Here is a 61,552-nt window from a genome sequence, read left to right on the forward strand (position 1 = left end):
GAGCTGTAAGAATGTTTCTCCCTCAAAGGTCATTGAACTTCAGCCGCCAAGTCAAGCCCAGTGCATGTGCCATAGTTATTTCCAGGGCGACACGTACTCTCAGTCCTGCCAGCAAAGGTTATGCTTCATGCTTGGGCCTTCATAAATTGTGGTAAATGGAGTCAATATTCTTTTTCCAATGCAATTGAGCAACAAAAAAACATTGCTCTCAATAATAAAAAATTAGAGTTGTTGACATGGGCTCACTGGGCAGACGACAGGGTAATAGACCCTTTCACAAGATTTCTCATGTAAGGCTCATGTTTCTCCAGGGCAGACTTAGGGGACAATTTAAGTGATTTTTTTCTATTCTGAGGGTCTCTCTGGATTAAAATACAAGTCTCTTGTCAAGTTAAACTTTCCCATCTAAACCTCCAACTAGATTTTTTAAATATGCTTGTGGCATGGTCAAGCAAATCTGGCTTTAAAAAAAAGGCCTAGGGGCATGGATGAGGGGTGACCTAACAGGAAAGGACAAGAAAAAAGCCTCCGGTGTCCTCAGGTTTGTAGACCGTCTAGAAAGCAAAAGGCTGCAATCACTCCCCTCGGCAAGACCCTATTCTAGTTCCTCCAGCAGGAGATGCAGCCGGTTTTCCCAGTCCTCAGCTCTGGGCTGGCCTCGTGACTCGCTCTGGCCAATCGAATGTGGATGGAGTGTCGGTGCTGAAGGTCTGGCAGATGTTCCCCTTCTCTGACCCTGGCCTCCACCATCACTCGAATAAGCACAAATGAGCCAGCTGGAGAATGAGAGCACACGTGGTCCATTGTCAGTCAGCCTAATTGTACCAGCTGTAAACCCAGCTGGCCCCCGGGGCACATGATCCAAGAGCCCCACGTGACAAAGTCTAACTGAGATGAACTTGTTGATCTGCAGCTGGCTGTAGAGGCACGAGCAAGCCCTGCTGAGATCAGCCAGCCCTGGCCCGAGTCATTGGAACCACCCCACTACCCACTGACTTATGAGCAGTGACATATAATTATCGCCTTTACTTATTGTGTTTTCCTTACTGCCAGTAAGCTTTGGTGTGGCTTGGAATGTGGCAATAACTTATACAAGCATTATCGTCTTCATCATCAATAACCATCATTCATTCTTTTTAATTCTAATATATAATCTTTATTACATTTTCCCATTACCATTTAGTCCCCTTATACCCTCCTTCCCCTATCATTCACTTGGACATTCTTCTCCACATACCTTCTGATCCTACACCCAGTCTAGTCTCCCTTATTAATACCATCTTGCATTAGTGGGATACACTTGTTACAATTAATGAGCTAATATCAATACATTATTAACTAAAGTCCACTATGTTGCAGTCTATGGGTGTTGACAAATGAGTGATGGCATGCACCCCCTCCTACAGTGCCATACAGAAGAGTGTCACCCGCCGTCCTAAAAACCCCCTCTGCTCCACTTACTCATCCCTCCTCCCCTCCCCCAAACCCCTGGCAACCACAGACCTTTTTATTGTCTTCATAGTTTTGTCTTTCAGAATGTCATATACTTGGAATCATGACGTGTGCATCCTTTTTAGATTGGCTTGTTTTCACATTTTCTATTTGTTTAGCACTGTGCTATTTTTCCTAACTTATCTTGCATAACCCCATAGAGTGCTATTATTGTGCTCCATTTACAGATGAGAAAGCTGAACTGGGAGAAGTTGGTTGCACCATGGACACAGTTAGTATGTGCTGCAGTGTGAGAAACTCAGGCCTATCAGCATTTAGCACCAGAGCCCTCACCTGGCACAGGAAAAACCGCGAAGTGGCGACCCAGAGGCCACACTCAGATCGCTGCATTGTTTCATTTGGCTCACCCACTGCTTTAAATACCAGAAAATGTCAGCTTTTCTTTAAAAATTATAGAGTTTGGCAAATGTAGGCTTGTGTTTTCGCATGGCAATTAGGTCAGTCAGCTCAGGCTGCCCTAACAAAATGCCATAGACTGGGTGGTTTAAACAACAAACGTTTATTTTTCATAGTTCTGGAGGCTGGAAGTCTGAGGCCAAGGTGCTAGCTAAGTCATTTCTTAACGAGAGCTCTTCTTGGCTTGCAGATGGCGGGCCACCTTCTCACTGCGCCCTTGCGACACCAAGACAGGGTGCTCTGGTCTCTTTTCATCTTCTTGTAATGGCATTTGGTGCCTAATCACATCACGGGGGTTTCGCCCTCATACCCTCATCTCTACCTCATCACCTCTCAAAGGTTCTACTCCAAATATCACCACATCAGAGGTTAGAGCATTAACATACAACTTTTTGATAAAACGTTCAGTTCATAGCAGCAATAACTGGTTGAAGCTAAATAGCAGCTACCCACTAGAGCATGAAATTTTCCTTTTCCAGGGTCTTCGGCACCTCCCCTCATCATATTGGACCTGGCCCTGTTTACTTAATCATCTCTCTGGCCCCACTAGAATTTGGGTTTTCTCTGTGCTCTCCCACAGAGATGCCACTTGCCCTGGCTGGGCATCTTACAGGGCAAACATTGGTTGTAGCAGTAAATATAAAACCACTCATCTGGATCTTGGAATAAAAAGCGACTAACTTTTTTGAGGTATCTCCACATTTCTTTCTATAGTGGCTGCACTAATCTGCATTCCCACCAACAGTGCATAAGGGTTCCCCTTTCTCCACATCCTCACCAGCACTTGTTGTTTGTTGTTTTATTGACAATGGCCATTCTGACAGGTGTAAGATGTTATCTCACTGATTTTAATTTGTATTTCTTTGATGATTAGTGATGCTGACCATATTTTTATATGCCCATTGGTCATCTGCATGTCCCCTTTGAAGAAATGTCTGTTCAGTTCATTTGCCCATTTTTTAATTTGATTGTCTGTTTCTTTGGTGTTAAGTTGTATAAGTACTTTAGAAATGGATCTGCCTTTTGACCCAGCAATCCCACTTCTGGGAATATACCCAAAGGAACCCAAGATACTAATTTGAAAGAACATGAGCACCTTTATGTTCATCAGCATTATTCATAATCACCAAGATATGGAAGCAGCCCAAGTGCCTATCAGTAGATGAGTGGATGAAACAAGTGTGGGACATTTACACAATGGGATACTACTTGGCCATAACAAAGCATAAAATTTTACCCTTTGCGACAGCATGGATGGACCTGGAGAACATTATGCTAAGTGAAATAAGCCAGTAAGAGAAAGACAAATGCCATTTGATTTCACTCACATGTGGAATCTAATGAACAAACCAAGCTAACAAACAGAATAGAAACAGACTCATAGATAGAGGGCAGGATAACAGCAATGATGGAGGGGGTTAGGAGGTAGTGAGGTTGAGTTCAAAGGAAAAAGGACTCATGGACATGAACAACAGTGTCATCACATTGCTGACATCACATTGCTGATTGCCGGGGGAAGAGAGTATAAGGGGGATAAATGGTAATGGAAAAAATACGATGAAAAAAAGTGACATATCTTGCTGCCTCAGGACAGTGCTGAACACATGTGAAGTCCTGCTCTGGAACATGGAGAACTTTAAACAAAATGACTGATAAGCTGCCCAGGCTGGTGTGGCTCAGTTGGTTGGGCATCATCCCACAAACTAAAGGATCGCTTGTTCGATTCCTAGTCAGGGCACATAGATGGGTTGCAGGTTCAGTCTCCGGTCAGGGAGTGTATGAAAGGCAGCCAACCAAAGTTTCTCTCTCTCTCTCTCTCTCTCTCCCTCCCTTCCCCTCTCTCTACAATCAAGAATAAAAACAAATTTTTTTAAAAAGCTAAGTTGGACGTCATTAAAATTAAAATCTTCTGTTCCGCAGATAATATCAAAAGAATGAGAAGACAACCACAGACTAGGAGAAAATATTTGCAAAAGGACACATCCAATAAAGGACCTAAAATATACAAACACTTAATCCTCAACAATAAGAAAACAAACAACCCAATTTTTAAAATGGGGCAAGACCTTAACAAACACCTCACTAAAGAAGATATACTGGACTTCCAGCCAAGACACAGGCACAGATAGACACACTGTGCCTCCTCGCACAACCAAAACAAGGACAACAAAAAGTTTAAAAACAAAAAATAACCAGAACTGCCAGAAAATCGAACTGTATAGAAGTTCGACGACCTAGGAGTTAAAGAAGAAACATCCATTCAGACCGGTTGGAGAGGTGAAGATGGGCAGCAGGGTGGAGAGGACTCCGAGCAAGGCAACAGCTGGAGGAGAAGGCAAGGTGGCAGCTGGTGGAGCAGGCGATCCCACATTCACATGCAGATAAACCCAGAGGAACAACTGGGGAGCGAGACAGACTGCACAACCCAGGCTTCCAGTATGGGGAAATAAAGCCTCAAAATCTCTGACTGAAAACACCTGTGTGGCTTCAGGCTGCAGGAGAAGCTCCCAGCCTCACAGGAGAGTTCATTGGAGAGACCTACAGGGACCTAGAACATACATAAAACCACCCACCTGGGAATCATCGCCAGAAGGGCTCAATTTACTTGTGGGTAGTGGGGAAAGTGACTGAAAGCCAGTGAGAGCTGAGCAAGGAGTATTGTTCCCTCTCAGACCCATGCCCCCTACATACAGCACCACAACACAGCAATGTAGGTTGCCCTGCCTGGTGAACACCTAAGGCTCTACCCCTTACTATGTAACAGGTGCACTGAGACCCCCAAAAATGGCCTGGATGAAAGAACAGATCAAAGCCTCAGAAAAAAATACAACTAAGCAAAGAATAGATAGCCAACCTATCAGATGCACAGTTCAAAACACTGGTAATCAGGGTGCTCACAGAAATGGTTGAGTATGGTCACAAAATAGAGGAAAAAGTGAAGCCTTTGAAAAGTGAAATAAGAGAAAATGCATGGGGAACCACCAGTGATGGGAAGGAAACTGGGACTCAAAGCAATGTTTTGGAGCAAAAGGAAGAAAGAAACTTTCAACCATAACAGAATAAAGAAACAAGAATTCAAAAAAATTAGGAGAGACTTTGGAATCTCCAGAACAAGTTTAGACATTCTAACATCCAAATCATAGGGGTGCCAGAAGGAGAAGAGGAAAAGCAAGAAATTGAAAACTTACTTGAACAGATAATGAAGGAGAACTTCCCCAGTCTGGCAAAGGATTTCCAGTACGTCCTGGAAGCCCAGAGAGTCCCAAAGACATTGGACCCAAGGAAGCACACACCAAGGCACACCATAATTACATTACCCAAGATTAAAGATGAGGCAAGAATCTTAAAAGCAGCAAGAGAAAAGGAGACAGTTACCTACAAAGTATTTCAAGTCATGAAAGCCGAGGACCCACATCCGAGATTACTCTATCCAGCAAAGCTATCATTTATAATGAAAGGGCAGATAAAGTGCTTCTCAGATAAGGTCAAGTTCAAGGAGTTCATCATCACCAAGCCCTTATTATGTGAAATGTTAAAGGGACCTATCTAAGAAAAAGAAGATCAAAAATATGAGCAGTAAAATAACAACAAACTCACAACTATCAAAAACTGAAACTAAAACAAAAACAAAAACACACTAAGCAAACAGAACAGGAACAGAATCTTAGAAATGGAGATCACATGGCGGTTTATCAGTGGGAAGAGGAGGCGAGGAATGGGGAAAAGGTACAGGGAATAAGTAGCATAAATGGTAAGTAGAAAATAGACAGGGAGAGGTTAAGAATGGTGTAGGAAATGTAGAGGCCAAAGAACTCATATGTACGACCCATGGACATGAACTAAAGGTGGTGAGGATGCAGGTGGGAGGGGGTGCACGTGCAGAGGGGAATGATGGGGGAAGAAATGGGACAACTGTAATAGCGTAATCAATCAAATATATTTAAAAATAAAAATAAAAAAAGATATATGAATGGCAAATAAACATATGAAAGATGTTCTAGATCATGTCATTAAGAAAGTATAAATTTAAAAAACAGTGATATATCACAATACACCTTTTAGAATGGCCAAGATCCAGTGCACCAAATGCTAGGGAAGATGAAGAGCAACTGGAATTCTCATTCATTGCCAGTAGGGATGCAAAATGGTACAGACACTTGGGAACGTGGTTTGGTGGTTTCTTTTTTTTAAAGATTTTTTTATTTATTTATCTTTAGAGAAGAAGGAAAGGAGAGAAGGAGAGAAACATCAATATGTGGTTGCCTCTCACATGTCCCCTGCTGGGAACTGGCCCACAACCCAGGCATGTGCCCTGACTAGGAATCGAACGGCGATCGTGTGGTTCCCAGGCCCACGCTCAATCCACTGAGCTACACCAGCCAGGGCTGGCAGTTTCTTATAAAACTAAAGCTACTTTACCATAAAATCCATCTGTTGTGCTCCCTGGTATTTACCAAAAAAAAAAAGTTGAAAAGTTATGTTTACACAAAAGCCTACTCACGGATATTTATAACAGCTTTATTCATAATTGCCAAAATTTGGAAACAATCAAGATGTCACTCAGGGGGTCAGTGGATAAATTAATCATGGTACATCCAGACAATGGAATAGTAACAAGCACTACAAAGATATGAGCTATCAAGCTATGAAAAAGACATAGGGGAAACTTAAGTGCAGATTTCTAAGTGAAAGAAGCCTATCTGAAAGAGCTACACATTGTATGACAATCCGGAAAGGATGAAACTCTGGAGCCTCAGCTGGTGCAATTCAGTTGGTTAGCAGGCTCCCAATACACCAAGATTGTAAATTTGATCCCCAGTCGGGGCACGTACAAGAAGCAATCAATGAATGCACCAATAAGTGGAACAACAAATCTCTCTCTCTGTCTCAAGTCAATTAATAAATTTAAAAAATTTTAAAAAACAAGAACTCTTGAGACTATAAAAATATCAGTGGTCACCAAGGACAGGGGTGAAGAGATGAATAGGCAGCCCGTAGAGGATTTTTAGGGCAGTGAAAACACTCCGTATAATAAATAGTATGATGGTGACTATATGTCATTATACATTTGTCCATACTTATGGAATCTACATCGAGAGTGAACCCTTAGGTAAATTATAGACTCTAGGTGTTTACGATGCGTCATTGTAGTTTCATCCCTGGTAAAAAATGTACCATCCAGGTGAGTGATGTTGATAATGAGGGAGGCTGAGCATGTGTGACATAGGGGGGAGATCCCACCATTTGCAGCAAGAGAGATGAACCTAGAAGACATTAGCCAGTCACAGAAGAACAAACGCTGCATGATACCATGTGTATGAGGTACCTAAAAACAGTCAGACTCACAGAAGCAGAGAATAGGATGATAGAGGTAAGAGGGTGAGCCAGAGGGAAACAAAGACATTCTTCGATGGGTGTGAAGTTTCTGTTATGCAAGATCAATAAGCTCTAGAAACTATGTAGTTTACAATACAGTATTGTGCATTTTAAGACTGCTCTCATGTTACGTTTTCTTACCCACCCCCAAAAAAACCCACAAAAGCAAATGAACATAAGGAAATTTGGGGAGATAACACATATGTTCAGTACTTTGGGTGTGGTGATGATATCACAGTGTGTGCATATCACATATGTCATCAAGATGTATATATTAAATGTGTGCAATTTTTATATATCAATTATACCTTGATGGAGTTTTAAAAAGAATAAAAGTACTTACTGGGTAACTTTACACTGATCCCTGTTCAGTGCGGTAGCGACGATGCTTCCCCACACTAACCTGCGGATCTTTAGTGGAAGTCCTGCTACAGTCCACAGCTGTGTATTTACAACTGTTTTGGAGGGGAAGATCAAAAAGACCACCCTAATTTTGGAGTAATACAGGGCAGAGAAAATAGACACAGCACTAAGATACAGAGTACAAAACAACACTTCAAAGGACACAGGAAACCAGAGCCAGCAGTGACAATGAATTTCAGAATCTCAGGTGGACATTGAACTTTATATCTTTATTTGGGGGCCTAGGCTACTCCTATCCAGATCGTAAGGGCCCAGAAAACTCCAGATGATGCCAAAGTTATACCATCATTGTGTTTAATCAAGGATTTCCTACTGAGGGTGGAGGATGGAAGGGAACTAAATGGAAACAATACAATAAAGATTAAAAAAAAGAATTTCCCACTGAAATCGCCCATCTGGTTCCATTCTCCCTGCCCCAGGCAAATGCAAACCACAGGTATTTGACCTCAATGGGGACACAGGGTGTCCAGACAGAGTGAATGTGTGGGCCGTGATGTGTGCATTTTCCCAGCAGCCTCTGCAGTTAGAGAAGTTTGTAATTCAAGATTTGCATAAGTAGTTGTTTAAGAGAAAATGGAATCTGTTTGAGGTTTCTAGATGAGCTATGAAAAACTAAATCCTTAAATTGCACTGAAATTTTTACTTTTAAATGTACGTCTTCAGAGTGCGGGACATTTTGCCATTGCTGACCTGGTGGAAAGTTTGATCTCAAGCCCTTGACACTGAGGACTATTTCACTAGACATTTTCATCAGTATGATATCAATATTCGTGAATTTCATCTACCATTTTTTCAATACAAACTTAAGCCAGCACACCAGTCTGGAGTTGTATTCAGCTATGGAAAAACAGAGGCATGAAAAAGATAGCATATTGATCACAGTAGAATGACCATGTGAGAGAAGTCTGACAAGAAGTCCTCCGGGAATGGCACCGGGATTGTGTGCGGTCATCAGGGCCCCTGCCTCTCCCATCACCCTACTGCTCCACCCTCAGCCTGTGACTTCCACCTTGAAGGTGCCACTGTGGTCTGAGGGCTGCTGGAAACCCAGCTATGACAGGAGGAAATAAGGAAGGGAGACAATGGGCTTTTCTTCTTCCTAATAAACCTTTTTAGAAATCCTACCCACCACCTCCGCTTACACATCATTGGCCAGATCACAGACCTACAGTGCCCCTAATAGCAAGGGAGACTGGGAAATGTAGTTTTCAGCAGTGCACCTTGCCCAGTCTTCCACTGAGAAAGTTGAGAAAGGAGATATTGAAGGCAACCTTAAATCTCACTAGACTGCTTTAATTCTTTGATTAGTATGCATTTTAAATTATCTCGAGAAAATTTTATTCTATCCTAATTAATACTGCAGAAAGAGTAAAAATAGTATTTCACATAATTTGGAAACTTAAACAGCCCAGAGTACATAAAATGAAAATAAAAAGTCTCACCCTCACTGCTTTCCTCAGAGGTTATTGCTATTAGAAATTTCTTGTGTGTCCCTCCATAAAAAGCTTAATGTCTATTATATTTATATCTTAGCTAATCCAGGAGGAAATGGAGAAAAATATGGTAAAAGAGAACCTTAGAGAAGCAGAGAGGAGAAGACTATAGGAGAAACCCACACAAGGAGTTTGACACAAAGAAGCCCAAGTAGACAGAAAGTGCAAACAAAAGGAAAGCCTGCTCCATCAGCCTAGAGGGATTTTGAGCTGAGAAAGTGGTTGGGGAGACAGAAGGTCAGGAATATGTCCCATCTTCTGACTCCTGGCCGGGTAGAAGGTAAGGTAGCTAAGTTAGGAGGACCTCTTGCCTTGCAGGCTGTTTGAGATGAGCTGGGACCACTGTGCAAAGTAATCCTATACCTCCGGTGCCCGAAAGACAGCAGAGCACAATGCTCAGGCAGGGAGAGGGTTTGGTTCACCCTGCAGAGCCCTCAGTCTCCTGCATTCCCTCAAGGCTGGCTGAAACCAGCAGGTCCGTGTGGTGCCCACCTCCTTGAAAGAAACGAGTACACCACAGCCCTACTGCAGGCTACCCAGCCACGACCAGAAACAGAATGGAACACAGTGGGGCCTCCAAAAGAGAAAGAAGGAGGGAAGGCAGGAAAAGGTCTCCAGACTCTGAGCTATCTGAGAAAGACTTTACCACACATGTAGAACCCAGAAACAGAAGGACACTCAAGGACAAGACCAGGCCATACCACAAGGGACACAAGCTCTGCATACCAAAAAGTCCAATACAAGGTCAAAAGACCCCTTCCTCCAAGACCGTGAGGTTGTGGAAGCCCATCTGCCACACACTTGATACCATCTGGGAGAAGAATAGGGGAAAGAAGAAAGAAAACTGAAGCACTAAGAAATTATTCCATGAAACACTGAGAGAAACATTGGAGACTGAGTTCTACATTGGATTGGCCAGAACAGCTCCCACTACCCCCTTCCCACTGCCCCAAGGGACTGAGGACGAGAGGAGCTCTTGAGGCAGAGCATATCAGTCACGTGTAAATACAGACACCTTCTCTGCATGTCAGATTAGGGAGAGGCCATCTGTGACTTGACCAGAACTGCTGAACTCGAATAATCTAAGGGTCGAAATGCTCTGCTCCCTTCCGTAACTGCTGTCCCATTCGAGTCTCACCTGACGTAGATCTGGAGACAGGACTACCTCCACCGAACAACGAACAGAAGACAAAGGCTTTGGGCTGTAAACTCAGGAGTAGCAGGACTGGAGGAAAGATCCAGTTTTTCCAGCCAGCTCTTTCCACTGACCAAATGAATGTGAAGGACTCAGTATTTGCCAGAAAAGACCAGAAAGACAGCTTTTCTAGGCCAATGGGCACGGCTCTCTAGGCATACTGAGGTTTCTCACTCCAACCAAAGAGTAAGTTTTTGGACCAGAGAAGGTCCCACATATCAAGGCCTGGGAGAAACAGCCCAACTGCCCTCTGTCTCTGCTCTGCTCTCCCCGGGCCTTCACAAAACTCTGTTAAAGCCCCAGGCCCCATTTCCCATTTCATTTTATGCCAAGGACAATCTACTTACAGTGTTCTCAACTCTCCCAAGTCCTCACGACAGCTCTATTGATCTGATTTAATTAAAATCAAGTCTTGAAAGAACTCACACTATTCCTTGTTCTTCCTTCCTAATTTATTGGAAAACTGCGCACAGACCCAACCATATAATGATCCGAATATTTATTTCTAACTTCCTAAACTAGTTATATGACCAGGAAGCTCTGAGACCTCATGCAACTTTTCCAGGGTCCAAAGGTTTGAGCTGTGTTCCCTTTAAGATGGACTGGAAATCTAGCATTGAAATGATGTTTCTAAATCAGATTCTCTCAGTCTGTGGGCTCCAGCTGCTCAGGTTTCATGAGGATGACTTCTCGGGGCCTTCGGATCTTATTTCACATCACGCTAGGTCTGGTCTTGATTAAAGTTGCAGTGAGGAAAGCATATGGCAGTCAGAGAGGCAGAGGCTGGGTAATAAGCCCCTGCAGGCTCAGGCTCAAGAAAGTAAGAGCCATAAACTGCCTGCCAGTCATTGAAGTGGGGCTCCCAATGAAACACGAGCTTGCACGTTCGTTGTGTTTATGTATTTGAGTTAATTGAGGTTTTAATTATTAAAAGTGAGTAAAGCCAAGCAAGGGATTTAGTGAACTAAGTATTAAAATAACACATCATGGAGGCCAATGTTCTCCAAAGTCCCCCCATCACAATGCCTGTGGGGACTCTCGGCTGTCACACACGTTTATGGAAGAGGAGGGGTGAGGCTGAGCCCATTCTCATGTTACTAAGCTTGTGCATCTGCAGAGAGGAAGAGATAACACCTTCAGCTTTTGAATTCCATCAGGATGAGTCAAAACACTTCTCCGAGGAAGCGCTGCCATCTCACATCAGCCAGGAGAACTAGCCATACAGAGAGGAAAGGGAGGCTGCCTTCCTGTCTGCAAAGCCCCAGGCCAAGCCAGACCGGAAGTTGCCCCAGGTACTTCCGCAGACACAGTGTGGGGAGGGTCTCTGCACGGAGGCCTCGTGGCAGGAGGAGGAAACTGTGTGTGGGTTTTCTCTCAAATGCTCATGAGTTCTTTATGCTGCAGGAGGAGAACTTTAGAGCCAAAGTCCCCCGACTTCATAAACATTTTGCTTGTTTTGATGTTACAGTGTAGAACATCAATCTTCAACTTTTTCATCTCATGGCACACATAAACTATTTACTGAAATTCTGCAACACACCAAAAAAAAAAAAAAGGTTTTTGCTGAACAAACAAAAAATAAGCAGAATTTTGACTGATTTGTGAAATAAAATAAGAATAGTCATTACCTACCCTTTTTACTCTTAAAGTGACTTTTAAAACAATCAGGTGCCTGTAGCTGTCTACAAGGGTTTCTGGCACCAAGAATTAACCAATCAGATGCAACCTTATTATGAAGCTTCATGTTTTCTCCCCATGGGTGTTGTTTTGCCTTCAAAGACCTTGAGGCTTGAAGAAATTATGGCGCACCACCCCTACATGCATTTGTAATGCAATATTTCTTATCCTCTAAATTAAAAGCTTAAGGAAGTCCAACAGAATTTTGATTTTTTTTGTAAAGCCACTTGTAGTACTTCTGTTTAAATAACAGACACTTGTTTTCTTTTGGAGGTGGCCTTGCTTTGCTGATGCCCTAGTTCATACTAAGTCAGGCTCCAGATTGGTCCTGGTCCTCTTCCTCCCATTTTAAAAGTCAAAGCAGAGCATTACCACTGGTTAGAAGCACACACAGATCTGCAAGTTCATGGGGAAAAGGAAAAATAAGCCTTATTTTGTTTCCAAAATTCTATTATCACAAATAAGACTGTTTAGAAATCAAAAACTTCATTTAAACATACTAACATACAACACAGCTCTTGAAAGGGGATATCCAAAGAAAGGAGACTTAGTGACACATCAGGATTGTCTCCAAATGGAATGTCTTTCTGAGGTTGCTTTATAAAATTCTCGTTGTCCTTCAAAGCCAAGGTCAATCAAGTGATACTGCACCATCCTACAACCACTAAATTAACTCTTTCTAAGCCCACTGTCCAACAGGCAGGGACTAAAGCCAAACAAGACATTTTTCAGAAAGCTCCATCCCAGAACACACAGTGGACTCGCAGCCAGCGATTAACAAGCCCCCATTATCCATGGCTTTCCCAAGGAAATGCCTACCTTACAGACACAGATGTTCTCTTTCAGCATGAATGTCAGAGACCCTAGTTTGCTCAAATAAAACAGTTCTGCCATTGTTGGATCTCTTTAAATTTTTATTCACTGTACCCTTGATGAAAAATACCTTTTATGTCCCTGACCACTGTAGCTCAGCTGGTTGAGCATCATCCTACAAAGCAAAATGTTGCCGGTTCAGTTCCAAGTCAGGGCACAAGCCTGGGTTGAGGGCCAGTCCCCAGCTGGAGGTGTGTTAAGAGACAACCCATCAACGTTTCTCACCTTCTCTTTCTCCCTTCCCCTCTCTCTAAAAATAAATAGATAAATAATCTTAAAAAAATAAAGGAAGAAAGAAAAGTCCCCCTTATGTCCACCAGAACTAAAGTCCTGGCAATTCCATCCCATCGTCCATAGTGGCCTGAAATAAAAGGGAAGTGCGCCAATCAGGTCTACGTAATATAGTCCAGGTGAACAGAAACAGAAACTGGGCAAGTTCTCATTATGTCTTAGATCTAGCATTTTTCATTTTCGTGGCTTCCCAGACGTGTTGCCAGTAAATGCAATCTCACTGATACCAGAAGCTGCTACCTTGGATTTGGTTCTGTTTCCATCTCCCTTACTGAAAAGACACAGGCCACGAGACAACTCTCTGACCAGAGCCAGTGCCACGAGCTACAGTGAGCTAGTCTGCAGGAAACCCAGACGGCCATCCAGAACCCGGGCGAGTGGTCCTCAGTGTCAGGCTGCCTCTCGTACTGACACTTTGTTCGTCGAGGATTTTTCATTAATTTTGATATTTTTAGAAATATTGCATTAAAGTGTGGTTTTATTACTGAGGGGTTGTTTTTTTTTTTGGAACCAATACAATCTCATTACTTCCTTCACCTTAATCCCAGTTCTGGTCCACACTTCTCTTCCTAGAGAACCTCAGAAGAAAGACAGAAGCCTCGTGTGAAGAATATGACTTAATACTCTCTCATCAGGGGAATAGTCAAAATGGTTCTGATCATTTCGTCTTATGTGAGGCTTTCCAACAACTTGGAAGGTGCCATCAAGCCAGTGCTAAAGCTTCCTCTCCTTACCCAGGTCCGCGGCTGCCTCCGGGCAAGGCTCTGCTTTCTCATCACGGTCTGATCAGCGCTGATCAGGGCTGCTGCCAGTCAACAAGCTGCCAGCAGCGGCCGCCATTAAACAAGGAGCGCACCCCAGAACTGAAGTTTGCTGGGTCCCTGTGCACGCTGTTTGGTGCAGTTCGGGTTGTCTGTCTGTCTGCCTGCTTTTCATAGTAAGATTTGCTCCGTGAAGGAAGCCATGAGTTGATCTGCACTCTGGTCCAAGCTCCTTGGAGCCTGAGACTCTGAGTCACAGCAATCCAAATGCAAGGCGCTCCCTGGGGCTGTGAAAAGCAAAGCCTGTACAGTTGAACATGGACTTCTATCTGCACCTCTCCTTCCCTTGGGAGGGAGACACACGGCCAGTAGCGAAACTGTGAGATCTTGACAACAACCCCCTTCAACCTCTCCTCTTATGTTAATCCTCTGTCCTTGCATTTTCTACATTTGAAACTTTTCCTTTCTATTTCCCAGTTTGCCTCTGAGGCAAAGGTCCTGTTACACTATTTTAGCTGAAAGACACCTTATCCAGGATCACTTCTGCACTGCTGATGTCATGCACAACGTCTAGGTGTTAAAAATAAACACAAATAAGACAGATGCTCACAGCACTATTATAGTTCTAGCCTTGCTGGACGCCTATGCATCATGAACAGCTTCCCTGTTATTGACAATGAACCCACACCAAAGAAGTTCCCCTGCCTTTAGCCTTCAGCTACGATGCCCTAGAACTGTAGCATCTCTCGAGCTCCAACAGAAGTGGAGCCCCTTTGACAAAAGTCTGACCCAGATGGTGCAGAAGAAGCTAAAGAGCTGGGGTCGAGGGCTTGGTGAGGGAGGGGGGTAGTAGAAAGAACTTTGTAAAGTTCTCCTTAAAGATCATCATTTTAACATAAACATAGGTGCGTGGTCATTGACAAGAGGCATATTTCACTGATCAAGTCACTGAGTTACTGACTGTCGGGACATCCATTTTAGAATCAATATTCTCTGAAAACTTATCTTGTTAAAAAATAGAATAGAAAAAAAAGAAGGCTTACAAAAGTCAAATAAAAATCTGCATTTTTGACAGGAAACATTTCTGTTTCTGCAGAAAATTTTTAAAAGAAAGAAAATAGGCTTTTTAAAATTCATGCCATAAGTTTTTTTCTCTTCGTACAGAATTGTGGCTTTTCAAACACTCTAGCAATATTATTGTGCTGAATCCCTGAAATTTCTTAGAGTTTCTTAGCAACATTATTCCATCTTCCACATGAAAACTAAAATATTTACTTGAAATAACCCTAAGGGTTTTTAAAACTGAGCTCCCTGCCCAGGACCTGGGGAGTTTGGGCCATGTGAAACACTAACAATTTGAAAAATCTTGGAAATCTTACAGGATCACTGAAAAAACCACCAGCTTCTCCTCTTCCATGTTTAAGAGCAAAGAGCTATGTTGAAAACATTTAGTAACAAACTGAATTGTCTCGATAAGAATGCTAAGTTAATGAGATGGTGACACTGGGCTGTATGAACGAGTTTTTTAATTAACACACACAAAACTTTTGTTCTGCAGCGGAATTGCTCTCTGAGCCTTGGAGATCAGATACATAACTCCTGTATTAGGTATAGTAATATAGATATTTAACACTTCGTATTTTTTACCATACTCTTTGTATCATATGTCTGGCCAGCCTCCATTAATTTAAATTGTTCTCCAATTTTATGGAAAGCAATAAAACTAAGTTATAGATTGTATCTGAGATATTCCTGTTTCTGTCTCCGTTTGCTCTGTATACCCTTATTTCTTAAGCAACATTGCCATCTGGTGGCTAAGCCCATGCATCTCCCAGGGAAACTCCAGGCCTACAGTGAGCTACAGAGACCCTGATGGCACCAAGACTGGAATTGATTTCTGTCCCTAGAATTTCCTCCAGCTGTGGATCTTGGTTAGGACGGGAGAGGTCATCCGAAGACATTTTATAACTGTAGTGTCCAGTGAGCAGTATTATTTTGTTTTACATTACCACCTTTGGCTATTTGAAGAAAAGCTGAATTCAGACAAGGAAAACATTAAGAAAAAAGTTCAGTCTCATTTCCATCCAAGCTTCTCTATTAGAATTATTAGCCCATGTGTTTCAAATCCTGGCACATCCAAACTCGACATTCCATTTGGCCCTCCATATGTATATTTCTCTCCTGGAGTTTTTTAAAACCTGCTTTTCAACTTAAACACTGTAGTGATGAGAGATTCTACTGGGCTCTAAAGAAGAAGAAAAAGTGCTTAAGTTTTCATGAATAGGTATTGAAAGAGGTTCGTTTCCAATCTTTTCTTTGAGACATTTGGTACTTTGCAGAGTGAACGGGAAAGGCCAAATTTCTCTCCTCTGCTCAACGCTTGGGAAAGTTCCAGCTGAGGAAGGCCACCTGTGAGGTCTAATATTTGGCTGTGAGGCTTTCTCACTCTACTTTAGACTTTTCTCTAGAGACTCATGAATATTCATAAAGATATTCCTACCTCTGAATCATCCAGGTGACTAGGTCCATTTGGCAGACGACCACAACCAGGCAAAACACGGCCGATGGGGGCTCCTTATTCATTATTCTAACCGTGCCTCCCTCAGAGACACCCAGGGAACACAGATGTCCAGGGTGCGTGGAAATGACGTGTGAGTTCAGTAAGCAATACATAGTCAGACAGCCCAGCAAAGATGCTGTCCGAATAGGAAACATGAGAGGAAATTTTTCACCTTTAGGGAATGAAAATAAAATTGCTATTGTTTGTCATCCCTTTCTTTTATGGAAAATCTAATTGTATGGCCCACAACTGGCCATATATTTATATGGATATACATCCATATAAATGCGTGCAAGTACAGAATGCACACATTAAGTTTTCAGTAATTTACCTATTACTGGAGTGTAGCAAATAGTATAATATTCTTAGAGGCTTTTAAATAACAGATAACATATGCAGTAAGTTATTTATGCAATATTTTGCTTGTGGGTCATTAAAGCCAGATCCACATGAGTGTTTCACAAACGTATCTGCTGATATTAACAGATGCCCCCAGGGATTCGGACACAGCACACTTGGAGTGAAGTCCAATAATCCATCTGAAAAGCACGCCAAGGGGATTTCATCACCAAACAAATCTGGGAAATACCAGTCAACATGCGCACTGAAGTGACAGAACGTGTAAATAAAAGCATGGCTCTGACTTATTGGAAGTTTATAACTTAAAAATTGTCATTTTTAATAACCCAAGTATTCAACAAATTAGAAAATAATTAGTTGAAGTTTTCATAAAATGAATGCATTATACGAATCAGGATACGAGTGCACCTTTCTACGGAATGTTATTGTGTTTTCGGTTTGAATAATATCCACCGGTCTCTTCCACTGATGTACAGTTACCTTATTTGGGTGCTTGTTTTTAATTAGTGTAAATGCGTGTGCGTTATGGACATTAACCGCGGAAACAGAAACCGAGTGTGAGGAAGTAGAAGGGAAGTAGAAAGACAAGTGAAGATGCAAAGGTCTAATGTGATGTAAGATTTAAGGAAAATCACAAATGTCAGAAAAATAACACTGACAAATACTGGGCTCAAGGGAATTTTATTTCATGGTACAAATGGCAGGAGGGTGAAAAAAATAAGGCAAAGGGAAACAATAAGCCTGAGTAGAAAGAGCAGGGATAAATAAGCAATTTCTTATTTCGGCCTTTTAGTAACTAGCTTATTGGATGAAAAGTCTCGTCGCCTGATGAGAGTCAGGATTCTTCCTTCACTCGGAAAAATGGACAGAACCTAACTCCCAATGGTCTGCAGTGCCTGCAATTCTAAAAAACTAAATAGGTCCTAAGGAAGCATTTCCTGAAACGGGTCTTCTAGAACAGTGCCTCCACCAGAGCCGCACGGGAAGACAAGGTTCCCTGGTGAAGAAGCTTGGCGAGTGCGGCACATGCATCGACCTTGGAGTTGCCCACGAGCAGCCGACTGAGGCTCTGCAGAGTCCTGCGGAGATTTGTTTGACTCACTTTTTAACTCATTTTTCAGACCTCTGTGACACAGAATACTTCTCTTTCACTTCACACCTTACTAACATCCTGTAGAATCAGCGAAAGGAGTACAAAGCTCAGTGTAACAAAACCGGGGTTTGAACTTTTGCTCCAACATTTACTAGGTTCGCGGCCTAGGATAGGTTCCTTAGTAATGACCTTGAGCCTTACCTTCTTCATCTGTAAAATTGGTTAACACAACATTAAGGTTATTAGTATTCTACAGAGGATATTCTGGGAAAGATAAGGTCATCTTCAACTTTCTGTCAGATTATCAATATAAAGTATATGTATTAAATTATGCCATCACTCATAACACCCAGAAAATATTTATTTTTATAATCAACAAAAATCTAAAAGTTTTTCTTTTATTTTTCCTCCCCTCTCCCCAACCCCATTCCTTCTGATTTGCTGTTAAGCAATTTCAAACGAAAGCAAGAAAGGTCAGAGGTCAGTCACATCTTGTCAAGGCCAGTGAGTCGCAGCAAACAACTGTCGTATAAACAACAGATATACATAGATACAAGTGGGTCTTGGATCAAAGATAACCATTTTCTTAGCCTGTTCTAGCTGCCCTAGCCTGGGTGGCTTAGGCAACAAATATTTCTCACAGTTCTGGAGATTGGAAAGTCCAAGGTCAAATGCCAGCAGATTTGGTGATGCCTCACTTCCTCCTTCATAAACGTGCATCTTCTGCTGGTGGATGGACATTCTCACATGGTGGAAGAGGTGAGGAAGCCCTCAGCGTTCTCCTTTACGTGGACACTCATTTTATTCAGGAGGGTGGAGCCCACCTGACATAGTCACTTCCCTAAAGTCCCACCTCCAAATACCACCCCACCAGTGGGGTTCAGTGTAGGGGACACAAATAGCTAGGCCACAGCAACTATTTCCAAGATGAAGCTGCCACTTGGGAAGACAGAACTTCTGCTGGCCAGTAAGACTGTGCTCACGCTAACCAGAGCCTTCCCGCGGCATGCCCCTCCAACCCCAATCATGTTCCAAGGGCCCTAGGAGTTCCTCATCTCTCCCTTTATCCATATGACTTTCAGAAAAAAGTCTAAAACCTAATTCATACTATGGGGTTACTGCTCCAAGTCATAGACATTGTATTCTAACATCCTTCAAACTCTGAAGTCTGAGGATAGCTCCAAAAGTGAACTGTCTAGAGTTTGCTAAGAAAGTGTAAGTAGGGGAACTTTCCCAGGAGGGCTCCTAAAATTACTTCTGTGGAAAACACATTCTCTAACCTTGACAATGTGTCCTCTCTCGTCATAATTAATGCCTCTTTTCCAAGGGTAAGAATAAAGTCCTCTATGTCACCTTGTCATGCCTAGGCCATTAGTGAAGCTGCACCTGTATTGTCTCTCATCCTTCTCATACGTTACATGACGCTGGGAAACCTCCCTGAATGAGTTATCACTCGTTGCTGAGTCTGCGCCTCCGGGAGACAGTGCTACGGAAGACGGATTCAACCCGCTCTCCACGTAACTGGCTTCAGACGATCTCCCAAACAAGAGGCCCTTTCCAGGCATTGCCCATCTTTCAGAGGGATCACAAACCCATCCCACAGGCCCACACTGCCCAGGAGCGCCACGCACACTCCCTCCACAGCTGAAAGTCTGGTTTGCTATGGTCTCCCCAGGGCATGGTACGGTGACTAGAGCCTCATTTAACAGCATCAGCAAATGCTTCTTAAATGAACCAGGGATGAGTGAACAAATAACTTGGTCCATTCTCACTTTGCCTTGTGAGCCACAGAGCTGGGCCAATCCTGAACCTGTTATGTGGAAGGCTTGGCTCCAACACCAGTTCTCTGGTCTAAGAAGACAGAAGAGAAAAATGCAATGTCCTGCCCTCAACACCCAAACACCAGAAATCAATGGCAAAAGGGTCCTATTCATCAACAGCACTCAAGACAATTGTCCAGTGACTAAAAACCTTTTCACATCACATTTCAATACATGATCTTGGTTGTATCCCTAAAACTATGCCTTAAACACTACTGAAATAAAGCTATAACATAACCATTTATCACATTCTTTTGTTTCTCACCCAAGAGAAAACAGAGTTAGCTGCCCAGTTTTGGCATCTTTCAAATGAGTTTGACATCTTTCAAGGTAATTTTCCAAAGTGAGACATTGTCCCATCTTCATATTTAAAAACATTGGTCCTGTTTCAAGGCCCCTCCTGCCTCACTGTTCCACAGCCAACAGGCTCCGCCGGGCTGGCATTGCAATGGCCTGCACCGACAGTCACCCTCACAGTTCCTGGGCTCCCAATGTCAATGGCCTAATGTCGCTTTAATACTAGTTTCTTACAAGCTCCACTTCACTTTACCCTTATGTGTGGATATGAATCCGCTCAAAATCATACTACTAAGAAATCTTTCAGCCGACCCAAACCTTATAGAATGCTCTCAGCAGTGATTTGCCTCGTGAAGGACTTCCGGGGCGCCTGGAAGTGAGTGAGGACGGCCTGCAAATGGCCCTGTCACTTAGGAACACAGACGGGAAGTACACCTGTAGTAACAAGAAGTGTCGGAATTGATCTTCCGAGTTTCTCCTGCCCATACTCACTTCATTATTAATGACCTAGGATCACAGGCTCAGCAAATATTTGTTAAAAGACTGAGTAACTCACCCACGGATTACACAACTGAGTCACACCGACTTACATTCTCTGTGTAGCTCACCACGCTTCCATTATTGCCTAGCATAACTTTCTTCTGTGACAGGTGTTTGCCCCCCTCCTCCACACTGATGTATCTCAATTCTTTTGTTGATATGCAACACTTTCTGTTTTAAATATGCTGTATGGCTCCATTTTTCCTTTCTCCCATCATGCCCTGCTTTCTGTGACAGAGGAATTGCTGAGGAATGCACCCACTCAGACGCCAAGCTCCGTCTGAGCGAGCCCCAACCCCCCGTCTCCCTGGAGCGTGTGTGGCGCCTGGCACACAGGAGGGCACTTGCTAAAGGAATATTCCCGAGTGAATGCATGAATGAACCACCCACCCGCCCACTCAACTACCCAACCACCCAACCAACCAACCAATAAACGAAAGAACGGATGCCAAGGCCATAGAGGAACAAAAGAAAACAGGACAGAATGTTATTTCGAACTAAAAGGCCATGGGAGAAGTCTGCGCTGGATGAATGGGTTCCTTCCTTAGAGTGCTGGAGACATGTGGACCTACTTGGAGGAGCAACTGAGATAATTCCGTGGAAGCTCCATGAACGTGGGGCAGTGCGCTTCAGAGAGCACATCCTGGCCATGATGACAGTGAACTGCGAGTAACCCAAACTAAAGCTAGCAATTAGGCTACCACGGGGAACTGTGGGAGTCATGGGGTCGGCCCAGACGGCCCCACTGGTATCTGCCGAGGGAGTTCCTGGCCCTGCTTCAGGCCTCACAGAATGGAGACACTGCTGAACTCAGGGGTCTGGGAGGAGAGCGTTTTATTACAAAGAACCTACAGAGACAGAAGCACTCGTTTTCTCAGTTTTATTATTTGATATTAAACCAATAATACAGAAGCTATTATTTACCCAGATTATGAAGTAAGAGCTTTCCATTCTTCACAGTCGCTGAGGTGAAGGCACATACCCAGGGGAAATGAGTACAGGTCAGCCTCCTTCGGTTTTGTGGATTCCTTCTGAAAGTTATTCTAGAGCACTCACCACTCCCTGTTGCGGGTACAGTCCAAACTGGAGACTTGACAAATAGCTCATGGCCAGACAGGATGCAGAGCAAATAAACTGATACAGGTGACCTTTTTCCAAACCAGGCCATGCATTTTCATATTCAAATTTAAAAAAAAAAACCTCCTATGTTAGCATTCTCTTTACTTAGTGAGACTTTAGAAACGACCTTTAACATACAGCGCAAAGTAATTGCTGCATGGTTTTAATATACACCGACTACTCCAGGGACGCATTTACTGTGTATATCAGGGCCCAGCTGTAAGGTTTGGGTTCAAAACTGTACCAAGAGCTGCCCACCATTTCAGGAAATAACCCCCCTGACAACACCGTGAGTGATGTCACCAACACAACACACTGATCTGCATTTGTCGTGTGTGACTCTGCACACAGGTGAAAGCATTTGACTTGATTTCATCTTCTAGGATGGTTATACCCAAGCTTTTTTTTTTATCGAAATGCATTTTATTTTATTAAACGGTGACTTTCATTTTTTCTGCTTTATATTACAGTGAGGGTACTCTTACCCATTGTTTGAAAGGGCATATGTACTAAAAATCATATGCATTTTGAATTTCATTTCAGAAGAGCCAGAATAAAATACCTGTTTAAGAAGGGGGCACTGACTCCGGGAGGGCCAGGAGAACCACTGACCTCACCCGGCCTTCTCTCTACTGAGAACAAAGTCTCAGAGAGGCGAAGTCATTTGCTTCAGGCCACAAAGCAAGCTAACCACCGAACTGAGACTGGGGTTACCTGGGCACCCCATTCTCCTGACAGAGCACTGCATTTCCTCAGAGTAGTAACTACATAAACAACACAGGGTTGGGAAAACTGACCTCACACTTCAGAGCAACTTGGCGACCATGAGACCCGAGGGGCAGGGACTGAGGAAGTCTCTCCCTTGTCTCTAGGGACAGGATGTTTTAGAGAAACTTGGGGGTTTTCCACCCGAAAAGCCTCCAGTGCTGGCTTTGGCACAGAGCTGATGCAAACTGAGCTCTGGCCACTCAGAGTTTCTCTCTAAAAGGCACATGGTGAAAACAGTTCTCTGTAAGGCTTATGTTTAAGACCAGCTTCAAAGGTTTTTTTTTCTTAAAAAAAAGCAAAAAAGACCACTACTTATCTTGAGAAAGCCACATTCCATTATTTTCTCGAACGTACAAGAGTACTTCACAGGGAGGAAATTAAGGGGTATGTGCTTAATTTATACAGTAAATGGTGTCCCTAGTTTTCGGCCTTGAATTTAGGTGTTTTTATGCAGATGCAGTTCATAGGAGGCCCGAATTTGTAAACGCGTAGGTGGAGTAGGTCAAAGGGCCAATCTCAGGCAACTTCTATACATAACATGTACATTGACACTGTATGGCACATCCCCAAGAGATAAACGTATTTATCTCAACGCTGGCTTCCACCCAAATCACCGCTCCACATTTATGAAGCAAGAGGATTCTCTCACCTCAGTAGCTTCAACACAGCCCTCAGCTAAACCACCTGTGCGCTCGAAGGTGGAAAACAGAAGCAAGCCAATGACCTACAGTCTCTTAAATCATCATCATCTCTATCTAGCCTGACGTCACCATCACTGCCACAAATTCCCCAACCTGAGATTAGCAGTCTTCCCCACCACAAGAGCAAATTAAAACACCCAGTATCATCTTCAAGTGAAAGCTAATACCATCAATTATAATATTTACGATCAATTTGTGAACTAAAATTTCTCCTCTTGCCTTTCGGACCCAGCATGGTCAAGGTTTTCCACTGCTGTTCACAACATTGCCCTGACGGGGCCGAGCACTTGGCTGATGGGCTCTGCCTCGAACGAATGTGATCCTAAACACCTAGGCAATGGCTGTTATCAAATTCATGGGAGTGGTACCTAGAAAGTAAAATAAAACGCAATATAGCTGAAGTTACAAATGCATTAAGCCAAAGCATTTAACTCTCTGTGTGGAGCGGTACACAGAAGTGCCTTTTCACGTTATCTTAAGTGAGGGGAGAGGCCGATGCAGCGGCAGACGGGCAGGGAGGCGGCTGTCGGGCTGTCTGTCGGGCAGTCGCAGTGTGCGGTGGCAAAGGAGCCTGTCTGGTGGCTTTAAAACCCTAGGGAGGAGAAAAATGAAACGGGTTCACTGTTATGGTCACATTCTCAAGGATTTCTTTTGATAGGACCCAAATGAAACAGGGCGCTCAATCTAGGTTTATGCCAATAAAACCTCTCCGTCACGGGCTCCTCCCAGGTCACCCATGGGACTTATTCAGAAACCACCTGCCCAGAAGCAAAAGGTGTCCGAAAGGAGCATTAAAAATAAATTAATTTTAAAAACACCAAAACAGAAAATCGTCCCATCTACACCATTGCACTTACTTGGCAATACACATCTTATCGGGGAAGGGCTCCGGCTTCCCGGCAGCTGGAAAACAGTCAAGGAGAGTGGGGGTCACACAGCAGACAGACCTCAGTGAGTGAGCCCTTCTGACCTCCTCCCCTGACACGCCAGCTACGCAGCTGCTCTGAGATGCTTCAGGACTACGATTTTCTCCACTAAGGCTGAGCACTTAGCTTCCTGTTTACTTCCCCAAGTAAAGGGGCACCCGATTTAGTTTAAATTATATCATCAGTTAAAAGCTGGGCTCAGTGTCCCAGTTTTCTGTTGCTTTTTGTTGTTGCTGTTTAGTGGTTGTTAATTTCTTAGCTCTGACGCTCAGTGGCCATACTGCATTCAAAGCTTTCCAGAAAAGGATTATTAAATCCTTTTCGTTTACAAATTTGGGCCTCCTATGAACTGCATCTGCATAAAAATACCTAAATTCAAGGCCTAAAACTAGGGACACTATTTACTGATGTTTAAGCTGAGCGCATACCCAGCGCATTTCCTTTCCAGAAAAGGAACTAATTAGAGCTCAAATGGTTAGCCGCTGTCCGTCAGAGCCTTTATATGAATGACCTTGTGTGCCCAAAACACGGCCCGATTAAGGAGAGTCACTAGGCAGCCAGGAAAGAAATCGCTTTTCTCGAACGTACAAGAGTACTTCACAGTGAGGAAATTAAGGGGTATGCGCTCAACTTAAACATCAGTAAATGGTGTCCCTAGTTTTCGGCCTTGAATTTAGGTGTTTTTATGCAGATGCAGTTCATAGGAGGCCCGAATTTGTAAACGCGTAGGTGGAGTAGGTCAAAGGGCAAATCTCGTTTTTCAAATCTCACCTTTGCTCTCACTAAGCAAAAACCACCACCTGTTGCAGTTCCGAAATAACGGACCAGGAGTGGCTCTCTAGCTCGGAGCCCCCAAACACCGCGGCTCAGCGCGCACTAAGGTGGAGCCGGGCTGGAGGCACGCCCTCCGACGAGCCAAAGACCAGACGAACCAAACGTGTCTGTACCTTACTTTGCAGGTCTACCAGCCTGGCTGTAAGGAGAGGATGGTAGAAAGGGACCGAATTTTGGCAGCACTTTCACCTTTGAGGAGGTATTTTATTCCCCTCTGATGTGCCACCTCCTCTGGACTGAGGAGTGCCGTGACTCTACCAGCATAACACTCAAGATCTCCTTTGTATTCATCGGGTTGCTAAACGCACTGTCCTTCTGCTTGTACTGATTGTAAATACTCAGTCCTGAACAAGGACAATTAAGTTATAGTAAAATCTCCCAAAGCAAAAGAACTGTGTCGGACTCGTGCCTTTTCCACTCTCAGGCCTTTCCTTCATCTGGACTTTTTCTCCCCAACTTTCACGCTCACTGAGACTGCCAGATCCAGTCCCAGCTCCCCCATGCACCCCTTCCTCACCACCAAACCCAGAAGGCATCTCACCTCCTCTGATAACCCTAGCATTTTCTGACTCTTTTAGGAACCTAATCATACACCACATTCAATTACTTGGTTTAATCCTACTGATCTACCTGTGTTGAAACCCATTCGGGGAAGAGAACACGTTTTAGTTACTTTTGGGCCCCATCTTCCCACCCCCACAATCTAGCGTCCATCAGAGACAGAGTACGGAATCAGACAGTACGTTACGAGACACAATGCAGTGGGTGGACTAACACTAGATGCTCGCTGAACTCAGGGAGAGAGATGGGTCTTATCCCTGCAGGGGTTTCCGTGTTTGTTTTCTGGGGGTGGGGGGTGGTCAGGTAGAAGTTTGGGTCTAGAGCTGCTTCGCTAGAGATCATTTCGGAGAAGTGGACTGTTACCAGGTGTATTTCTCCTTCTCCACCACTCTCTAAAACACTATTGTTACATTTTTGGCTTGAAGGAACAGCACATTGTTAGCCTGTCTGGTGGCCACATGTCCCAGTCCAGCCCTGCATTCAAAAGGCATTGACTAAATATTACTTGCTGAATAAATCAACAATGGTGAACCGTAACCATGCTTTTCATTTTCAGAGATATTACTGCTAGTATTTTTTCTTTGACAGAAGTATTAATAATCCTCCTAGGAATTGATATGAAAAAAGACTGGCCTTATTCTTCTTACTTTTAAGTCAGGAGGAAAATTAATACCTGCAATGCCAAAAGGCATTAATGCCGTATAAAAATACGGCATTGAAATCCAGATCATTTGAGCAATTTCCCCAAAGCATCCAGAAAGCTCCAGAAACAGTGGGACCCATGCTGAGTCCAGCCAACCAAGGTGCCCCACTTTCCATTTGAGGCACCTAGTAGCCCATTTTCTTCCAAAGACAAACATAAAACTATGAAATAAATAAAGTCTATTAGTCTTTTAACTAATTCAGAAAAAAAAAACTACCTCTACTTCTTTCTAGATGACCAATTCCTTCGTCCAAGGTAACATACCAAATCAGTCAGTGGTAATTACAACAGGTTCTCTTTGCACCTACAGACTTCTAATCACCCCTTTTACAGGCTACTGTTGACTTTTAACATGCCAACCACAGGATGATGTTGTGTAAAATGATTAGACACGTACCGTGCTCAAACCAATATGGCTGCGGGGGTAGATGGGACTTAAACTCCGGCTTCGACATCGGGTCACGGATCGCACCGAATTCCACTAAAGTGAGAGAGACAAAAGTAGGCAAGAGCTCACACATGCTCCCGTGACTTAAACAGCACACATATCCCACACATAAGGGGGTTTGGTTGGCATGACTGCACTTGCCCCGTTACTGGTCATCAGCAAGAGGGACACTCCTTTCATGTTCCATAGTTGCCCAATATGTGACAATGACTTTATGGTATTTCTCAAATAAAATCCCATCACACTGAGCTTTGGAATATTCATGCTCTTGGTGTTAATATTAGAACATTGTTTTGATGCCTAAATTGTTATAAATTACTTTGAGTTTGCAATTTTTGGAGAAAGTAAGGTTCCTGTGGGCAGGGATTTGAGTCTGTTTTGTTCACTGCTGAACCTCCCGCCCCTGACTCGCAAATAACTGCAGAATAACCATTGTTGAATTAGATGAATTGAGTGACTGAGTGGATCACCATTGCTGCCCACCATGCCTTTAAATTAATGAGTAAGAAGAAAACTATTCACTGAAATGAGATTTCACTAGTATTGTAAAAATCCTTGTTAAAAATTTCATTTCATTCAACCCCTTCCTTTTCCAAGTTCTTCCTTTTAGGGCATTCTTATTTGGTATTAGGAGTTTCAGCTTGAGTAGCTGTTAGTGATATACTTGATGGGAGAGAAGGAAATCAGAAGGCTATCGCTGTTTGGTGTAGAACATAATAGTGGCTGTTTTCTAATGAAGAGTAACTACTGTAGAGCCAAGAAGTGTCTGTTAGGAACTCATTCACTGTACAGCATGTGTGGTTCTCAGACCAACACACCCCAGTTTCTATGGGCTCAACTTTCATTGCACAAAGTATGCTATTGAGATACTATTAGCTAAAGTGGGTAACTTAAGCTGCGAAAACCCTTGTCTTAAGTTCTTTCAAAATACACGACTTCCCTTCTTCCCTATATGGGTGAAAAGCTGTGCAAAGCACATCCCCTATGCTTCAGCCCAGAGAGCAGGATCAGAAACCTCCCCATTGGTGGCTTTGATGGTGGCTTTGATTGGGACCCAGGAGCTTCACTTCATGATTTACTTAACTCTTTGTAGGAAGGGCAGGGGACAAACTCTGTAATGTTCACTCTAAGGAATGCCCAAGTGCTCATGGCCACCAGCTCCTGTACCCAGTCCCCACAGCAAAACACACACACACTCAGACACTTGCATATCTAAGACTATTTTGAAGGTTGCCCAATTATTCCACATATTCAAAATATTCTACAACCAATATACACAGGAAGAATCTTCCAGTGATTGGCTCCTTTCTCCCCACCTCCTCTGCCCTCTTTTTCTCCACCCCTCCCCTCTCTACACATCATACTAAGGAGAGAAAAACTGGCCACATTCATTGCTTCCCCAAATGGAGATCTGATGATAAAAATTTGGCAAAATATTTCCTCAAAGTTAATCACTTTTAAATGCTTAGAGTTATAGAGGGCCTCCCATGAGGGGAGGTCAGTGGGTTTTGCCCTTATAATAGCTTAATATTATCAGATGGGGAAGTAGGTGGGACTAGTTTCATCTTATAAGATACAGCAACAGACACAGAAATTACTGTCAGGAAATTATGAAGAATGATGGACAAATCAAACCAAAGAATCTGTTCTTTCCTCTCCTTTGTATGAAATCTTATCAAGCAACTCTTTAAGAACTTCTTTTATAGAATCTCTGGGTTTATAAATGTTCTCGAACTTGTGAATCAAACACTTGGGATGAACTGTCACTATGCAAGGCCACCGTACAAAAGCCCCTCTCCTGGTGACAGCTTCTCCCTTCATAATGACAGTGTCATTCTCCATGAGGGCAGGCCACACATGATAGAAGACCAAGGGAGCACTGAAATCGGAGTCGTAGCTGCGGCGGTACCTGTGTCAAACACACAAAGGAAGGAGAAAGAGAAGTCAAGCAATTATGTAGCATACCCAGGGGGAGCATCAGTGTACACTTCCATTGTGATGGCACTCAGATCTGGATAAATACGGGTCCTCGTTCTGTTATTAAAGAGATGTTCATGGGCTCTTGCGATAGGAACCAGGGATAACAAAGACCTGCATGGACTCACTAGGACAAGTCAGGTGAGACTCACCTTGGTCTTCTCTGGATTATACAATTTGCAATTCAGGGAAATACTGGAGACCATTGGAAGTCCCATTGGCTCCCTATAAGATTTCTCCTGCTATCTTTGTGGACAAAATGTAAGTGGATGGTTAACTGAAGTTGGTGGGTTGGAAACTGATTTGATGATCATATCCAAAAAGAGGTGCTTAATGAGTCAATGAGAACATGAATGAAGGGGCAAAGGGCTGTCTGCCAGTGCAGTAAGCAACCGACACAGTCATCCATGATTCGCATGGACTGCAGAAAAATGGTTTAAAGGTGGGGGGTAGGTCGGAAAAAAAAAAAAACAAAGCCCTGGCTGGTGTAGCTCAGTGGATTGAGCTGAGCAGGCCTGCAAACCAGACAATCGTGGTTTGATTCCCAGTCTGAGCACATGCCTGGGTTGCAGCCAGTTCCCAGTGGGGTACACAAGAGAGGCAACCATACATTGATCCTTCTCTCCTTCCCTTCCCCTCTAAAGATAAATGAATAAAATCTCTGAAAGAAAAAAGAAAAAAATAGATGACAGTATCAAAAAATACCTCAACGGGCTGGAAAAATAAGCTGAATCTAGTAAGACACCATGTAATGTGGATGCCTAGGGGGTATGCAACTGAATCTAAAACGCATTTCACTACACGGATAGAGGTAGTAAATGGCTTAATCACAGCCAAAGTAAAATATAACAGATTTCAGTTGAACTCAAAATGAATGAACAGTGTTTTATGCCTGGAAAAACATAAAATTAACTGGATTAATAGAGAATAAGAATGGAAAGGGTGTTAGTCCCTCTAGACTGGTCAGTTCAGACCAGGCAACTACTTTGGGTGTCACCTTAGGAAGGAATGCACTCACAAGAGCACAGAGCACAGGCCAAGGAAACAGTTCTGTTCCTCGAGAATTCTCAACACCCCCCACTTCATATGGAAAAAATCTGAAGGCATGAGGCCAGAAGGAGGAGAATTTGATTAATTGCTTTTAAATGTGTGAAAGGCTGCCAGAGTGAAGGAGAATAATAATAATAATAATAATAAGACTTGTGTTGTGAAGCCCTCAGAGGTGGGACCAAACCCAGTCATTACTAGGAGCTCGTTTCCACGCCACAGCCACGCAGAAGTACAGTGCATGGCGGGTCCCAAGAGGCTGCACGTTCCCTCTGATTATAGGCATGTGAGCGGGGGGCCCGCCAGAGGTCTTCAAAGTGTGCAGATCCCACAAACCCAAATGGATGAGTGTTTGAGTGGGACCATATGTCCTCTAAAGGGAAAGGGAATTTTTTTAAAAAGATACAGATATGTCCTATAAGAGAACCAAAAAGACTCCACTGCAGTGCTGTGTTCTAATATTCAGCTCTTCCTTGAGTAGAGGGACACTGGGAGGGGTGATCTGAAAGACACTAGAAATAAGGCAACGGCAAGGAAATGTGACACTATGAGGCAATCAGAGACACCATTGCAGTGATTTTCATAAGCCAAAGAGAGATGTGTGGTCTCCGTCATTTACAAGCTTGTAGGAGTTTGGGGCCACCACGTCCCCGTGACTCCGCAGCCTGAAGGAAGACCCTGGGCTGACGTTTCCTGAGCACACACCAGATGCCAGGCAGTATCCTGAAGCACTTTATCTGCGTGTCCCAACAAACCTCTACAGGCCTAGGAGGTAGGGGTTATTATTTCCCCCATTTGACAGAGAAGAAACTAAGGAATGGAAAAATCAAGTAACACGCCCAGATTATTCAGCTAATTCGTGGTGGGGCCAGGACTGGGACCCAGGCAGCTCTGGGACACCAGAGCCTTTGTCCTTAGCCACCTGGCCTCCTCCCAGATAACCTCCAGCTAGAGCATAAGATCTCATAAAGTGTCAGCAAAGTGTTCTAAATTAATTTCATTTCTTCTAATTTATAAAGGAAACATTTACCCTATGACACTTGGCAGAAGTCTAATGGTCCTAGATAAAAGGCCTTGGGCAGTCACTTTGAAACGTCGGTGTGCTCGAAGAACACCAGGGCACTCCCTAAATTACAGATTCCCCGGGCCTACTGCACAAAACACCATCCAGTGTGATCCAGGAACCTGCATTTCCAGTAAATATCTTGAGCAATTCTGATGCAGGGACTCCATACACCATGTTTTGAGAAACCTGGCCTAAATAATGTAGTAAAAACCAATTTAAAAAAAAAACCTCAATCCAATTTTTAAATGGGCAGAGAATCTGAAGACATTTCTCCAAAGAAGACATCCAGGTGGCCAACAGGTACATTAAAAGATACAAATCAAAACCCCAATGAGATATCACCTCATACATATTAGATTGGCTACTACCAAAAAGACAAGAAATAAGTTTCGGCAAGGAGGTAAAGTAAGCCCCTGTGCACTGTTGGTGGGAGTGTAAATGGATGCACCACTGTGGAAAACAGTGTGGAGCTTCCCCAAAAAACATAAAAAATAGAACTATCATACGATCCAGCAATTCCACTTCTGGGTATTTACCTGAAGAAAACAAAACCACAGTTTCAAAAAGATGTATGCCCCCTTATGTACACTGCAGCATTATTTACAACAGCCAAGATATGGAAACAACCTAAGTGTCCACAGATAAAGAAGATGTGAGATTTTATATATGTAATGATGTATTACTCAGCCATAAAAAAGAATGAGCCCTGGCTGGTGTAGCTCAGTGGATTGGACGCGGGCCTGAGAACTAAGTGATCGTGGTTCAATTCCCAGTCAGGGCACATGCCTGGGTTGCAGGCCAGTTCCCAGCAGGGGATGCACGAGAGGCAACCATACACTGATATTTCTCTCCCTCTCTCCTTCCCTTCCCCTCTAAAGACAAATGAATAAAATCTTAAAAAAAAAAAGAATGAAACCTTGCCATTTGCAACAACATGGCTGGACCTTAAGGGCATTATACTAAGAGATATAAGACAGAGAACAAATACCATACAATCTTACTTGTATGCAGAATCTAAAAAACAAACACACAAACAAAAACCAAGTTCATCAATTTAAAAAAAAACCAGACTGGTAGTTGCCAGAGGCATTCGGGGTGAGCCAGATGGGTTAAGGAGGTCTTAAAAGACACACACTTTCAATTCTAAAATAAATAAGTCAGGAGATTTAATGTACAGCATGGTGACTACAGTTAATAATACTATGTGGCATATTTGAAAGTTGCTAAAAGAGTAGATCTTTAAAGTTCTCAGCACAAGGAAAAAAATTCTGTAGCCATGCATGGTGACAGATGTTAACTAGACGTATTGTGGTGAGCATTTTGCAATATGCACAAATATAGCATCATTGTGTTGTACACCTGAAGCTAATATAAAGTTATATGTCAATTATACCTCAATAGAAAGTCTTTAAACAATAAAAAGTAACATGTATTTGTATTTATATAGCACCTTTCTTTCACAATGTTCCAGAAAGCTTTCAGGTACTTATTAGTTCTCCCCAAGACCAATATGATCTATGAAAATCATATTGTCCTCTCTGAATCGCATTTGACTGGGAAGGAAAAGGACCCCAGGAGAGGGTCCTGTCCTATAGTGACAGAGAAGGACATGGCAGGGCCTGGAAATCAGGTAGTCTCTGTTGATTTCCTCACCCAGCGTTCTTTTCCCTAAACTGTTCCCAGGAAACAGAGACGAGATCACATTTACATCCCTTAGCTCCTGCTCCTACGTCTCTTACTTGGAATCATTAAAAACTTCTCCATCGGCCCCAAACGCAACGTCTAGGGGGGGCTCCAAAGTCTGCATCGCAAAGGCAAGGCAGCATATTTCCTGGATGAAGTTACTGAGGAGGCAAAAGTCGACTTCCGGAGGGAATGAAATCTTGGGGTTGACATTCATGGCTCGGATTACGTCCTGAAACACAAAAAGATGGCATCGCCTTGTTACCAACCTGTGACCAGAAACTCTGACAACCCTGAGGGGTGTTAGGACGGATGGAGGGGGTAAAGAAAACAGGAGTGAAGACAGTTAAACTAGAGAGGGAGTACATATGCTCACAGGGGGAAGCCTCACTAATCGGAGGAGTGATGGCAGAGTAGAGATGACGTACTAAAGGCCAAAGTCCCAAAAAACTAAAGAAAAAACCCTAAGTAGCTTTTATTTATTCTTTCCTTTTTTCCCTAAATCCTGGGCAAGTTATATGATGCACCAACACAGAACTCTGACCTGTTCATAATCTATAATAATAACAATTATAATAGCTTGCTTTTATTAAGTTTACTATGTGCCAAGTTTTGTGCTAAGCAAATGATCTTCTTTCTTTCATTTAATCTTCTCAAGACTGCTATAGGGTCACGACTATGACTATAGCTATGACTATAGCTGTTCCCATTTGAAGGTTAGAAAACTAAGGCACAGAGAGGTTAAATAAATGTGTAAGGTCACACAGCTAGCAAGCAGCAGAGCCAGGATGCAAATCCCACACTTACTTTCCCAAAATCTTAGGCGCTGTGATTTCTATCATCTGATCTTAAGGGCCCATCCAAGGCAGAGATTTTCAGCCCTTTTCATCTCAGGCCACACACAAACTAATTACTAAAATTCTGCTGCACACTAAAAAAAATTTTTATCTATCTGTCATTAAAAGAAGGAAGTATAATTTTGATTCATTTACACCAGACAACTATTGTTGCATTGGCTGTTTTCATTTTTTTATCTGACAATCTAAGAGAAAAGAAGTCAGTGCCCCTGACTAAATAGTCAGGTATTCGATGTTTTAAAAATTCTTGCAGCACACCAGTGTGCCACGACACACTAGTTCAACATCACTGCTCTAAAGAATAGAACTACAGAGCTCAGAATATTTCCCCCATGCGATGTCTAAGAAAGAAACAGCCAATACTGACTCGTTCTACAAAGTAATCAGATGCTGCTCCTTCCCGCTCTTCCATGACAGAGACGGGGCACTGAATGGGTTTCCGGGCTATCAGTGTTGGGCGCACCAGCCCCAGTAAGAGACCCAGCACTTACGTTGACACTGCTTTGGGAATCATATAGATCAAGATGGCAAATGATGTACTCCGAGACGGCGTCGTCCAATTCGTTCGACCCTACATAAGACGGTGTCAAAGATTTCTTCACACGGATCTTGAAATGTCTGAACGCCATTTTGGCTACATGGAATGCCTCCTGCACATAAAGATTGCAGCAGATTTACTCGGTGAGAGGAGCAGGGCAGAGAGGCCCAAAGCAAGGAGTGAAGAAAGAACATCCACCAAAAACTCGACATCGTACGGGTCTTCTGGTAACTAAACACGGTTGGTCAAAACTATTTTCAATCTGGGAGCAAATGTATATCTCAATTTGGAAAGGTTCATAAATACATATATGACTGTCCACATTCACTAATTTAAAGATAGTGGACTGTCATTCTGGTAATATGGAGTGCAGGCCGGAAGTTCAAGGAAATAAATCATCTGTGGTTACATAAATACTTGGAAAATGCCAGCCTGTGCTATGATCCCACAGTAAAGCCATATTACTGGTCAAAAAATAAGAGAAAATGATCAATCTAGTGTTTGTTACACAGAGGTCATATTTCCTGACCTATTCAAAAAAATTTATTAAGTGACCGTTATGTAGTCAGCACTGGGAAAACTTAGGTATACAGGAAAGACAGGGCTTTTACACTTATAAAACTTTAACCAACTCAGTAACTGATTCTCAAACCAGAGACTGGTAAACTTTTTTCTTTAAGGAGCCAGATAGTATATATTGGATTGGCCAAAAAGTTCATTTGGTTTTTCCTATCAGATGGCTCTAGTAGTGCTTAATTGTCTTTAACTTCATTCAAAACAATTTTGTTAGACGGTATTGTGACAGTTATCATAACAATGTGCATTTTTTAAAAACTTAGCAAAATTCATAAATTTTGGTATAGCCATTTTAATATTGAAGATGGAATGAAATATGTAACATTTTCAGCATATATATTTCAAGAAAAGTAAAAATGCAACTGAAATGCAAGAAAAAGATTTGTGCAGAGTATGGAGAAGGTGCTGTGACTGATCGAACATGTCAAAAGTGGTTTGCAAAATTTTAAGAGAGTTCTCTCTGGACGATGCTCCACAGTCGGGTAGACCAGTTGAAGTTGATAGTGGTCAAATCGAGACATTGAGAATGATCAACATTCTACCATGCAGGAGATAGCGGAGGTTCTCAAAATATCCAAATCAATAAAGTTACTGGTAAAAATAAAAACTGTCTTTAACTTTATGGAAAAAAAACATACGGACTTTTTGGCCAACCCAATATTTCAGTTTTTGCTAGTCACATTTTTTTACATCCCTTTAAAATGTAAAACTATCCTTATATAATCTTAGCTCTCAGGTGTCATTTTTCTTAGAAATACAGATCATGGCCAGTTATTGTCTATGGCAAGGGTGTCACACTCATCTTCACTGAGGGCCACATCTTTGAAGGCACCCACAAGGCTGATGTGGCCTCTGGTGAAAATGAGTGTGACACCCCTGGTCTACAGGTTCTAGTTTGCTGACCCTTAACATAAATTAACAAATATAGGATAAAGTGTAATAGATGCTGATAATTCTACTCTCATACCAATGCCTGTTTTATTTAATACTTAATTGTTCTCATAATGGACCCAATATCTCAATATGGTACCAAAGGAACAAATGCATTTGCTTTGGAATTAGGACTATATATGAGCACTTTTTCATCTGCCATACTCAAGTAGTGGATACGGCAGCAGTTTCAGTAACCACTCTTCTGATTTTTCCAAGAATGGAAGGAAATCAAGCAAATGATAGCCATTAGCAATAATCTACTCACTGGTCTATCTATGCCCACTAGGAAGATTCTGTGCAAATCAAAGTCTCATCCCAGATTGTCCTACAGTTATAAATAGTTCGAAAGTGTCTAGTCAATATCAATAATAATACATATGAATAGTTATTGATTCTGAAAAATGATTCATCCCAAATAGTTGCAGTGGAAAGACTAGGAAAGAGGGGGAAGGGGAATGCATGGAAATCACACCCTCTTGCAGGGACCTCAGGATCTACCGGTCTTTTTAAGCTGTACTGTTCTGGTCACCAAACTGCGTTTGCCCTGCTGCGTCCAAGAGCCGCTGGGGTGAGGCCGGAGTGGCGTCACATACCACGGTGGCGATGTAGATGATCCGCTGCACGGTCTCGGCCTTGTCGATGCATTGCCGCAGCAGGCACTGCGCATCCAGGCGGGCCTGGGAGTAGGCATCGCTGAACCGGGACACCAGGGCAGCCTTGCGCGCTGCACTGGACAGCTTGGCTCGATTCGGAGATGGGGTCCTGACCTTCACCACTGCGTTGGAGGGGCTGCCTGGCCGGCTGTGGCTGTGGCTGTGGCTGCGGCTATGGCTGTGGCTGCGGCTACGGCTGCGACTGTGGCTTCGGCCACGACTGCGGCTGCGGCTGCGGCTGCGGCTGCGGCTGCGAGGGGCAGGGCTTGGAGACCGGCTCCTGGTAGACCTGTTGGTAAGCAAAAATCAACAGGGAAGCCCTCTGATTCATTCCTCTGTCCTTCTAGGACTCTGCGTCTCCTACATCGACTGCAAATGATACTTGGGAGCACTGGGCCCTGCAGGCCCGGAAAGCAGTGGCTCCAGGACGCCCCCATGAGGCCTGTGGGAAGCACTGTGTCTCCACACCGCCTCAAATGTGACCACAGCTAGGAAACAGACTCTCCGTTTCCGTGGTGAGTCAGAATCCATGAAGCGCTCACACTCACTGAGCACCTCGATTTATCCTTTAAGCAGCCCTGTGAGGCCAGCGTTGATTGTGGCCATTTTACAGATGAGGAACTTGGAGCTCAGAACAGTTAACCGGCTGTCCTGGAGTAACACAGATAGTAAGAGCCGGAGTTAAAGAAGCCAGATTTTCTTTATTCCCTACCTCGGCCTTGGGGAGCCCTTGTGGTATAAAATGAGATGAACACGGGACAGTGAGAAAGAAGGCCTGTGTTGCGGCCCCAGCTCTACCACGTCACAGCAACAGGGGCCGCTGCAATCATTGCTCCTCTCCAGAGCCTCAGTTTTTACTACATCCTTTTGGGGGGCGGGGAGGGGGGGGGTTAGAAGATCAAGCTAACACTTGGCAGTACTTGGCAAACTGGAAAGCATAGTATCTGTAAAACATTCGCAGCTACCAAATACAACAGAAATTATCATGCTAGCCCAAAGACAATGCCCCCCACCCCCCAAAAAAAGTTTTGTAGAAGAAACTATGGGGCAAAAGGTAGTGCAAAGTGGATTCTGAAGGGGTAGGGAGCCCTTATTAATAGTATTTGTCGCCCTGGCTGGTGTAGCTCAGTGGATTGAGCGTGGGCCTGCGAAAAAAAGAATCTCGGTTCGATTCCCTGTCAGGGCACAGTTCCCAGCAGGGGACTCACGAGAGGCAACCATACATTGATATTTCTCTCCCTCTCTCCTTCCCTTCCCCTCTAAAGATAAATAAATAAAATCTTTAAAAAATAGTATTTGTCAATTTCCATGGTACAAAAAATACTCCAACCTTGGCCGATCTCAGGCAGAAAGGCCCAGAATACATTCTTAGGAGTCAATACAAGCCAGCAGCAGCACAACAGGAAGGGGAGTGATTCCCAAAAATGAAAGACTGAGGTGACATTTAGCGGAATGGGGACCTGGCATGGGGGTGGCTTTAATCACCTGAATCAGGGCTTGTTATCAGGCTGGGGGAGGGGGTTATAAAGAAAAGGGCAAATGCAATGACTCCAAAGACAAACAGCCCACTCTGTCTTCACCCACCACTGCCGGAATGACATGTCTTAATGTCTGTCCCTGCATAGTGAGGGATTTCCCAAGAACACTTACCTACACTTTCCTCAAGCAAAGTTATGAAAAGGAAATAGCCTACAGTAAAATGACTGTGGGTCATCCAAGATGCTCAGGCCTTAAGAGAACAGGACCTTTGTTTCATGGAACATTCTTGCAATATGGATACCACATCTTGCCTTCCAGCCCAGACTGTCTACTTTCAAGCCAAAGAACTTTCCTCTCTCAGACCCTCTCAGTTTCATTCCTTAAGCCTCAATGTCCACCCCAGATCAATTAGTGCCTAAGTACTGGCCATCCACTAGGTGGTTTCTCTCTCTGGAAAGGTGCAGTTAGAGAAAACAAACACCTTACACTTAAAAGCTTCCCATATCGTGGGGGTTTGGATTCCAGGATGTCATTTTACTTTTTTCTCCCCCGCTCCCAAGCCAGGCTTTTATCACAAACAAAAGGAACTTAAATGAAAAACTCTGTGAGAATGCGTCGGACCTTCCTTGGAGGACGGATTTTTCAGCAGACAGAACAGCAATCTCATCCTTCAGCGTTCGAAGCTGTTTCTCATAATCAGATATCACTTCTGAGTCAGACCTGTCCGAGCTGCGCTTGTCGGAGCTGTCCGAGCCACGCTGGTCCGACCTGTCCGAGACTCGCCTGTCCAGCCTGTCCGAGATGCGCCGGTCCGACCTGTCCGGGACGCGCTTGTCAGAGCTGCGATCCTTTGTTCTTCTCAGCTCAGAGGCCCTAGGCTCAGCACGCAGCTCTCCGGTCCTACGCGCAGAGGTCCTATTCGCTGCATTTCTGTGGCGGGACTCCTCCTGGGCTTGAAGAGATTTAAGCCTAAAGAAGAAAAAAAAAATTAAGTAAAGAAAGAAAAGAGAGGGGAGAAGGAAAGGTAATAAGCAACAGTTGGCATATTTAAAACAAAAGCTACTCTACTTCATATGCCATTATTGCATTGGAAAACTCTAGTGAAAATACACAGGAACAAACCAAATTGGCAAAGAGCAGACTTGCCAGGTCAGGGGCCACTCCATGTCTGCAGCTTGCATTGGAAAAGGCTCTTGAACAAAAGTTACACATGCAGATCCTCTAGCAAAAGCAGAGTGGGCCTGAGGTCATACTGTTTTAGGCTGGACTGATATTAACTGCACAAAATTCTAGAAGCATCTGTCCAGAAGCCAAGGCAAAGACATTATCTCTGAAGATGGACTATGGCGGGAAATTACAATGGAGACTGACTATCATGCACAATACTGGGTGGAAGTGTGACCTAATGGAAATAATGTATGTATTACAGAAACAAACAAAGCTCTAGAAATAAAACTGGCATCCTTGTAAAGATACAAAGAGGTATGGCCATCATCAAACAGGAGTGAAAAACGTAAGAAGAGGACCTGCCGGGAGGCAAGGGACAGTGGTGTACGATGGAAAGGGAAGGGGTAAGACTGAGAAGGGGGGGGTGCTAAAAACACAACGGCAGGTTAAACGCTGAGCTAGAAACAGTAAAGAACAGACTCACTGGGTAATGTGATCAATGCATCCGAGAGGGTACATATACCAAATAGGAGTAAGAGATTGAAATGATGAGCAGGGAGACAGAAATGGAAAGCAGAATGGTGCTCCAAGATGAAATTTAGGGGTGTTGATGAAGAAATCAAAACAATTGGAATATGTGCAAAGGCAATAGAATAGTATTCATATATATATATATATATATATATATATATATATATATGTGGATTTTAATACATTTTCCACTTGCTCTTTTTGAGGTGAAAATATTAAAATGAAAACCAAGGAAGGATCAGTATTTATCTTTCCCTTCTAGAAATTTATCTTTAGAAAATAATCTGATATTTAAACCAAGATTTGCCACAGAAATCATCACAATGTTATTTCCAATGTTGAAAAGTATATCAAAGTAAACAGTCAATATTAGGGAAATACCAGAATGATGGAATACAATGCACCTATTCAAAACTAAGTTCTGCAGGTTTTTTTTTTAATTAGTGGTAGAGGAAAACAATGTTAAGTGAAAAAATGGGGTCCAAAGTTGTAAATTTAAACTTACTTTGTAGTCTTAACTCTATTTGTAATGTATAAATTGGAAGAAATGTCAAATGGTAACAATAACTGGTTCTAGAATTAAGAAAGGTTTTCTAGTTTCCTTTATATTACATTGTACTTTGGAAATTCTCTTTAGTAGACAGGTAACATTTTTATAGTAAGAAAAATATATAGAACACTAATAAAAATATTGTTCCCTTTCCTCTTTGATTGTGAACAGATTCTTTCATATTGTAATGGAACACCAAAAAAGCTAAATTCAAAGATTAATCAGCAGGCTGCAATAATCCTGTCATTTTTTTTTCCTTACTGCTTTCTTAGCTGATTTATTTCCTCCTCTGCAGCCAAAAGGGATATGGCCGATCTGTTCTTGGTTGCTTCAAGAGTCTTTGCGCTTTCAGCCAGACTGTAAGAGAAATCAGTAACTAAAGACAGATTTTCCAAAACTGGCAGACTTTCTAAATCAAGGCATAGGTTCTCTCTGGGGAGAGAACTTTTGGCATATGATACAAATTCAACATAAACAAGATCAAATTATAAGACATCTGCATTCAATCAGATGACATTGGAAACATTATGGTGCAAAAAATGCTAGCATCTTTCCTGTGTCAAACACAATGAAATTATAAAGCTACAACCCCCTAAAAGGCTATGTCATAACAATTAATAATAAAATGTAAAGGAAAAAGAAACTTGTTCAATTCCTCCTTCCCACCCTCCTAATTCATCTGTTTTAATTACACCGGGTCTCCAGGTTGCCTCGCTCTATAAAATCTTCATTTTCTGCAATATATCACTGCCTCTTCTGATTACTTGGCACAATAAAGCTGAATTTGACTCAATTTTCCTAGATTTCTTAAATACATAAAAAATTACTTGCCCAGCTATAAAGTGCTCCACAATTATACCTGAGTACCATCTATTCCGTGTGCTTCTGCGTCTGACTTCCATCCCTTACTAAGCACGAGTTTCCTGAGTTTCCCACACAACTCAGTCCCTGTTCATTGAAATGACTCTCCCCACGGCAGGCAAGTCATAGTAAATGACACTATTTCTTTAAGCCTACCTAGAGTGAAAAGGAAATTGGAATGTCCTGCATGGCAGTGGATAAAGACCAATGGCTCTCAATTAAGTTGTCCTCGGGCTGTGAGAGATCATGGGTTGGCAAAGAAGTCTTGCCTTAGGTGGCCCTACTTCCCTAGAACATCAGGCTCTTTTGTCACAGTAGTCCTGAGGCTAAGAGAGAGACACCGCCCCCCCCAACCCACACGACAGGTCCTCACCCCTAGAGCGCCCCTCTGCAAGCCGCCCCCGACGCTCCCCCTCCCCGAGCTCCTGCACCACTCAGCTCCGCTAGGCAGTCTCACCACAGACACACTGTGTGCCGCCCGAGGACGAAAACTCTATTTTATGTACCTGTTTATCCCCGGCACCTAAAAGAGTGCCTGTCACCGAGTAGATATATTTTTAAACACCCAAAACAGAGTAAACAAAAGGTCTAAAGTCTAAAACAAAGCCATAGAAGCAATAACTTCACAACAGGCCGGATGCAAGTTGAAAGAAAATTGCTGTCATCTAATTCAAATGTGGATGTGTTCTAGGTTTTTAAAAGTATATGTGGAAAAATGAACACTTGAGAGAGAGACAACTGGAGAAAAATTAAATGAACAAAATGGGCTAAGAAGTGAAAGAGTAGAAAACAGGAATAAAGTAGGTTTTTCCTTTCAAACCATGGCATATATGTGTGAACACATATACATATAAGCAAACACACATGCTAATGTGGTGCCCTTGGATGACATACAGAAGGAAGAAGAGGAGGCACATTCATGTGCCAAGAATTGTTTTAAGCAGATGAATATTTACTCAAATTTTGTGTTATGGATTTATTCATTCATAAGCAAATTACTGAAAGCTTACTGTGCACCAGGCATGACGCTGGGTGCTGAAGACACAGCGGTGTGAAAACATCAATACAAGATAGTATGTAACCCTCGGGAGTTTCCCGTCTGCCGACTCACAAATCTGCAAGCAATTGTTCAAAGGCTCCAAATTGGAAGTGCTATTCCTAATTGTGGAAGAGAATTTAAGGAGAGGAACAGGAAAGACCTTTTGATGTATAGTGGTCACAAACAGACTCTGAGAAAGTCACATTTAAGCTGAGGCCTGAAGAACAATTAGGAGCCAATCATGCAAGCAGCCAGCAGGACACTTCCATTTTCCCGAAAGGCCTCGCAGTGAAGCAGCAGCAGACAGCAGACTAGGTGAGGGGAGTCTGGCGTGAGGCTGACCTGAGAGGCAAGGTCAGATCATGCAGGGCTGCGGAGCCCCGGGAAGGCTACTCACAGCATTCAAGCGGGGTGATGACATAATAAAATAAAAATATATCTAGATTTTCTATGTGAGAAATGGCTTGTAGTAGGCAAGAATGGAAACAGGGAAACCAGTTGGAAGGCAATGAGTTGAGGCAACAGGTATCAGAAGTTTAAACCAGGGCAGTAAAATAGAAAAAAAAAGGGACAAGTGTGGGAGATGCTTAGAAAGCAGATTCAACTGGATAGTCTAATTGATTAGGATATAGGAAACGCAGAAAGATGAGATTCCTAACCAGAGTCCAGGCATAAAATTGAACAGACTTCCCCAGTCTAGAGTTTGTCAATCCTGGGCAGACCTGAGCCATTCAGCACTGACAAGAGAAGGAGATGGGAATTCCTGCCCCCTATTAGGGCAGGCAAAAGAGAGAACCAGCAAAATCTCAAAGCAGCAAGAGGCAAATGGAGGCACCTAGTCAGCAGTGGCAGCGGCCAGTCAACGCCCCAGAGACCTAACCACACAAGCCACAGTGCGGCACCCATCAGCACAAGACACCAGTGCCCCGTTGGAACTGTTTTGTGCAAGAACCCAGCAGGCAGCACAAGACCAAAGCCCCTCTCCCCTAGCACCAGGATAGCAGGCGAGCACCCCTCTGCCCCTAGATATTAGTCTAAGGAAAGAAGAGGGCAACGAGACCCCTGGAGAGGGCACACAGGGCCCCTGATGCAAGTCTGGACATGCAATTAACTGGGTATTTACACAGAAGGAACTACAATAAACCAGAAAAGAAGGAGCAAACCTAAGGATTTTCCTCACCCCACTCCAAATCACCTGATGTTAGTTGAAATAGGTTGCAGAAATTCAGAGACATTATGCTTTTTGCACCTTACATTTGCCAACTTTGATGGTTGCAGCTATAAAACTGCTCACGGATGAAAGTTCCAATTAGAATAGTGAATGGGGGCACGTGGAGGAGTGCACAGAGCACACACAAAGAAAAAGGTCTGGAGTAAAATAGACCCAAACCAACATATTAACAGTGATGAGATAACGGGTGACTTGCACTTCTATACTCTTATGTGTTGTATGCAATTTGAGAAAGAAATCTGTATTTTCTGATCAGGCAAAATGAAATCAGTAGAGAGGTTGGCCACAGTGGATTGACGCCGTGGGAGGAGGAAACGCCTTATTGATTGATGGCGTTTTGTTAGACGCATCAAATGCAGTTTCACGCATATATGCCTCCCGTCCTCAAGTACAACCCCAAGTTAGCCATTTCCTTTGCGATGATTCCTTCAGCTTGCTACCCTGGTTTCGTGCACAGCATGACTCTGGTATCTGTTGCCGCCTGGCACTGCTTAACTTTTTAAAAATACATTTTTATATCTAATAGTTATCCCAGACTCTTGAATTGTTCATCATTTAAAGCATCTGCTCTCTCAGTCTCACCCCCCAAATGAGGGCAGCTGACAAGCAGATGCAGCCTGCTTCATCTCGCTTCCTCCCTTAAGTTTTCTATTTGCCCTCCCTAACCCATTCCCTCTGCATCTTTTCTTATTCTTCTCCCTAAAAAGTAGATTTTTCATGGAACAATCTTCCTCTGTTTATAAGTGTGGGCTAATAATGGGCCTATGGAAAGGAAGGAGCTCCAGGAATGGAGCCAAGAGAACCTGGGCCATAGGGGTCGTAACCAACTAGGGAAACCCTGGCCCCAGATTCACAGACACCAACCACACACACACATACACACACACACACACACACACACACCATATTTATTATTAGCAAATAATTATACATGATTGTCCTTTCAAACTTAAAAACTAAAATAAAAAACAAACTCTTTTTGGAAAAAGATAACTTGCATTCCTCTTACTCGTCTTGAACCTGGTTGAGTTGACTGCGAGTTGCACTCAGCTCCGAGTTTAACTGCTGCAAGTCCTGGTCCAGAGCACTAGACTCCTTCTGTCTCTCCTTATCAAACGTGTCCTGGGAAGATACGCAGGCCAAAAGATAGTCTGAGCATGTCAAACCGCGTGGCCAGACCGCGCAAGTATGATGCCACGCAGAGGAAGCCAAGCACAAAATAAAGAGTACATAATGTGTGGGTCCATTTGCAGGAAGCCCTCATGCAGACAAAAGTGGTCTGGAATGAAAAAATCAGAAGGGAGCTGCCCTGGGGGCACAGGGACGTGCCCGAGGAGTGGCACAGGAATGCCCCAGAGTGGGGGAAATCTTTTCTATCTTAATAGGGGTGTGAGTTACATGGATATAATAAGCATTTGTCAAAATTGCTGAAGGTAAATTATACCTCAATTTTTAAAAAAGACATTTAAATATCATCCTATATCTCTGTACTCTGAATAACATGCATAGTAGGTAAAAATCTAAGAAGCATACAAAAATCCCCAGAAGAAAAAATTACTTAAAGACAACTGATGTTTACAGAAAACTTAGGACATGTAAGTTGCCTCTCATGCTTATCACATTTAACTCTCCCAATGACCCTATTAGGCCAGCAAAAACACTGCCCCCCATTTAGCACACAAAGACACTAAGACATAAAAGGTTAGACAACCTACCCAGAACCATAGAAGAGGGACAAGAATTCTGTCCGGTGATCCCTAACAGAAACCCTTCAGCCATTACCTCATAAGGCCCCATTACTCAGAATAGCCTGTTCAACATGCCTCCATTTTAGAAAGAAATTTATGGAGATCCATATAGACATTTAAAACCAAGGTCACTAATGACCTTGCATACTATAATGCCAATGCCTTAAGCAAGGTGTATGTTCTCCCATCTGACCTACAGCTGTTAAAACACTGACCCTGTCCATGGGAGCCACCCAGATCAGCCACCCGGAATTATGATGCCCTTTCCCAGTCAACCGGAATTGAGCTTTCTTCTTATCTTGAATTTTCCAATTAATTTCATTTCACTCTTTCAGAATACTGAGCTCTTCCTATCTAATAATCTTTCTCTCCTGAGCCCCTGTGGTACCCTAAGTGTCTGGGTGACTATTTTTGTCTTTTGAAAGTTACTATTTAATGCCTAGTGGGCCAAGCAATGCACCACACCGTGATCATCACCAGGCCCTTTTCACAGCTGAGGAAGCCGAGGCTTACTGACTGGCCTGGTCACACCACTAAAAAGTAAGCAAACCTGGTATTTTAATCCAGGTCTTTTTAAAGAGAAAACTCAATCCAATATGCCCCATGCTAATGTAAACAGAAACTCACCTTTTATACCTGTGTCCCAATTTCCTAAAGTAGAGTTGAGCCCCTCTCTAGGTTAAAACCTATGTTTGAGTTCCCAGAGCCTGCTCAAGGTGCTGAAAGTCAAGGGGAACCTTTAGCATCCATACCTGCAGAGAAGGGACCTTGCTGTCAACAGGTTTTCCCATGGAAGCAGCAGTAAAGGAGGCCTCCAGCCACGGCAAAAGGCGCGATTTGATTACTTGCACACCATCATAATGTCCTCCTAAAATAACCCACGAGTCAGGTCAGCGAGTGAAATCCTACCACACCAACTCAGTCAGAGAGCACAAAGGAAAGACTTTATGAAAGGGTGGGGGCCCACAGGTTATTCTCACCTTCTTGAGCTGTTATAGTGAGGATTCCGAAGAGTTGTCCCTGTACCCTGGCAACTTGCTCAATGAATTCGAGGCAAAGACTTAGGTTTTGATCACACGAGTTTGTCTGCAAAGCCAAAACGGTCAACATCAGTTCAGTTCTTCACTCCCGCTGCAGGTAGACAAGGGCCTCGCTTTACACCCTCTGTGGGCTCCCAGGGCAGACGCTGCTGTGCATCCACCAAAGCAGGTCCCTTTCCTCCTGGACACACAGCTAGAATGTTTCTCCAGCTTCCCTAGCAGTTCGTAGGGCCATGTGACAGAGCTTGGGTCCATGTGATGGGAAATAATGTGTGCCACTTTTGGGGGTGGCCAGAAGAAACCCTCTTGTGGGACTCTCTTTTCTTCCTTTCCCCATCTGCCAGCCAATGGCAGAAGACCCCAATGGCATAGGGATGGTGGAGCCACAAGGTTTGAGAGGCAGCTCATTGAACACTTACAATGAAGGTTACATAATTGAGAAAGTTTATTTGTGGGTGTTAAGCCATTGTGGTTGGGGCATCATTTTAATAGCAATAGCCCTGACTCCCTATTCAATGGAATCCTGAAAAAACAGTTCTTTTCTAAAGTGAATAGACCCTTTGTAATACAGTAAAAATCATTGCTTCCTAATTTACCTGCTTTATTGGTTTTTGACCTCTACCTACATTCAATATTTATATAAAGAATACTACCTGTTAACAGTGAAAAGGTGTTGCTGGGTTGAGGATACAATGGAGAATGAGACAAAAAAAGATGGCCCAGGTCATACGTAGACATGTGGGGGAGACAGCAGAGTAGACAGTTACCCTGCAGTGAAACAGCAAGTCTTACCAGCAAGTGGTGAGCAGAGGTCTACTCAAGACCTCTGTCGTGGAAAGTCAGGGAAGACCTCCTGCCGAGAGGAAGTGAAATCTAAGTGAGAAGAAATTAGGCAGACTTGGGGAAAGGGGTGGTTCGAGTGGCTGTGGAACATTCTAAGCAATAAGAGCAGAATATGAAGAAGCCAAGCGGTAGTAGGTCCTTTAGTTACTTTCCTGGTTTTGTCATCCCCTTGGTGAGCTTCTACTGTTTCCTCATTAGCTAAACCTCTAAGTGAGTCTTACAGTACAGGAAGGGACCCAACCCTGAGCAATCGACAAAGCATGTGGGTACAAAAATGCACAGACTGATGTGTCATATGAAGCCATAATAAGTGCAGTGAGCACGATGAATCCCAAGACAGGAAGTGGGTTACAAGGAGGATAGAAACTAGAAAGATAAAATGAATAGGAAGAGTTTAGATGACCTCTAAGCAAAAGTTTACAACAAAAACGCATACCTGTGTCAGCAAGAGAAGTGCTTCCAACAGGCAGTGAGCTCCCTGTGGACAGACGCAGCGCCTGCTCTGGTCACCCACTACTGTATTTCTAGCCCTGCATTCTAGGGTCTCTATATATGCAAACACAATTCATCCTGGATGGATGAGTGAATATGAGATGATTCACTCATTTGGATTTCTTACATACCCGCTAAGTGCCAGGCACTATTCATGCCTTATGTATACAAACTCCATTAATCCCCACAATAGTACACTCTAAGATAGGAGTACCGTTACTACTGTCCCCATCTTCAGATGAGGAAAATGAGATGCATAAAGGTTAAATAACTTGCCCAAGGTTACTTAGCTAATAAAATGTCAGAACCCAAGTGTGCTAGTTCCAGACCCCATGCTTTGAACCACTAAACTGTACTGACCCTCAGATGGTGATTAGTGCTGGGAGTAGAGGGAGGACCAGATGACATGGCAAAGAGTGAGTGGGGAGGCGGCAGGGAAGGCCTCTCTGAGGAGGAGTCGCTGAGCTGTCCTGAGTGCAGAGGCTAGAGAAGGAGCATGTCGGGCTGTGGGAACAGCAGGGATGAAAGCCCTATGGCAGACAGGAATTTGACAACCTTGAGAACCAAAGTCGGAAGTTGGGGGGGCCTTGCAGGCCTGGCAAGAAGTTGGATGCAATGGACTTGTCATAACCTAGGGAGAACTACCGGTTTACTTTCCGTGCCCGGTAAACCATACCCGGTGATGAGCTCTTTATAGCACTTATTTATGTTGGCCATTTGTTTCTCTGTCTTATCCCCTATCCCTTTCTCCTAAGATGATGTGGGTTTTGGGGGGGGGGGGGTAATGATTTTGCCTTTCTCTGTATCAGCTGGCACTAGTACACATAGCTAATTGAGGTGCCCCAAAATAGTTGATGGATGAACGAACAAATGAGTGAGTGACTTAACATAATTTGGAGCACACAACTTAAACAGCTATCTCCACTCCTGTCTTGCTGAACCGGCAGCTCCTCGCCCTTGCTGTTTTGCTCCTACATTCATAACACTGACCTTCAGTTCCCCTTACAGCCTTCTGCCCCCTGGCTAGACCATGCCATGTGCTAAGTGGACACAGAATGGGCATGGGAGTCGAGCAGATTTGAAGGAGTGTCTCAGCTGTACCACTTGTCACAAGTTCTGTGTGATGCCACACAGGTTACCTCTCTGAGCCCGTATCCTCTCCAGAAACAAGGGTAGAAAATGCCGTGCAGAGTGTTAGCAGAATTAAATCAGAATAACGCATATTCACCACCTCAGACAAATTCAATAATTTGTACCTAAGAGGTGGCATTCAGTATTTAAAGGGGGAATCAGTTTAGAAATAAGGCAGACATTGGTTCAAATCCGGTTCTTCACTTATTAGCTGCATTCCCTGAGAAAAGAAATTTCTCATATGAGCCTCTGCTCTATTTAGGAGGACGTTGATCTCACGAGCTAACCTAGGTGCAGAATAGAGGAAGTGCATAATAATTAGAAGGATTTTGTGCTATTATTCCTATATTTTCCTATGCGTTACCCAAGCGCCCAGTACAAAGTAAGCACCCAAAGGAATGTTTGTCAAATGTTTGAGTGCACAACGTAAATAACAGAAGAGAATATACTGTTAGATCATTCCTGATCCCAAGACATGTCACAACACGCTGCAGCCTCTAACACAAAGCATTGTGCAAGACCCTCGAGGTTCAGTAGGGTCACGTTACTGATCACGCACTCCCACAGGATAAATAAAGACATGAACTGATTGTACTGTCTCCGAGTTCCAAAGCACAGACTCTCCAGTTTCTTCATTCATAAATCACTGAGTTCCTACTATATGCAAGGACTTGGACTGGCAGCTCACGACACAGAGTCACATTTTTAAAAAATAAAAATAATAAAAGTTGCCTGGTGTCAAGGATCTCGCCAGCCGAGGAAGTGGGATGGAGAATGGGAAACATGCAGGGGTCAAAAGATTACCTGAGAGTTTATGAAGGGTTCTAGGTGCACATTGAGCCACCAAAGGGACAAAAATCAGTCATGACAGGTGAGGGATAAGAAGTTAGGATATTTTGGGAGGAGGAACAGCAGGTAACAGGCAAGAAACAATAAGGTGTTTCTTATATTGAAGGGAGAGTACAGGGTCCAGGGACCAGATAATGAAAGACAGTATTTGTCACGTGGCCTCTGGACCATGTGGATTCGACAGGGCCAGCGAAGGGGCATGACATGGCCAGACTTGCTTTGCATCTTACAAAGTTCAATCCGGCAGAAGCAGACCTGACAGAGTTCAGGTTGGATAGCCTGCCTGACAGGAAGGTAGGCAGCTTTAACCACCTGGCTGAGAGAGGCTGAGGGCTGTGGAGATGCCAAGGGTCCCTTGCAGGTCCTTCCCAGCCCCACATCATATCTGTGTCTACCAAGCTCCCACCGATGCAAGCATTACCTGAGGAGGAGGCCAGGAGGTTTAGAAGCAGGTAAGAGGTATAAGAGGGATGATGTGGCTTGGGGAACAGTTTTGGGGATCTGCAGGACCTTCAGATGATCATCTCCAGTCATACTGTCTAGCAATCATCGGGCAACTCTATGGCAGCCAGGCACTATGCTAACAGCTTTAGATACACTGTTTCACTGAATCCTCAAAACAACCCTACAAATTGGATACCATCCATCACCCCAAATTCATTAATGAGGACAATAGATCTCCAATTTGGAAGAGACGATGTTTGAGCTGGAACTTAAACCCATTCTTGCAGCCTCTGACACTGGAGCGGCGGTCTCAACCGCAATGCTTTACCCAAAACAGCTGGACGATTAGTCTGGATGGAGGAGGAGAGGTGGGGTTGGAGGCGCGGTTTTGGAAGCTGTCAGCAGGTTCCAGGGAGTGGAAGCCACAGGCATAGACGAGATCACCAGGCAGAGCACAGAGTGGGGAGAGGGCTGAGGGCAACTTTGCTGGTTGAGAAGTAGGCTAAGGAAGAAGGGCCAGTGAATGAAAAACAAAACAAGAGCAATAAGGAACAAGGACATCCAGGAAGGAAGACAAAAGGAGAATCGGGAAGGCAAAGAAGGAGATGGTTGATTCTCTGCTTGGCTCGTGCATTTATGCTCAGAACAAGTCTTTAGGGGCGGGGCCACTGTGTGCCCCCAGGATGCCCAGGACTCAGTAATGAAGGAAATAGTCTCTTGCCCTCAAGAAATTTGTAAGATAAACATGTCAATAAATGCAAAACCAGGCACTACTTGCCATAAAAAAGGTAGGACCAGATTTCGGTGAGGCTCAAAGAAGGAAGTGGTAAGAAGCCACAAGATTCAGCAAAGCCTTCACCCGAGGAACTCTGTGGGCTCCTACTCCAAGAAATTCTAATTGCTCCTGAGTGGGGCCTGGGCATTGACATTTTTTATAAGCTTTCTAGATGATTTTTCTGTGCAAACAACATTAGAACCACAGTATTAGTGTGAAGTGAGAGCAATTGAAAAGTCTCAACCAGTCCCCCTACCTAAGAAAAACTGAGAGAAAACAGAGTATCTCACAACTTCTAAAGATAAGATTTGTGAAACCTTTGCTTCACTTATATGTGCATAAAGGTTGTGAAGTAGAAGCATTGGTTTCTGTGGGTGAGTTTTAAAAAACTCTGCCCTAGGGAGTAGTGCTTTGCTGCATGTTGAGAATCACTGGTCTGGGCAATGAGGAGACACAAAAACAATTCTTCCACCAGTTGTATCAACATGGGATGGGAGGTGGGCACAGAAGAAGGCAGGGAACTCAAAAGGCATACGCCATGTCATAGGCGTGGAATTTGAACAAGTAACCTTCAGACTACCTCATGGCGTCACGCAAATAGGAAAGCCAGAAGTAAGAGAGAGGAGTAGAATGTCCAGGAATATAACTATCAGCACTATTATCAAAAAGAAAACCCCCAGAGAAGAGCTGCTCACCTCCTCTTGTAACCATGATGACTGCAAAAATACTGTGAGTCCTGTTAGGGGCAGAATTCTCTGGATAGCATGAAGCTATTTTTGCAACCAAGGTCGCCTGAGATCTGTCCTAGACATACCCAGGAATCTGGCTTTCCCACATATTTAAAAACTGATGGGAACTTGAATAAGAGCAACTGCATTAGAAGGGGAAAGCGAGAGAGTCCTCAGGGGTTGATGAACTCATCTGTGAGGCAAGGCAGAGAGGGAAGGGCTGAGGTTTCTAACTTGGGCCACAGGCAGAGATTGTGATGCCCTTGCCCAACCAGAGGCCACCAGTAGAGACAGCCAGAGAGATGGGGGAGGGGATCCCTGGTCCCGCGTGCTTTGCATTAGGTTGTAGGATGTGCAGCTTCCACACGCAGCTGTCTGAAAGACAGGTGGGGCAGGAGCCCTGGAGAAAGGCCCACACTGGAGATAGAGTTGAGAGTCACCAGCTTCCAGGAAGCAGCTACAGGCATAAGATTTGGTAAGATGCGTCTATTACTACAGAGAAATCGAGAGAAGGGCTAGGAAAAAAGAGATTGGATCTGACTACCAGGTGGCTTCTGGTGATTGCGATGAGAGCCATGCTAGCAGAGGGAAGGAGGAGGGTGTCCCAATATACCTTCCAGGTGGAGGAACAACAGCAGTTGAAGAAGCGAAGGCATTGAGGATGGAAGGATGGGTTATGCTTTGGAGAAGTTTCCGGGTACGGGGGAGGCGAGCCACAGGACAGGAGCTCTGTTCCCATTGCTTCAGTGTCTCCACTCTCGGACCCAAACAGAAGACCTGAGCCTAAGTGTTGCCCCATTTCCAAGGTCCTTCCTAAAAGGGCTCCACACAGCTCATCCAGCCCGACTTCCCTCCAGTGACTCTCGCCACCCGTCACCGTCCTGCTCTGCCACACACAAGCCCCGTGTGCCCCGGCATTACCTGAGGTAATGCCGTGACCTCCCCTCCTTCAGTGCCTTTCCCTTCCTCCCGAGCAGCGTTGGCCTTATTAACATTTCCCGCCACGAGAGCCTGGTCATCCACGCCTCTCTACCAGTGGTTCTCGCCTACCTGTGGTTCTGCTCCTAACCTTGAATCTCCTCCACAACCTGAGAAAGAGGGAGAAGATTTTTCACCACTAAATTAACCCAATTTGTCGCTAAATATTTGTGATCAATTTGCGAACCTTGGTTTAAATCCATCAATTTCAGTACAAAATATGTTATTTCCACGTTAAGAAACTTCAGTCCCACACAACAAAATATGCTTTGTATATAAGAATTAAATAGTACATTCCTTTAAAATATGAATGTTTTTACATTACATGGTTCATTTGACATTTTTATGTTTAAAATATACTTTTTTAAAAAGTTATTTTTACATACAACAAGAATACTGTTTCCAAATGCCAATTAGGGAATTCATGGAAGAGCAAGGAAAAGAGACCACCATCAGCGAGTGGGATGGAGGCTGGGGGGGCCGCGCTCTGCAGCGAATGCCTGCTGCTGGTCATGGAAATTCACACAGAAGCCCTAACACCCACCTTCGCTGTGTCCCAGTGTCCAGGGTGCATACACTGGGGCGCGGTGGGGTGGCAGGAAATGGAATGTCCTTACACCTTCCCTTCCTCTGCAGGAAAGAAGGCAATGGACTTGGCAAGCAGAAGACCTAGTTTCAAATCCAAGTTCCACCCTTTCTATGGGAGCGACTTTGGGCAGGCAAGCTGCCCTCCTAAGGTTTGGTTTCCTCATCTGTAAAATGTGGAAAATAAAACCTGCCATTTCATAGGTTCCTATAAAGTTTAAAGGCAATAAGGCATGCCGAGTGCTTTGAACGCTTCTGAGGGCTCTCTCTACGCTGGTTATAACAGGCTCCACCGGCTCCCCTACCACAGCCGTCCAAGCGCCTCTGTTCTCAAAGCAGCTCTTCACATCATGACTGGCTTTGCACCCTGCCACTATCGCCATAGCAACGTTTTAAAGCCAAAATATCCTGAATGATGTAGCTCAGTGGATTGAACGCGGGATTTCGAACCAGAGTATCTCGGTTCGATTCCCAGTCACGGCACATGCCTGGGTTGCAGGCCAGTACCCAGCAAGGGACACATGAGAGACAACCATACATTGATATTTCTCTCCCTCTCTCCTTCCCTTCCCCTCTAAAGATAAATAAAATCTTTAAAAAAATACACCATGAGAAAGAAAATTTTCTGAATTTTAGCTATAAGATAAAGTGGGCTTATACGTACCCTGACAATTTAACAAAAGCTTTTCTATGTAGGCTTCTCCACTGGGTTTTGGTGTCATGACCCCTAGTAAATATTCCCATTGCATGTCTCCTATCATTTATTCTTCTTAAATATTAAACAATTATCTTTACATTAGCAAATCTGTCCAAGATGAAAATAAGAAAGGGCAAATTAAAAAGTTGATAGCCCCTCTGTTAAAAATGAATAATCTGCCCTAATCCCTTGTCTGTATCTTTCATAACCGTGACTTCAGCATCAGTCAGTGGGACGGGAAGGGGAGCACCACTCATCTGTCTCATGGGCTCTCCGTTCCTCACGCCCCCTTGCAATGGGACTGGAGCCACATCACTAATTCCGGCCAAGGGGCGATGCATGGAAGTGACGTGTGTGATGTCAAAGCAGTGTTAGGTTCCTTGCTCTCTCTCTTCCCCTGCAGACCTTCCAGGTCCTCTAATGAGGGCCGCTGCCCCAGATGGAAGCCCTGAACCCGAGCCAGTGCTGGGGAGAGCTGCCACCTGACTTGGCATGGAAACCAACCTCGTATGTTGACTCACTAATATTTTAGGTTTTATTCATCCCTGCAGCATAGTCTGTCCAGTAAAGAAATAAAGGTCCTAAAGGGAAGAAAAATGTTCTCCATAAATGTACTAGAATCCTCAAGAATGTAGAAGTAAGTTGACTAAGGGGGAGGGGCAAAGGCAGGCAGGGAGTCTGTTTGAAGACACCATAGCAACTACAATGACCTTTTGTACTAAGAATCAGGCATATTGTGGCAGAGAGGCAGCCTCTAGTTCAACCACAAGTTTATTCTAAAGCAAAAGGAGACATCTCTTTGAGAGTTCCTTTTTATGTAATGATATTTAATATTCTTTTACTTGTTAGTGAATATTTCTATAACACAAGGGGAGAGTAATGCAAGAGGAAGCATTACCCATCGGTCTTACCATCCCCACTCACATGTTAAATATTCAAAAGTCTCTAGCCTATTTTTGCCTAACACATCTCCCAGCCCTGTCTGTTCTCCCTAGAATTTCCAGTGTCCCTGTTATGCAGCAGTTACAGTGACCTTTCCAAAACGTAATCCAAACACATGTCCTCCCTATACAATGCTTTTAGTTTCTCCCCATTGCCCTCAGCATCAAGTCCAAACTCCTTAATATACCACCCAAGGCCTTCCACCCTCTTCCCCCCCACCCCAAGCCTCATCTCATCCCCACTCCCTGCCTTGAGCTGTAATTCATGGGTCCCCCACATATGCCAGCTTTTCCACAACTCCCTTTTTGCAAATGCTCTTCCTCTATCCTTCGTTTTCTTCTCCAATTAGAAGTTCATCATTAAGATGCACTTGACATTTCTATTCCCAGCACCTAGTACAGACAGGTGCATCATAAGCTCTGAAAAACATATTCGTTGAATGAATAAATTAATAAATGTGCACTGCAAAAGGTTTAGACTGTCTAACCCAAACCTTTACACGTAACAGAAGTTCAACAACCACTTATGGAATGAATTATTAAACTCTTTATAATTGACTCAGTTTATAATGGACTCTCTATGGTCTTTCACCAACATTCTCAATAACCACAAAGGAGAAACACAATTCTGAAAATCACATGTTCACACCAAGCTGTCCCTGAACATCCAGTGGAATCCAAGTTTTAAAGGCCAAGTAATGCAATAATCCACCATCTCTTTCAAAACTAAAAGAAAATGAGTCCACAATGTTCTATCATTGTTTTATCATTGTTTTTACAATTTGCTCCAATAACCACTTTATTGGACAGTATAGCTAGAGAACGTCTGTCATCACAGAAAGTTCTATTGGTCAGCTTTGTTCTAGAAAGAACAAGAAGGCTGGTATTGCTGGGGTGGGTTGAGCAAGGATGGGAGTAGGAGACGAGGCCACAGAGTTTAAAGGAGCACAATTGTGTAGGAGCTTGATGGCTTTTGCAGAAACATGAGTTCTGATTTCCAGTAAGACAGGAAATCTGGAGGGCTTTGCCAGAGGGGTAAGTTGGCCTTTAGAAGAATCACTTTGGGTCATTATTTGTGTAATGATCCAGATAAAAAAAAAGATCAAAGGTGGACACAGGTGGTAGCAGCAGAAGTGGTCAAAAACACTCAGGTCTCAGTGAACGTAGAAACTGGTACCAACAGATGATGCTGGTGGAAAGGCTATGATGATGAATATAATCATGGATTATATTCATGAGGATATCATATCATATTCATCAGGATATAATCATGATGAACATGATTAAGTTAGGAAAGAGGTCAGTGTTTGGGGCACGGGAGAGGCTAAGGTCGAGTTTAGACTGTTCTGACTTTGAGATGACAACACAACTGAAAATGTCCAATGGTCAATCAGAGACGGGAGAGCCCGGATGAGAACAGAGCCTGAATATAGGTGAGATTCATCAGCAACCATACATGCAACAAAGCAGGAACGGAGGTCAAAGAGAAGAGTTCCAAAGTCTGGCCCTTGAAGAACTGCCCCTAGAGGGGAATGGGTTAGGCAAGGAGACAAACAAATTATTATCGACACTCCTTAGAAGAATGAGAATTTCAACAGTCAAATGCAACAGAGATGCCAGAGTTGAAGAGAAGTGATGTTGCCCAGGAAACAGACAATTTGGAAGGCATTGCCTTCTGAAAGTATGTCTCTGCTATGTGGGGGTGGGGTGGGTAGAAGGCATAGGGAGGAATTGAGGGAGAGAAGCTAGGCTGAAGGAAAGGGGGATGGGAGGGACTGTTGTTAATGGGGAAAGAACAGTAAACTTGGACATTTCTTCACACTTAGGTAGTTTCTTTTTTTTTCAAAAATTTTTTAAATTTATTTAATTATTTTTCAAGTACAGTTTTCTGTCTATTACTCCCATCCCATCCCATAGGTAGTTTCTTAAACAATCAGTTAATTTGGCACAGCCAAACATTATAGTTATTTATGTTAAATGTCTTCTGACAAACTGAATATACTTTTTAACATTCACAGTTTATTTAGGCCACAGGGCAATAATTTTTTTTTTGTAAGAGGTCGTTTTAAGGAAGGTAAATATACATATTATGATTTGTTACTCTTGAGCTTCTGAGACTAGGTGGCAAGTAGGCAATTTTAAAGGTGGGGGGATGGAGGGGAGGGCCAAGGTTTTTGTGATAAGGAGGTAAATTTTAATTTCCTGTAATCTTGGAAAAGTCAGTGTTGTTTCTTTAAAAGTCAACAAAGGGGGTAAACGCTAAAGACTAAGAAGGAAAGCTATAGAGAAAGCTGTAGCTGGTGAGTTTCCATCCAACAGAAGCTCTGGTTAAAGGGTGAATGGGAAAGCCCAAGGGACTCAGGGCTCAGCCAGTTGCATTTTTCCTGGTCAGATGTTAGAAAAAAGCTGATGTAGACTCAAAAGACTGAGATTCGAAAAAAGAACTTTGTGATGATCTAGTCGGGTCTCTCACATTTAACAGGTGAGGTACAGGGACCCAGAGAGATTAGGTAAATGGCCCCAGGTCATTCAGCTAGTTCTGTGCCAAACCAGACCTAGAACCTGGGGGTTCTGTTCCCAGGACCCCAGCTCTGTCTGCCTTGCCATTCTACTTGCTATTAACAGTGGAACTGTCCTATTTAAGACGGACAGACCAAATGCAAAGCACGTTCAGCATGGAGTTCTACCTTCTGTGCGGGGGAGCCTGCGTGGGAGATTAAAAAGTCTTGAAGAGTGCTCTGGGTGTGAGGACAGAATATTGGCCTCTCACAAACGTCCGGGCAACAGGCCTTCTGAAATGGGCCTTGGTGTTGAAACTGTGCCTACAAGCCACGCGGACCAGAGAAACCGGCAACACTGAGTTTCACTCCCTTCTGGGTAACAAATACTGGGTGTGTTTTTCATAAACATTCTATTCTGACACACCCCCTGGATATCCTCACAGTGGGAGACTCGTGGAGAACCAGGAGGAGGGCTGTAGTAAAAACTAATTCGAGATGGCAACAGGAGGGTGGATTGCTGGCGGAAGGAATGAGTGGGAGAAAGGCAGACTTGACCATCACAAGTGGTCAAGGTCTTTGGTGGACCGAAGGTCTTTCTGGTTGTTAGGACCACCAGCGTCCTTGGTTACTAATACAGGAAGGGATTGCGCTTTCCACAGCTGTACTCCGAGTCCCGCGCTCTGCAGGCTGCGCATCCCCGGCGCCGCCTAGTGTTGGGGAGGAAAGGACTCCGGCAGACACGTGCCCCTCCTTCCTTCCCCGTGATCCAGGTAGGAGGCTGGGTCCCAGTTAGAAATCACAACCCCGTGGGCTTTGCAAAGCAGCCACCCTGATGCTAGGCTAACAAACCCCCGCCTCCGGCTGTGCAAGGAACTAGAGGGAGATCGAGCACCCAGTGGTCTCCAACCCTGACTCACGTTGTACTCCCTCAGCCAGCGCTCCAGGTTGTCGTGCATCAATCGTAAAGATTCGCTGGAGATCAGTTTCCTTAGATTTTCCGCCATTGCTCGCTTTTCCGCTCGGCCCGGATGTGGGAGATGGAAGTGTGGAGGGGGCGAGTTGGTGGCCTCCGAAGAACCGTGGGGTGATTAGGCGGGCAGGATGTTATCTTTCTGCAGGGCTCAGAGCGTGGCCGATGTTTCCATCCTCCCCCTCGGGTGGGACCGGGCAGGGTTCGGGAAGCCGGGGGGAGGTGCCCTGGGCCACAGCTGCCGCGCTTCATCCGCTGCCCGGCACGGTCTCCTGGCTCCCCCGCGGCCTCCGTGAGCCCAGGCCATAAATACCCAGGCGATTATTAAACAAACCTTGACGTGGGCGGGCGGCTGCTAGGGACGCGCACAGGGGCGCCGTGGCAACACCAGGTCGCCGCACTGCCCTCACAGCCCTCTAGCTTTCCTCCCGCGCTTCAGGCACCTGCGGGGGGCGCAATGTTGCTGTTGCTGTTGCTGCTGCTTCTCTGTCTCCTCCTGCTCCTCCTGCTGATGCTGCTGGCTGAAGGCGAGCGTGCCCCCTGCCACTGAGACTCCAGCGTCTGCCCGGGGCTGGAGGACGCCAAGACTACACGCAGATAACGGCTGTACGAGACGGTCTCCAGTGTGAGATGGAGGGCCGCGGGGATCAGCTGAAGGCCTCCCGTCTAGAAAAAGCAAAGGTTTTTTCTCCATAGAAGTTTTCGATTACTAAAGAAGCATATTTGGCCCTTTTATTCTTTTACTTCTTAAGCCTTCAAAATTTCATTTATAACACCTGGAGCTTACCTTCTTTTAGCTACAATTTTCATTTTTCATGCTTCTACCTTTTACAGTGTTCACGGCCCACTGGGAGGGTGTCCAAGTCAATAGGTTTTAGTTACTAGATGTTCATTCACAAATTAATGTGAATGAACAGGAATTGGTGGTATAATTTTAGAATCACTGGAACTTTAAGTCCCAGTTAGTAATTCTGAATTCTCTAACTGAGATTTTTGAGAGTTCAGATTCGGTCTGATACTATTTCAAAAAGGTGTAGTAAGTCATATCGAAAGTTTGAACTACTTAAGAAAGGAAACCATTTCAACCATTGCTAAGCACTTTGGAAGCGCATATTTTATACACCATCCAATGATGTGCTGATTGCAAATCCTCTTTTTCTATTCATTAAAACAATAAGTGTGGAGCAGGGTGTCAGCTTGCTAATTATTGTAATTCAGTTCCATTCCCTTAGGTACTTGAAAGTATGTAAACATGAATATGTCCAAGTACTGTGAAATTCAGATTTTTCATCACTTCTTGTTTCTATTTCTCTTAATTACAATGGTTTTATGATCCTCTAATTAAAAAGAGATGCTCATTTCTGGGACCTGTGCTCCTACTATTTTCTGTAGACCACAAAACAACTGTAAAGGTTCATAACACATGTTATCATAGTAGAATAATTACTAAAGTAAAAAAGTCACAAAAATCCCATTAAATACTTATTAGAGGCTCTTTTTCTTTAAAAATATATGGAGGAGGCGGAAGGGAATGGAGAAAAACCTCACAAATTTCTTAATTTGGAGCCAATTATTTAATATTTCAGCATGCAGTTGGAATCTTGAACAATCCTATTTACATTTTCCTAAAAAAACAAGTTAGAATATTGTGTCAGATTAGGGACTAGATCTTCCTTGCTGTGGGCACTTGAACCTCTAATCTTTGGTTTCATCATCCTTACAGAGGGATAATAGTTCTTACTTCACAGAATTGTTACAATGGACTAATTCTCGTGGAGAACTAAGCACAGACCTTGGCATATACGATGTTTCATAAATCTTGTGATCACTATTACTACAAATATGATTATATTTAGCAAAAAAATTAAGTTGGAAGCACTCTAAATCTCAACAATAAGGTAATGGTTGAGCCAATCATTTAATGAAATGTTGCGAAATTAAAATCTTATGATTGAAGCAAGTTTAGAATTTAGGAATTCTTACAATATTGGGTGGGCCAAAAAGTTTGTTTGTTTGTTTTCTGTAAATGGCTGTAGTAGCACTTAGTTATCTTTAACTTCACTGGAAACAATTTTGTTAGATTGCATTGTAACAGCTGTCATATCTGTGCATTTTTTAAAAACGTATGAAAATTGGTGAATTTTTATGTAGCTTTTTAATATTAAAAATGGAAAGAAATATGCAACACTTTCAGCATATTATGGTTTATTATTTCAAGAAATGTGAAAATGCAACTGAAATGCAAAAAAAAACCAAAAAGATGTGTGCAGTGTGCGGAGAATGTGCTGTGACGGATGGAACGTGTCAATTGGTGCCTGCGGGAGGTTTCAGGTGGATGACGCTGCTCCATGGTCGGGTGGAAAGGTTGGAGCTGATTAATGTCTCGAGTTGAGGCATCAGAAACAATCGACATTCTACCATGCAGGAGATAACCGACATACTCAAAATATCCAGATCAGTAACGTATTGGTGAAAATGAAATACATATCTTCTATTTTAAGGAAAAACTAAACAGACTTTTTGGCCAACCCAGTATCTTAGAGAGGTTGAAAGAAAAACTACTGAGTAGCCTGGAATGTGGGCACTCCTGCTTTTTCTCTGCCAATAGTGGTTTTTCATGACTTCACATAACTGTTTAAATATTAAACATTCGTTTTTCCTATTTACATAATAAAAACATGGACTAAATGAGTTCTAAGATCTCTTGCAGTTGTGACATTCCTTAATGTTAGTTTCTGTGTTTTTTAACATACTGGTTAAGGTTCAGATTGAGCAAATCTTGCCCTTTGTTTCAGTTTTTGGTTCCCAGTTCTGTTCAAGTCAGGCCTTGATTCTGAGAGCGTTAGCTAATCATCAAAAGTTAAGCGTCTTTCTTGAGTACAGTTTATTCTGCAGGCTTGCTGGAATAACAAATACATTTTGTCCCCGAGAAATAAACAAGGTATTTCTCCACGGTTGCACTTTAAGTCAATTTAAACTCAGCTCAAACTGATGAAAATCTTCCCGAATCCTTCAGCCCCTCAGAGCTGATCACTCTCATCTCTTGTGTCTTTTAAGGCATGTTAATACTGTTGTGATTATCACAAAATATTGTACTTATTTATCTGCCTCTGATATAACCTTGTGAACTTCTTGAAGAAAAGAGGCTTATTTAGCTCTGCATCTAAGCACAGCAACTAGACCCTTTATAAAAGTTTGTGAAACTGAATTGTAACGAAGGGGAAGAAAGAAAAAGAGAGAGGAGCCCTGGCTGGTGTAGTTCAGTGGATTGAGCGCAGGCCTGCAAACCAGAGGATCGCAGTTCAATTCCCAGTCAGGGCACATGCCTGGGTTGCGGGCCGGTTCCCAGCAGGGGACCCACAAAAGGCAACCATACATTGATATTTCTCTCCCTCCCTTTCCCTCTAAAGATAAATAAATAAATAAATCTTTAAAAAAAAGAAAGAAAAGGAGAAAGGGAGGGAGGAGATGATTGATTGGCTCCTTTGTATCTGATGTCACAATCCCTCTGAGTTTGAAGAAAACAAACTTAACAGATAGCCGGTGTTCTGTGGGATCATAATTCTATCTCCTAGCCAGCAGGCATGTGTTCTAAAGAAGTGTAATGTGTCAAACACCTGGATGGAATAGGCTCTCTGAAAGTCCTTTGTTTTGTCCACTCTGAATTTTACCTACCTTGGTCAACTGGCGTGAGGTTTTAAGAAGCCAACGGAAGATGAACAGGATCCACTCAGTGAAGTGGGAGCTGTGAATGCAGTTTGATGCTTCGCCAAACATAACTATATGCAACAAGCTTACCGGGATACCCAGTTCTTCCACGCTAAGGACACTGCAGCCAAAGAATAATCTGTCCTGCTCCAGCCCGATGCTTTCCCAGGCACCAGGCCCCTCCCGTGTGTGCCACGCTCTTCTCGT

At 43.6% G+C, this 61,552-nt stretch overlaps 1 protein-coding gene across 4 annotated transcripts; it reads right to left on the reverse strand.

Moving 5' to 3' along the window:
• Positions 1 to 21,625: 21,625 nt before the first annotated feature.
• SPATA18 (spermatogenesis associated 18) lies at positions 21,626 to 58,107 on the reverse strand. 4 transcript variants are annotated; one of them, XM_037034160.1, is made up of 14 exons: positions 57,585 to 57,669; positions 46,496 to 46,556; positions 45,644 to 45,749; positions 45,416 to 45,531; positions 43,925 to 44,037; positions 40,046 to 40,141; positions 38,158 to 38,505; positions 35,998 to 36,346; positions 33,849 to 34,007; positions 32,557 to 32,732; positions 28,513 to 28,636; positions 26,677 to 26,760; positions 24,113 to 24,158; positions 21,626 to 23,847 (listed from the first exon to the last, which is right to left on the reverse strand). In XM_037034160.1, the coding sequence occupies exons 4-14, from the start codon at positions 45,452 to 45,454 to the stop codon at positions 23,840 to 23,842; spliced, it is 1,542 nt and encodes a 513-aa protein (XP_036890055.1). In that variant the 5' UTR covers positions 45,455 to 45,531; positions 45,644 to 45,749; positions 46,496 to 46,556; positions 57,585 to 57,669; the 3' UTR covers positions 21,626 to 23,839. The 4 variants fall into 4 exon arrangements, 3 of the variants coding, with proteins under 3 accessions (XP_036890055.1, XP_036890053.1, XP_036890054.1); XM_037034158.1 differs by lacking the exon at positions 46,496 to 46,556 and having other exon boundaries at positions 57,585 to 58,102; XM_037034159.1 differs by lacking the exons at positions 40,046 to 40,141; positions 46,496 to 46,556 and having other exon boundaries at positions 57,585 to 58,103.
• Positions 58,108 to 61,552: the final 3,445 nt, after the last annotated feature.

This window comes from Sturnira hondurensis, unplaced genomic scaffold, assembly GCF_014824575.4.
Source record: "Sturnira hondurensis isolate 20B ecotype Veracruz unplaced genomic scaffold, ASM1482457v3 Scaffold0022017, whole genome shotgun sequence".
Lineage (NCBI taxonomy): Eukaryota > Metazoa > Chordata > Mammalia > Chiroptera > Phyllostomidae > Sturnira > Sturnira hondurensis.

Bases quoted from the DNA above. Each gene is read 5' to 3' on its own strand.
- SPATA18 (XM_037034158.1), bottom strand. From the start codon at position 57,671: ATGGCGGAAAATCTAAGGAAACTGATCTCCAGCGAATCTTTACGATTG. The intron at 45,750-57,584 runs GTGAGTCAGGGT...TTGGCTTTGCAG, and splicing joins GCTGGCTGAGGGAGTACAAC to ACAAACTCGTGTGATCAAAA. The intron at 40,142-43,924 runs GTAAGAGGAATG...TTTCTCTTACAG, and splicing joins CTCAACCAGGTTCAAGACGA to TCTGGCTGAAAGCGCAAAGA.